Source organism: Tachypleus tridentatus, chromosome 11 (assembly GCF_004210375.1).
Source record: "Tachypleus tridentatus isolate NWPU-2018 chromosome 11, ASM421037v1, whole genome shotgun sequence".
Classification (NCBI taxonomy): Eukaryota; Metazoa; Arthropoda; class Merostomata; order Xiphosura; family Limulidae; genus Tachypleus; species Tachypleus tridentatus.
Window position 1 is genome coordinate 58,554,089 of NC_134835.1, and position 68,751 is coordinate 58,622,839.

General features: G+C 32.2%; 1 protein-coding gene across 4 annotated transcripts; it reads left to right on the plus strand.

The window, feature by feature from the left end:
- The first annotated feature begins 7,362 nt into the window (after nt 1-7,362).
- LOC143232231 (uncharacterized) lies at nt 7,363-60,230 on the plus strand. 4 transcript variants are annotated; one of them, XR_013017453.1, is made up of 6 exons: nt 7,363-7,645; nt 23,261-23,629; nt 46,247-46,561; nt 53,768-53,859; nt 54,176-54,290; nt 57,926-60,230. XR_013017453.1 is itself a non-coding variant. In XM_076467391.1 (5 exons), exons 1-4 carry the CDS (start codon nt 7,573-7,575, stop codon nt 53,848-53,850), a joined length of 840 nt encoding a protein of 279 aa, XP_076323506.1. In that variant the 5' UTR covers nt 7,363-7,572; the 3' UTR covers nt 53,851-53,859; nt 57,926-60,227. The 4 variants fall into 4 exon arrangements, 2 of the variants coding, with proteins under 2 accessions (XP_076323506.1, XP_076323504.1); XR_013017454.1 differs by having other exon boundaries at nt 57,931-60,230; XM_076467391.1 differs by lacking the exon at nt 54,176-54,290 and having other exon boundaries at nt 57,926-60,227.
- Nucleotides 60,231-68,751: the final 8,521 nt, after the last annotated feature.

The following is a 68,751-nucleotide window of genomic DNA, read 5'->3' on the forward strand; positions in this document are numbered from 1 at the left end:
GTTGCTTATACCGTCATAATCATTAGTTTTATTTTTCTAGAGTTTAAATTTTTTTCATAATATGCATAATTATCTGTTATCTTTACAGCCATATTTTATCAAATATGTTGTCATATTGCAGCGAAAACGCAGTGTGGAAGATATTTTATCTTTCAAGATCTGCAATGCCTTTAAAAGTTAAAATTCATTTTTTATATACGACAGGAACTAAACTCTATACGGTATGTTATATTTTAGGCAGATTGCTATGCGTCTATACAATAAAAAACTTTCATATTAAAAAAACAACTACATAATGTGTAAGGACTTTGCTGCTACATATTTCCAACATTTCTTATCTAAGTCAGTGGTTGCCTATAGTTAACCATTTCTACTGGTACTACCAAGTGCGTTTAATTGTGCCTCCCTTTGTATAATGTATTTATACTTATACGTTACATGTCACTTTCTCTTTTTATCTGTTGTAGTTATATTACTTAATAGTAGTAATATTTCTATGGTTGTTTTTAAAACTTCTTTATTTCTATATTTGTTCTCTCTGATATAATGTATATGTTCTTGTAGCTATAGCTACGTTCTCCACATTTTGCGCACGATTCATCAAAATAATAAATATATACGAAAAGTAAGCAACGCAGTTTTCTTTCCATTACAAAGATTCTGATGAGTTATTCGCTGCTGTTTTCTCAGTCTGAACTAAAACAACCAAGATACTCTACATAATATTATATCTATCAGTTAAGAATAGTTAGTAGTTCGGATAGGGGTTACAAATAAGAAACAAAGTTTCGTTGCTATTATTCACACATATTAAAGGGGAATAACACACTGTTACTGCTTTTCGGATCTGATTAAAATAATGTTTCATGTGAAACTTAGATAACTTAAATTAGAGAAAATATCAAGATGTAACAAAGCATTATTCTACCATACAAATTAGTATTAGAGTTTTAATTATAATAGGTTGTCCAGAAATAAATGTCGGAATTCTCACGATGACATTTAGAAGTTGTCTTGTCCATGCTGCCTTAAGAATTGCAAAACTTACTCTGAGTAGAGTTAAAACAGCAGACAATTAAGACTTTCGTCTGATTTTCCTCTACGATTTCAAACTTGGACAAAAAGCTACCAAAATTGCACGGAATATTAGCCAGACATTCGGCCATGGATTCGTTACTGAACGTATAGTTCGGCGTTGGTTCCAAATGTTTCGATATGGAGATGAAAATCTTGAAGACCATGAAGGTCATAGAAGGATGCCATCTTTAGATGAAAACAAACTAAGGGAAACAGTTGAGACAGACCCTCCCACAACGGTATGTAAGCTTGCAGAATAACTAGGCACAAGCAGATCAAGCATTGCCAACTGAGTGCGATTAGAAAGACGAGAAAGTTAGATAAATGGATTCTGCATGAGCTGACTGAAGAACAGCAAAATTGATGTTACGATACCTGCAATTTTATTCCCCAGACCTTTTCTTTACATATTTTCATTTTCTCAAGGATTTTGACAACGTTTTGAATAACAAACGCATTCAAAACCATTTATGATCAGGAGGCTGACAAGACACTCATTAAAAGGAACACAGGGTCAATCAGTAAATTGTGTTTCATCCTAGTACCAATCTGAATAAGAAAATAAAACCTGTTTTTTTTATTTGTTTTGAATATTCTTTTGAAGTTACGTAAGGATAATCTGCTCGAAATTGTATCTACTTCTAAGTTCATTGACTAGAGATAAAAAGTATTCACAAATCTGCTACATCCGGCTCTGGGTGGAATACCTTTCTTCCTACTGGAATTGCACGAGGAAAAAGGATCATCGTTCGTGCATATGACATAGTTGATGTCGAAATACCCTTCTACTTTTATTATATATTCTATAAAACCTCCAATTCTGTGTACGACCCTCACAAACGTGTGAAAGATGTACATGTGTTTGCAACATTTCTAATAATTTAACAGAAATAATAAACGTTTTTATGCATATCAGGATGGCGGTAGCACTGCTTCTGTAATGATTGTTATGAATATTTTTCGAAGTAGCATTTCACATATTTCCTCAAAAGTTCATTAGACCTTCACAAAACTATGCAGTGTTTCTTTTCACAGCAATATCTTTGTAGTAACTGAGTCACAAGTTCTGGTAATGTCTGTAAATATCATAGAGAAAAAGTGTGAAGTTCCCGTTCCTCTTTCTTCTGCTTATTTTTCTATTACAAAATAACTCAAAAACCAAAAGTGTGTTGTCAACCAACCTCACTGAGGTGACACAGTTTCAAATGGAGTATGCGTTTTTCTAAGTATTATCAACTGGTACTAATGTATTTAAAAAAATCAAAATTATAGTGTAAACAATGTTATAATTATTCCTTGAAGTTAGTTTTTTTATAGGCATTGGTTGTTCCCTTAAAAAACTAAAATACAGGGTGAAACAGGAACTGCTACCCCGTAATAGATAAACAATAAATATTACAGTTGGAACCTTGTTGTATTTACAACTTTATTATAAATAGGAACTTCAAATGTCTATTGAAACATTTAGACGAAATTAGAGAAAATATCAAGATGTAACAAAGCATTATTCTACCATACAAATTAGTATTAGAGTTTTAATTATAATAGGTTGTCTAGAAATAAATGTCGGAATTCTCACGATGACATTTAGAAGCTGTCTTGTCCATGCTGGCTTAAGAATTGCGAAACTTACTCTGAGTAATAAGTAATGACCTGATAACTTCTATCAGGTCATCCCTTACGCAATGTCCGATTTTAGGTTCAGAAAAAGAGAAAGGATTTCAAACGCTGTTAATATTATTTAATCAGTATTGTATGTTCCATTATTATTAGTTACTTTCTGCCAACGATTCATAAGCCTCTGAATGCTACTTCTATAAAATTCTTGGGGTTTGAAGGAAAGGAATGTACAGAGGGTAGTTTTGACATCTTCATGTGTTCCAAGCTCTTTTTCATCAAGATAGTTCTGGAAACTTCGAAATAGATGATAATCAGATGGGGCATCATTTGGAGAATAAAAAGGATGTGGAAGTTTTCCCACTCTAGCTCTTCAATCTTTTCAGATGTGATCCTTGCTGCATGGGGCCGCGCATTATCTTGGTGTAACACAACACCTTTACGATTGATCAAAGCAGGTCTCTTTTCTTTCAGTGCAAAATTCAGGCGCTCTAACAGTTGACAATAGAAGTCTGATGTAATCATTCCATTGAGTGGCAGCAACTAAAAGTGGATTACACCAAAAATATCCCACCAAACGCTTAACAATACTTTCGTAGGGTAGTGGTTCATTTGGGCTGTGCTCTAGCCAGTTTACCTGCAATGAGACATTGTCTGCGGCGCTTAACATCTTTATAGTATATTCATTTTTCATTCCCAATCACTAACCTGTCCGAAAAAGGTGAGTTACGTTCACGAGAGTGCAGAGAAATGCAAATATCCACTTTTGCTCTTAGGTTGGCTTCTGTCAAATCATAGGAAACCCATTTTCTAAGCTGTCGCAGATAACAGTGAACTGTTGAAAGGGTTGAATTAAGCTTCTGTGTTAGTTCTTCAACTGTTACAGCACAATCTTCATCAAAAGCAGCCAGCAGCAAGTCATTACTAAACTCAACAGGACGACATGAACGTGGCGCATCACTTAAGTTGTAGTCACCTGATCTGAACTACTGAAACCACTTTCGACATTTTCTCTCATTGCAAGACTCCATACCATAAAGACCTTGAATGTTTCGTGTAGTTTCTGCTGCACTATTGTAAAGCATTATATGCCTAATGTGCTCCTCAAGCATATCCATCTTCATAAATGTTAATTTTATTAATGATCTGAAAAAGGGAAGTTAAACTAGTTTTTTATTTGTCTAAACATTTTTATACACGTGCTACTACAAATTTATTCCTTTAAGCCTTTTAGAAAGACATAAATGATGATGTACTTTCTGTATTAAATTTTCAGACATTACTTGTGTGATGATCTAATATTATGATACATTAGAAATTACGTATTTCATATTTCCGCTTTACAAATAAAAAAGTTGGCCTTTATAAAGATTGCTTTAGGAAAAAAAGAGAGAAATATAAAAATATTATTATTATATATTTCTTATCAATTTGAGTTGTTATTTGTTATTAGTAACAGCTAATTTCATAAACAAGAAAGTACTATACGACAATATATAGAATCATTTGACACTATTTGTATTTATTATTTTAATGTCTTGATTTATTGTTTTCAATTCATACCATAAGTGAGTGTAATTTAAACGTAACGAAATAGTTTTTCCTACTTAATGTTAAATATTCATGAATGTACGAGATACAGTAAAATGATAAAAATATTTTAATCAGTTCTGTTACAATTGTCGTTCTATTCAGTTTCATAGATGATAATTATTAATGAAATTAATCTTGGTTTACAACGCTAAAATTACAAGAAAATATGTTGCGAAATTCTATTTCAATTGAAAACCAACAAAGGTTTCGTCATTGAAAATGTCAAGTTAAATAATGCCCAGGTGTGAAAGTCTTTTTCAATCTGTTGAAGCATGAATATAATTAATTATTTTATCTAATCATATGATATCAGTATTAGGTCTATTGTATTTTTAACACAGTATTATATATCTAGTCCCTAAACAATTTAAGAGTGTATAATGATAATATTTCAACCATACTAAGTTAGCTATAACCATTACCAATAAGGCTTTTTCATTTAATCCAGAACTTAACATGCCTATGATAGTGTTTTTATTCATAAGCCTTTATTTCTATTGTGTGTAACACAAGTCATGCATAAGACTTTAAATTCACACAGTACAAGAACAATACGTTCACATAATAAGTTTGAAAACATTGTTGTGCGATTTTCGGTCCTGGCAGAAACATATAATATTACATAATCACCGAGGAACAACTACTTGATAAAGCGGTGTACTGATATTAACAAACCTCATTATTAATAGTATATAAATATATCTGTTGCGTAAAAGACATAATGTACAGAACATTTTCTCAACTTACTTGTAATAATGAAGATGTCAGCGGTAAGTTTAAAACAAGAAGTTCGATTCATCTTGATGGAGTTAGTGCAGATAGACCACTGTGTGGCTTTTAACTAAAAAGGAAAAACTTACATGCACTTAAACTTCACGTCGTTGACATAGAAACACCAGTAAATGAACTTACTCTGCTGTGAATTAATGTGAAAATAGCATTGGTTGGACTTGACAGAGGTAAGAAATCAGTCAGGTTTTAGCCAGTTTTGAAGAGTTTGTGGGACTACAGTACTCTAAGTCATTAGAAAATTATTACAGTGAGCGTATGTCTTTCTAGTTCAGCCGCTCAGAGATTATAGGGGCTTTTATTATTATAAAACAGTTATAATCCTAATTGCGGAAAACAGATGTGTAAGGTCGTTAGTACAGGAAACTGTTTGTTGAGAACGAAGTACAAAGGAAAAGAATTCAGCCAAAATAAGAAAAAAGAACACTGTGAGATGTGAGAGGGGTAAATAACCGTAATAGACAAAAAAAAAAGTGATGTTACCACTAAAAAACGAAACGTAATTCTAATTCTGTGTTATTGATTACAGCAATAAACGAAACTTGTTATGTTTAACTGATATGCATTACTTACTGATAGAAATAAGTACAGTCTAAACAAAGTTGAAGAAAAAGCGAATTGTGAATATAGCACGATCGTAATAAAGTGATGTCAAAGAGATCTACAGCACAGACACTTTATATTACTAACGCATATGGAAATACGAGTAGATTTAGATATGGTCATCCTTGTACAAACACAAGCGCCTTCACTGGCAAAATTGTTTATGATCTGATATGTTACCTACGCTCAAACACGTGCCACTAATGTATGCTTGTACATATTCTTTGTGAAAAACGATGGAATTAAAATAAGTATTTAAACAATTCATCTACTGTAAGTGGAAAGCTACCTGTTACGACATATAAATCTTTTTTTTCTTACATTCCACTAACAATTTTTACTGTATCAAACCTATCTGAACGCCAGATTTATTTTAAACAACCTTAATAGTAAGATTGACTAGCACTTTCTAGTGAGAATATGAGAATAAAATATCGTTGTTTTCACAAATCACCTTGTAAAACACATGACAAATGTTAATATTATACAAAAGGAATAGTTTTCTTCTGGTTGTTCTCATTATATGTATCTCAATCTTTTGTGTTATGAATCTATTCATTTTTCATACAATTGACTATATTGGTTTGTCTGTTTTGAATTTCACGCTAAGCAGAACAAGGGCTATCTGAGCTAACCGTCCTAATATAGTAGTGTAAGATAAGACGGAAGGCAGCTAGTCATCACCCCCCATCGCCAACTCTTGGGCTACTCTTTTACCAACGAATAATGGGATTGACTGTAATATTATAATGCCCCTACAACTGAAAGGGCGAGTATGTCTGGTGTGACGGGGATTCGAAACCGCGACCCTCAGATAACAAGATGAGTGCCTTAACCATCTGGCTATGCCAGGTCGGCTATATTGGAGGTCCACGTTTCAATAAAATAAAAAACTAACAACAACATTTTATCAATGAACAATTAGGAGTAAAATATCTTTATTCTCAGACGAAAATTTTCTAAGGCTTTGGAAGATAGTCTTATACTTAGAATATTTTTAAAAACCTTTTGAATCACGAAACAAAGGTAACTAAATATATAAGTTAATCGTTCATTTGTTTTAAAGTATTCCAATTACGTGTCATTTAACATAATATAGAAGATCTGTAGATACCTGTCATTAATTTTTCTCATTTGGTTACTTAGTTTCTTTGTGATTGATATTTATGCTTGTAGTTGAGCATAAGCTTTAAAAGTAAGGACAGTTGTACTTAGAGAGTACTTTGTAGTGCTTTGAGCAAATATTCTGAATCAGACTTGATGTTAGTTCATAATACAACCACATTGTTTATTCTCAGGGATGAAAGATACCATTTATTCTTTGAAAATGAAGCAAAATCTTAGTAAAATGTAAGTTTGTTTGTTTGTTTGTTTGTTTGGGAATTTCGCACAAAGCAGTAAAATGTAAGAGCAACCGACTTTGGATTTTTTCGCATGCCACAAATAAAACAAAAGTAAAAACAATCCTGATTCTACCGTTGCCTTGATACCTTGCTTTCATAAAACGTCAGAGTTCACATTTCAGATCTGCAATATAATTAATAATAATGGAAGATATCACGTTCGTCTATTTACATTGCATTAAAAGTATGGATGGGAGACTATATTAAGGTTTCGCTAGATGGCGCTAAATTGCAAACCAGGTGCAATCATTGAAATTCATCAATTTGCGTTAGAACCGAAGACGTACCACAGTCACCTGTTTCTGTTAGCAGTGATCGGGAAAATGTGTAGCTGAAATTACCTTCTCGACTCATAGAGTTAGCTACGATAACACCCGCATGACTCCTGCAAGCACGAACACAACAAGCTTCGTTCTGTGAGAGCGAGTATGTAGTCATCTAGGCTCATATAAACAATCTGTAACTCAATTACAAGTGGATAACGCCTGAAATGAGACTCGTAGCTAGCTTCTCTCTAGTTAGTGGAGTTTTGTTGTGCTTTATTTTTGGAGTAAAGCTCAGTGGTGAGTAATATTTCGTGATGTGTAGTGTTAGTAATTATAATGATTTGATACCTACGCAACTGGAAACAAATAGAATGGTTTGTAATGACACAACATTACTATGCAAATTTTCAGAAATAGTATGTTGAAATAGCGTCAAAAACAATTTAATAATCACACTGTAATATTTTATTGCTATTGCATAAGATATAAAATAATCAAGCAATTTAATATTGAAGCATATCCGTGCTTTATTAAATTTTTTAAGCTTTCGGTATTTCTGAATTAGATATCTTATGTTTTATAGCCTAGTGATGAACCAAACAAACAAAACAATAATTGTTCCTCAGTACAGCTATGAAAACTGGAACGATGAAGCTTATTTCTCTGTAAAGATATTAGGTTTGTTTGTTTGTTTTTTGGAAATTCGAACAAAGCTACTCGAGGGCAATCTGTGCTAGCCGTCCCTAATTTAGCAGTGTAAGACTAGAGGGAAGGCAGCTAGTCATCACCACCCACCGCCAACTCTTGGGCTACTCTTTTACCAACGAATAGTGAGATTGACCGTCACATTATAACGCCTCCACGGCTGAAAGGGCGAGCATGTTTGGCGCAACGGGGATGCGAACTTGCGACCCTCAGATGACGAGTCGCACGCCTTAACACGCTTGGCCATGCCGGGCCGAAGGCATTAGGATATAATAATATGGAAAATCTTTAAAATGGGGAGCGTAATTAAGGCTAACTCTTATAGACATTTATAGATTTCATTTTCACAATTTTACTGTAAAATAATATTACAGTACGCATTACATATTATCAACAGCAAAAGAATGACTTGCCGATGAAAGAAACAGACAGAAAATATTCACATAATTTTCTGAAAGTAACTTAACTATTAAAATGTGAACATTCATCTGAAAGATATTTTTACATTAGTTTAATCTGAATGAAAACCCTTCATTCATTATGATATTTAATGTAAGTGTGTGGAAGTAAAAAGAGGATAATATAATTATTTTGTAATAAAGCTGTTATCATCACAGTATTTTGCATATGATTAAAATGAAGGTAATTAAAATTTTGCAAACATATCTTGCATGAATTAGTTTTACTTTTGCCCACTAATTCTTGGACTAGGTCTGATACATACGGATAATAGCAAGATAATCACCGTCCCTGTAAAACAGCTTTATCTCTCGTAGACAAAAATTGTGTAAAGATACAAGTCTGCGGTAAAAAAAAAAAAAAAAAGATATTACAATAGTTTTTAAGGCACTCAGAAATTTCATATTGCATTTCTAGTAAAATAATTAATGTTTGGTATATTTAGAGAAAAATATTGTATTGATTTCTTACAGTACATGTGTTTCTCGTTCATTACGACATTTTAAATATGGATCTTTACTCGATTTGACGTATTTTATTAAAAATACATAATTTGTATTGAAGGGTTATTTTAATTAAATTACTATTCTTTTAAGTGTTAAAAACGAAAAAAAATTGGCATAACACTTTCAATAAATGTGTTACAGTGGAATGTGTCATATTTTGAAAATCGACTAATCCTTTTGTCCAAAATTTCAGTTAGTTCTTTCCTTGCTAATCTATAATTTTCTTATATAAAATAAAGATTATTCAACAAAGAATACCGACGTTGAAATCCTATTGTTTTCTTTTTTAGCAATAGCTTGTCCAGAAGAATCATCCATTTTGAAGAAACAAATAGTCTAAAGTATTTTTCTTCTAATATATTTTCTTATGTAAATATATTACACTTTCTAAAAATAAATGATCACAGGTATATGTTGTAATACTTTAGGACCTTCACTGGTTCTATTATTTTCAATTCTTACTTTTATATATTCATTTTTTTATATTTTTATACACTTATCTTACGCGGTGTAAACTGACAAAAAAGATAGTTTACACTTGTCATCATTTCTTTCGAAATTAAACTAACAATGTTGTTAGATATAAGTCCAATGCATATTTTTCAAGCTTGATTACAAACAACAAAAAATAGATTTTAATAATTGTCATAGTCAAATTAATGTTTATATAAAACTTTCTATAACCTTTCTTCTACGTTTAACGATTTGTATGAAAATAATTATTTTTAGAATTAGTTAATTTTTAAAGTGTTTATTAAGAGGAAGTCGTATTTTTAAATATATCTTATTAATAAGGGCTAATTTTCTTTCGAGTTTTGACTTTTACCCCATTTTAGTCTAGCATAAAAAAGAATAACTTCTTGGAATGACTTAGTTCATTTTTTAAGCACTGAAGATGTAAATGCAAACAACTTAGAATATTATTTTGCTTGGGTGTAAAAAATATAGTATAATGCACCAGTTAATTAGATCAATTAATTAAAAATCAATATAACGCATCGTTTATTTAATTTGTAAGATTCTAACTAAATACAGTAATATAATTATCAGTTGTGATACATTTAGGACTTGTTATTGTTACGGAAACTTGACAGCAGTTGGTAATTAATTTGAAGCGAACTAACACTCTGTATGAATCAAATGTATTTTAACTTAAAGGGTTGTCACTACTGAACACATCGCAAACTAACTTTAACTAACTCAGCTGTAATCAACGCGTGAAATGACTAACATTTTTATAAAACAACTCACTGAAACTAGCACTTCAAATGTCCAACTAGACAACGTAGAAAAGTCTATTATAGAACATTCTAGAATAACATATACATATGATATATATATATATATATACACACACACAGCTGTTAAAACAAGAAGAAAAACATAGCGATTAAACTTCTGTGCTTTAAAAAATGTAATGATTACAAATAAATTTTGGTAAAGATAGAATATTATTTTCAGTAATTTACCAAACTGTATCATAAGAACGTTTGTCCACAAAATAATGTTATTCAACATATAACTAAACGTTACCTCACTCTAGTTATGTCCTTACGTAACTTTATTGATCTTGGACGAGGATAAGATGGGTCTCTGATCGATTAATATTTTGGTTGTTATAGTTTTAGATAATTATACTATGGTACTTATGTACTTATTTTAAAAATTGACATTTGTTATCATCGTAAAATAAGTATATAAACCAAATATATCTAATTTCATTACTTATTTCTGGTTAAAACATAAGTTTTTTTTAATGCAATGAAGTCATAATTCTGAACATAAATATAAAAATATCTCAAACGTCTATTTATTTGGATTTTGCTTTTAAACCCACATGAAATTATACAAACATAGGAAAATAATACACAAATTTTTTGCCTTTTTCTTCGTACGAATATACAATTTTCTTCTAGCTTACTCTAGAAAGTTTTTTCCATGCCTTTCTTTATACACTACTCAGTAGCCAAAATTCACAGCTCACATCCTTTTTTCAATATTATGTAGCTTGTGGTAATTGGATAAAATGCCTTATGGTTACCTATATATAATTAAGAAATAAAATTCATAAAACTAAAAAACAAGTTTAAATACGAAAGTTCCCTGCTTCTTTATACTGAAGTTAACCGCACTTTCTAAAATTGTTGTTACTAGATTCCAGATTTCCTCGGAAATACGCTTCCTATCTTTAAACTGCTTGTGTGATTACTATGATTATACCTTATTACCCAAAAGTGCAATTTGCATTGTAATAAGCTCTTATTGAAAGACAGAAAGGACAATCTTAGGCTACATATTTTGACAATTTTTTTACGGAGCTCCATTGTTTGTGAAGTTGGTTTTTCGAGCCACATTTAAGAATACCGATGTCATCGTGAGACTTTACACGTGTGTGGTCGAAAGTGATTGCTCTGGCAGTATTTCATTCCATCATCTGATCTTAAATTAATTGAAATTAACTTTTTCTTTCAAGGTACGGCTGAATTATTATAATATTTTGTTTAATAAACTTTTATCAACTTTAATTTATTGTATTTTGTCTTATTAACGGTACTTTAGTAATGTTTAATTTCATTGCGATAGCTCGAAGGTTCTCTTTCGCAACAAAAAGCGTGTTGCTCATCATTGACCTAGGATGTGGTCTTACGGCCCGTTGCTGTCTCATACGTTGTGCTTTGTGTATTTATCTGAGTATAAGGAGAACATGGAAATATTTGTTCTTCCAAATGTCGAGCGCTTTGTCTCTACTTAGTCTACCAATCTCACTATATGAATATCTTTTTTCAGTAAAGGCTGCAAAAGAATTATTTATCCATAGGTCTATCCGTCTTCACTGTTCAAAAACCAAGGATTATTTGCAGGTAAAATACATGAGTACTAAATATGCTGCTGCGTTAGTGTATTTAAATAGTTTATATAAAAGGCGATTAACATTTTTGGAAAATGTGGAGAAAGAATAAAATTAATTTAGGTTTAACTTCGAGTAATACATCAAACTCTAAATTGTAGGTATATTCTTAGGTCCAACGAGTAAACACCTTAGTGTACAGATCCTACTATTGATCTTAACTAAATGAACGTCATATTTCGTTTGGGCAAAAATTAAATAGCATGTAAATTTGTGTCTTCAATCTGGACATAAACGTTCTGTTTGTTTGTTGTTGTTCTTTTCTTAACAGTTAGACAACATATTTCTGTATCAAATAGAGTAACGTTAACACAGTTTATATTTTAATTGAATAGAAGTAAAAAGTGGCACAACTCAACAGATTTCCACTTTTAAATACATTACAACATTCATTATTTAAAACGACTTACTGATCAATAATAGTTTTTTCCAAAATTATTAAAATACGCCATTTAACTCAAAACTAAAGAACAGCTTAACCCAGTATAAACTGAGATTTCCTATAGAGTCAAATCGAAATTTACAGAGTGTAGTTTTCTTAATTTTAACCACAGATAAATAGTAAGACAAAAAAAGCGCTACATAGTGTACATTGCGCAGTGGAAATCAGACAAGTGTTCATCACACAATCAACGCCAAAATCAGGAGTTCGATTCTCCTCGGTGGGTTAAGCCAATAGCCTCATGTGGCTTTGCTTTCACAAAACGCACACTCATTATGAAACAAAAATTTTGTGACTAGAATTACAGTAAAAAAAAAGAGTGACTTTTGTTTTGAGGTAAAAATATTACTGACAAAAATCATAATTCAACAAATAGTAATTTTTTGTTTTCAGTTAAAAACAAATATTACTGAAAAAATCGTAATTAGACAAAGAGTAAATTTTGTTTTCGGTTAGAAACAAATATCGTTACTGAAAAAAATCACAATTGAGCAAGGAATAACTTTATTTGTATTTAGTTTAAACTTTTTTTTTAATAATCTCATAAACAATAACAGTTTATTAAGTTGTAACTGTATCTCAGTGAAAAATAAATGATCAGTAGTGTATAAAGTATGCACTGTATTGAATAGCTTTTAAAATCTTATAGTTGTTATTAGGCATGTAGTTTTCTATATAAGAGTTGTTTAAACCTAAACTAATATCTTTTGGTATAAAGTGATAACAATAACGACATAAATATATAGTTTTAGTGTTTCTAAATTCACCTCTTTCTCTTTTATTATCGTTTATTCTTCTGCTAAAAAGAGTTCGAATATTTCAAAAACATATGTTTAAAAGATTCAGAATTTTAACATTTATTTTTTTATTGCAACAAAGTTGTGCTATTCTAGCAGAAAGCAAGCACTGTGAACGTAATTTTGATACAAGTGTTCAAATATTGGTCATTATATGAAAATACAGTAAAATAACACAGAATATTACAGTGTCGTTGAGTAAATCTTACGATATGGACAGGTTTTCGACACTTACAACTACAGGTATAGACAAAAAAGTGGTCCCCTTTAAAATGTTGTTAATTTGTTAAATCTTTCATTAGAAAACATAAAAATATGTAAAACTATACGTTTTTAAAGGACACTAGACGATATTTGTTCAAACATGATCTCAAATCCTAATTTTGATACTGGCTTTTGTAAATACGTGAACGTTTCCTGATTTTTAGTTACATTTTCTCATTAAAAGTATTGTGCATCTGATGTAATATTTTAGTTCTTTTTATTCCAGTTAGCCTACAAGTGATCTTTATGAAGTTAAGCATAACAGCCTTAACTAATGACATATTCTGAAACTATCATTTAGTCTAGTGAGCTGGTTATAGTAATTATATTGCTGCAGAGAGTATAAAATATAATGACATAAGCTGTATCACATGTCCAGCTATAAACACTTTACCCTACTACTTACATAATTTCATTTTGTAAAATAAAAAAAATATAATTTATCCATTAACAAGTACTAAATATAATATGGAATATGTGAGTCAAACTTCAAACTCATTGCATATACATATAAATTTACATAGATCTCAAGTTAAAAATAATTTAACAAATTCTATAAAATTAAAACATTTCAGGATTCACCTCTACTGAGGTAACTATATTAGAAATAGTTAATAAAGACAACAATAGACTTCAATGAGAAAACTTCTGCATTTTGAAACTAAAAACATTATATCTTTATAGATTAAACCAATATTTTAATAATTCTACTGCTTTGAATTTGAGTAATGATTATTTTACTGCTATTTTTTTCTTTACAGATAACTTTTTCATAAAAATAGGAAAACTAGAAATAAAGAATTGTGTAGTTGTTTGGATAATAATTTTCTACTAGTATTAGTGTACGTAAACTATTTTTTTAAAGATTTATCAACTTAATCTTCCCAAATTAAAAGCATTAGTTAACGTAATAAAAAATTAACTTTGGATATGATCATGCAAAACACTTGCATCGATTAAAAATCAATGATTTATCAAGTTTTGAAAAAGAGAAACAGCAATACAAAACTTCATATTTGGTGATTAATTTTAGACATAAAATATTCAAAGACATACAGATTTCTAAAATTATTCATCGATCTATAAAAAAATAATATTTTTCCTTTTTGAATTTTAAGGCCTGCCGTCAATTATAAACACGAAGTACCAATTGGTCCATTGCTATATAATTATAAAATATTTTTAACTAATTTAAATGTAGATGAAGTTGATAACTTACCTTGTTAGTGTGAAAATAAGTTATTTTTTGATACTTTTCATAAATATATTGTTCCTGATAATTTGAATATTATAAAAGATAAAACATTACTTGAGGTAATCAAAAAAAGGATCTAAATACAGAATAGCCACAAAATGTAATAAAAACAACATTCTAAAACCTGTTGAAAATAATACTGATGAATATATGTTAAAACGATGTTGGAATGGAAACTATATGTACTTAAAAATAAAATTATCTAACATAAAATTAAAGCAATACCATACAGATTTATAGTTTCATCAGTAAAGAACAAGTCTGAAGAATTGCAAGAAAAATATCTAATAGTTCCCATTAATAAGGCTAACTGTAACATTGGTATAGTTTGTAAAAAGCTGTATGAATTAATTATGATAAAATAAATCAATAATACACAAACATTTAAACTTGTAAACCAATCCAAAAATACAGTAATTAATAATTTCGTTGAAGCTTATAATAAACTTTATTCCAAACAAAATTATTATGTAGATTTACCATTTATTTATATCATTCCCAAACGACATAAATCTTCAATTTTATTTAGATTTATATCTAATTCAAGAGTAACAATTATCAAACAACCGGCTCCATTATAAAATAAATTACTCAGTATTTCAGCCTGGCATGGACAGATGGGTTAAGCGTTCGACTCGTAATCCAAGGGTCGCGGGTTCGAATTCCTCTCGCACCAAACATGCTTGCCCTTTCAGCCGTGGGGTGTTATAATGTGACGGTCAATCCCACTATTTGTTCGCAAAAGAGTAGCCCCAGAGTTGACGGTGGGTAGTGATGACTAGCTGTCTTTCCTCTAGTCTTACACTGCTAAATTAGGGACGGCTAGTGCAAATAGCCCTTGAATAACTTTGCGCGAAATTCAAAACAAACAAACAAAACCTCAATATTTTACTTGATAAAATAAAAAAGGTAAGTATCAATAATACAAAATCATAATTTTTGGACAATAAGAATAATCAAGCTATTTTAATTTTTCTAAAAAGTGTGAACAACTAAAAATATTGAGACATTTCATTTTACCACATTGTACACCACTATTTAGTTTTTATTTTAAATTCATTAATATAAAAGTTGTTTTATCTTTTCATAGAACTGAAAAAAAGAAAATTTAACGGCAAAATATAAAAAATATATATTAAGTTTTTGTACTTATGATAAGTATATATATTTAATAAACAGGTTTTTAAACAAATAATAGAGGTTCCAATGAGAACTAACTATTCTACTAGTAAGCAAATTTGTATTTTTACTGTTATGAGAATATTTGAAAACTACACAAATCCAGATACTTTTAGCTCAACTTACACATATATAAATAATTTAATTAATATAAATAATCATGAAATAAATAATGTTATTAACTCTGTTTATCCAGCAGAATTAGAAATTGAAAATACTTCAATATATAGTACAGAAATGCAATATTTAGTTTTATAAATTAAAATAATTGATAAGGATGTCAATGTAAATATTTTGGATAAAAAGAGATATTTTGCCTTCCCAATTTATGGTTTACCCTCTTTTTTACCTCAAGCTGTTTATCATATTCATTGAAAATGATATCAACACATTATATGAATAAAAAATAGCAATAAAAAAATATTTCATATACAATGAATATCACAGTTTTCCTAATTTCTGTTTAGAGATGGTGTGCGTTTTCTCATGACAAAGTTACAGCGAGCTATCTGCTGTGTCAACCGAAGGGAATCTAACTTCTAATTTTAGTGCTCTAAATTTAAAGACTTAACGCTGACCTATCGAGAAATATTCACAAGGAGCACATAGTTCTTAACACTGCAACGTCCATACATTGTTTATAAAAGAGTTAAATAATACACACACATACACATACATAAATATATATACATACATATATATTTTAGTGAAATTAATATGTTTTAATTAAGTCAAATAGTAAAATCATAAGGAAGGACTGCGTTCTGAAAAGCAAATCCAAACCTCTGACTAATTATACACTGCTGGCCAAATTCTTAAGGCCAATGAACATGGAGAAAAAATATGTATTTTGCGATGTTAGACTCAACCACTTATATGAGTAGAGCTTCGAAAGACGAAAATTAGAAAAGGGAAAATAAAAAGAAAAACAGTTCTAGCATTTAATAGGAAAAATGTGAACACTATGAACTTAGCCTAAATACTAGCTGGTCAAAAGTTTAAGACCATACCGAAACGAAGCGTTAATCGGTAAACACGTAACAAAATTTAGTCGTTTATGTTCAAGCATTAGCGTTGTCAACACCTCCACTGACATCTCCTGTGTTACATGTTTTTACATGGCAAATGTTTAAAAGTTAGAGTTTGAACACGGCAGAAATATCGAGCTGCAAAAGTAAGGTTTCTCTCAACGTGCCATCGCTGGTGAGATTGGGCGCAGTAAAACTGCTGCTGCAAATTTCTCAAAAGACCCTGAGGGATACAGAACGAGAATTTTAAGTGGTCGGCCCAAGAAAACTTATCCGGCGTTGAGCTGGAGGATTCGACGGGGTGCCCGGCAAGATACCAGCTGATCGTCGAAATAGATTAAAACCCTCACGGATGCAGAATGCAGCTCAAGAACAATAAGACGGTATCCGCGAGAAAAAGGCTTTAAAAAGCGTAAACGTCTTCAAAGGCCACGCCTCCTTCCACACCACGAAACAGCTCGGCTAAACTTTGCTGAGAAGCACCAAACATGGGACATAGAAAAGTGGAAGAAGGTTTTGTTCTCTGATGATAAAAAAATGAACCTGGATGGTCTAGATGACTTCCAACGTTACTGGCACGATAAGGATATCCCACCATAGACATTTTCTACACGACACAGTGGAGGAGGTTCCATCATGATCTGGGGTGCTTTCTCCTTCCATGGAAAAATGGAGCTTCAAGACTATACAGGGGCGTCAAATAGCAGCTGGTACATTGACATATTGGAGAGAGCATTCTTATTGACTGAAGGCTCTCGCTTGTGTGCAAATGATTGGATCTTGCAACAGGACAACGTTGCTATCCACAACGCCCACAGGATAAAGGACTTTTTAATGGCGAATAACGCGATTCTTTTGGACCATCCAGCATGTTCGCCCGAATTGAACCCCATTGAAAATGTTTGGGGATGGATGGCAAGGGAAGTCTATAGAAATGGGCATCAATTCCAAACAGTGCATGATCTCCGTGAAGCCATCTTTACCACTTCGAATAACATTCCAACTAGCCTTCTGCAAACGCTTATATTGACCATGCCAAAGCGAATGCTTGCAGTTATTCGTAATGACGGCCGTGCAAATCACTACTGAAACCTCTTTGGGCATTTCCTACCCTGTTTAGGACTATTTTTGGTATAGTCTTGAACTTTTGACCAGCTAGTAGTTAGACTAATTTCATGGTGTTCACATTTTCCCTATTAAATGCTAAAAAGTTTCTTATTTTTATTTTCTCTTTTTTATTTTCATCTTTCGAAGGTCTACTCAAATAAGTGATTGAGTCTAACAACATAAAATTCACATTTTTTGTTTATGTTCATTGGCCTTAAAATTTTTGCCAGCATTGTACAATTAGTCAGAGGTTTGGATTTGCTCTTTAAAACGCAGTTCTTTCTTATGATTTTACTATTTAACTTCATTAAAACATATTATTTTTACTAAGATATATATGTATGTATATATATTTATGTGTGTGTGTGTGTATTATTTAACTCTCATATAGACAATGTAAGGAAGTTGCAGCGTTAAGAAGTTTGTGCTCTCTATGAATATTTCTCGGTAGGACAGCGATAAGTCTTCAAATTTAGAACACTAAAATTAGAAGTTAGATTCCCTTCGGTTGACACAGCAGATAGCTTGCTTTATCTTTGCTATGAGAAAACGCACACCATCTCTAAACAGAAATTAGGAAAACTGTGATATTCATTGTATATGGGATGATTATTTTATTGCTATTTTTTCATTCATATAGTGTATTGATAGCATTTTCAATGAAGATGATAAACAGCTTCAGGTAAATGCTCATTTACTCTACCCAACCTATCGGCTTACGTCTCTTTGAACGATCTATCAATATTCCAGGTTACAAAAACCTATGACTTTCATCGACTCTTAAAAAAAGGCGTAGACCGAAACGTCGAGTAGAATGAATAAACATTTATATGAAGTTTTGTCATAGACGATGTAAATGATTCCCATTCTTGAGTCAGTATTGAAATTTTTAAAGAAAAGTTGGGCAAAACTTTCTTGCAACTTCTTAGTGGTATAATATTAATAATTATTAATTAATAAGTAAACTGTTAACTCTCGACGAGTTGGAAATTGTAATTTGATACGATGTATGTGTATGAAATTCTATGTACTCTAACAGTCAGATGAATGTCAAACTATTCAACTGATCCTGATAGGGTAGCAGCGAATCTGCCACAATCTTTAAAAAATAACTCGTATCATACTCTTGTTTTTTTAAGATATTGTCACAATAGTTTTCTTGTCTTTACAATGATCCACAGTGGGTGAAAAATAAACGAAAAAATTTCAATCGATTCTTGAGGTAAATCCAAATAAAGATAGCCAGTTGTTCAATTATGGTGCTTAACGTATAAGCAAAATTACTTAAGCGCTTAAAGTCATTTTTAACTCACCATATAGCAACTTGAATTTATTTATGGATGTGTAAATAATATTACGGTATTGGGCCTAATTATTCGACTTGTCATATGATATTTTCAATTTTAACCTCGAAGAAATGAAAAGAAATCTGTTATACAATCAATAAACAAACTTGTCTGTAATGTGTAACGATGATTACTTCCTAAAACTATACAATCGTAGTAATATTCAATCGTAACACAAATGAGTACGGAATATCATTTAATATCATTAAACATTCAAAACTTTCTACAAATGTTTTCTCCTAATTTTCACGCTATTAATAATTTCTCATACAAGTGTTTAAATCTTTCTTTTGTCTCAGAAACACGATCAAATTTTAATGGCTTCACGTAATTCCGATATTATTGAACTATAACATTATATTTATGAAGTAATTAAGATCTTTATTCTACGATAAAATTATTGAAACATTTACTAGAAGGGTGGAGACAAGCTTCAAAATAATTGTATTACACTTCAGTACATTAATCTAAGTAGCCTGCACACACCAACTATAGTTCACGTGTCTTTTACCATCATTGTTATTTGTACGTGCTTCGAGTATTTAAAATTTATTTAGCTAGGAATAGACAACGTGACCAAAAACTACAATGTTATTGCTAAATAAAAATCGTTTCGAGTTATAAAATAATATGCTAAATGCACATCTTTAGACACCACCCTTTCGTGTATTAGTTCCTTCATTCAATTTTAAAATATCAAAAATTAATGGTTCTTTATGACATTCAAAAACTTATTTGTGTTTTAATATAGCTTTTTTTTCATTTTTGTGCTTTTACTGCTGCACTATTCTATGTTACTTCTAAAACATATATTTTTGTTTTTATGAAATCTTTCTACATACAATGCCTTCTACACATGTCAAAATGCTTATTGTAACAATTTAGATTTTATTCATATAAATCTCATTATATTTTTTTTTCAAATTTTGATTGTTTTTAATTTCGTACAAAGCTACACGAGGGCTATCTGCACTAGCCGTCCCTACTTTAGCAGTGTAAGACTAGAGAAAAAGCAGCTAGTCATCACCACCCACCACCAACTCTTTTACCAACGAATAGTGGGATTATCCGTCATATTATAACGCCTATCCGGCAAGCATGTTTGGTGTGACGCGAATTCGAACCCTCGATCCTCGGATTACGAGTTGAGTGCTTTAACCACCTGGCCATACTGGGCCTGTTTGTATTTGAAACTAAGTGTTTCTTGTATTTCTTTGTTTTAATGTTAAATTATCTTCATAAGTATTTTTAAAAGAAAATATTCGTCTTATTTTTTCGTTTTAAACATGAATATATGTATTCAGTAGTTGTTTTTGTTTAAAACGTACTATTTCCAAGTTTTTCTTTTAACTATTTTTTGTGTTAAACTATTTTCAGTTAAATACGTTTATTCTGTATAGTTACGGTAGATGTTTCAACGGTTTCTGTTGTCTACACATTTTCTATTTCAGTATAAATGTTCAAGCAACCTTTTTTCAGGTATTTTTACAATGCATTAATATAAAATATAGTTTACAGCTTAGTCTAGATTATAAATTTAAACAAAACTAAAAAGAAATGAGTTCAAACATGAAAGTAAATGATAGCGTTCTGTTTCAATGTGTTTTTTTGGGGAGACGTGGGTTGGTGTTGTAAAAAAATGTTAAATGCAAGAACTGCGTAGCAGCGCGATATTATAAAATATTCCCTGAATTATGTTATATGAATGCGTTATAACAGTATTATATAATTCCTTGGCATGGAGAATAGGAGTAGCTCATTAGTTGGCTTCTCTCTGCTCCACAGATAAAAGGTAGGGACCACGGCAGGTACTCTTATCTTTGACATAAATACAAATTCAACGTGATGTTTTACTAAAATCTAAAATGTTCTTATAACTTAATTGTAGAATAGCACAGGCCTGCGAATTGAAACCTCATAAAAGTTGTTTTCATTTTAATAACAGATATTACATACTTCAGCGACACAGATTTGATTTGTTTATTTTTAATTAAGTACAAAACTACACCATTAGCTATTTGTACTTTGCCCATCACGGATATTGAAACGCGGTTTCTCACACTGCAAGTCCACAGACATATCGCTGTGCCACTGGGGGAATCAAAGATTTGTAAAATCATATTTGTTTTTCTGTATCACGTAAGAATTGTTTTTTACAAATGAAAAGAAGAAAACTCTTATTGAGACCGAATTATTATTCATTTAACCACAATGAACATTTTTATTACATTTGTTAACAAAAATACCAAATGTCTGAAGAACACGGTACTCCAATAATGTCAAACGAATGCCCATCTTAATTCATCGTGATATCATTTTAAAACTCTACTAATTTTGGTCTCAGAATTGTGCTGTAGTCTTTCTTTTATGTATTGCGTCTAGAGCATCTCGTTTGAATAACCAGCAGTAATCAACCATCATGCTGATGTTCCACCTTCACCCATATCATCTCTCCATATCCCTGTTGTCTTGAGGAAAACTTTCTCCTTGTTCATTGACGACGGTACCAAGATTTACAGGGAAATAGTCATTATATAATTGTAAAAAAAAAAAGAACTTTTCAAACTTATTTTATAACTCCACTCTTTGAACTTATCAAGCGTGTTACTGACAATGTTTTCGTAATTTGGGTCATTGTTGTTTCCTAAATTTGTAAAAAACATGTTTAAAAACCATCCACACTTTTCAACTTTCATCATTGCCTTTTCAAACTGTTCATCCGAAGTCAATTTCTTAAACTGAAGCCCATAAAGAAACTCTCCTTTGAGTTTCGGTTCTGAAAGAGCTGGGAATTGCCCACATAGATACTTGAAACAGTCACTATTTTTGTCTAAGGCCTTTACAAACTTTTTAATCAAGCCCAGTTTTATGTGAAGTTGAGGTAATAGGACTTTCTTTGTGTCAACCACACTATAAAATAGCAATCATCTCTGTGATTTCTAGGCTCACTCCAGACCATTATAATACCAAAAGACAAACTTTCTCTTGCATTTACTCCATTATCTAAACACTTCGAAACAAATGGTGCAAACATTTTTGCGGAGCACATGATTTGTCTTGGTGCTCAATTTTTATTCTCAGATACGACGAATACGCAGTTTTGATGAAATATGTAACGTTTTAAACTTGTTCTTTAAAATAAATTTACAACAAATATAGCATAGTATGTCTGGTTCATTTACACAACCTTTCATTGCCATAGCAATGAATTATTTATTGAAAAGAAATAAAATGTCAAACTGTACACAGAAACAAATACTATCTTGAAATGGCATGTCATGTAGTCTGTTAACCGTTCATATACTAGCGGTGTGTTTCTCATGGGTTCTGAACGAACTATCAGACTCTCACTTCGTGATTGATCTAGAAAAATCTATAACTAGTGGTTGTCAATATTATAAGTATAAACCCGATTTCAATGAAAATGATTCATTTTTTGGAAAGTACGTATGACGTTTTGTGAAAATTTTGTACGTGATGGAGAAAAATGGATATCATTTTCGTATTCAGCATGCAGAAATTACTGTAGAACATGTAAAAAATTCAAGCCAATAAAACTATCGCAGGCCTGTATAATTTTTTGTAGGTATGATGTTAAGTTTGATTGTTTACAAGTTTTAATACTCGTTAATTTTAGAGATACAATGACTGTTAAAGTTGTTTTTAGCAACTTATCTAATCCTTAAATATATTAAAGTTTCTTATTAACCGTAGATCTTACAGGAAAGATAAAAGTTATGCATAGAAGAACCACACTTAATTTATTAAAAATATTTGTTTGCGTTTGTCGAGAATGTTTTTGAAATGTTCGTATAAAACACCTCCACATGACAATTGTCATTATCAAAGATAAGATCTTGATAAGTTGTGTTATATCTTGAAATAAATGATATTTTTCTCCGTGTGTTTCTTTCAGGTCTAGTTGCTCTTCAAATAACACGATTATCTGTTCCTCCTTGGATTCAAAGTGGAAGCCAAGAAGCAGTAGTTTTAGATTGTGAATACAGTCTCACTGAAAAAGATAAATCGATGGTTGTCAAATGGTTCTTGAATAAAGACCCAGAGCCAATTTACCAATGGATTCCTGAGCTGAACTCTAGGCACGTTTCTTATCGTTTAGAAGGAAGAGTCAATATGAACTATACAGTATCTCCGTCCGACGATTACACCAAATATCGTGCTATAAAGATTCTTAGACCTACAATAGATCTGAGTGGTACGTATACATGCACAGTTGGATCACTGTCGGGCACAGATTCCAAACAAAAGCAGATGATTGTTTATTGTAAGTACCTCTTTCATAAAACTTTGTTTCGTTTAACCAATGAAAGAAATAAAATTAGTGAACCCCCACCATCAACTATAAACTAAAGTCCCACTAGATAAAATTCAATACCATTGGTCCACATTGGTCCTAAAAATTGAAATTTTTTCAGCTGTCAGATTCGATTGGTCAAAGAATGTTTTTGTGAACCTAACAGATTATAACAATAGGAGGCCTGGCATGGCCAGATGGGTTAAGGCGTTCGACTCGTAATCTGACGGTCGCGGGTTTGAATCCCCGTCGCACTAAACATGCTCGCCCTTTCAGCCGTTGGGGCATTATAATGTGACGGGCAATCCCACTATTCGTTGGTAAAAGAGTAACCCAACAGTTGGCGGTGGGTGGTGATGACTAGCTGCTTTCCCTCTAGTCTTACATTGCTAAATTAGGGACGACTAATGCAGATAGCCCTCGAGTAGCTTTGCGCGAAATCCAAAAACAAACAATAACAATCGTTATTTTCAAACGCCATCAGATGTGTGAATGGAAAGCACTAATATCTTGCGATAACTTCACCATATCTTATATAAATTTACTTTGGTCCCAAAGCTTGTTTGTTTTTTAATTTCACGCAAAGCTATACGAGGGCTACTCGTACTAGTCGTATTTCATTTATCACAGAAAGACTACAGAAAATGCAGCTAGTCATCACCACCCATCGCCAACTCTAAGGCTCCTCTTTTACCGACGAATAGTGGGATTAACCGACCGTTATAACGCCCCTACTGCTAAAAGAACGAGCATGTGTGGTGTGACCAGAATTCTGGTCAAGTTTTCTATTAATCCTATTACTTCCATAACTACCATTGGTTGCGTTTGTAACTGAAGAAGACTATAATTTTGACTAGCGAGTAGTGTGAAGAGAACATATTTTTCTGAACAGTCCCAGTTATGTTTGACCCTAAATAAAAAGTTAGGTTCTAACATCTTTAAAAAAAATCATGTTTTCTTTTATGTAGAGGTCTGGCATGGCTAGGTAGTTAGAACTCTTTACTCGTTATCCGAGAATCAATGGTTCGAATTTCCGTCACACCAAACATGTGGGGGCGTTATAATGTGGCGGTCATTTCCACTATTCTTTGGTAAAAGAGTACCCCAAGAGTTGGCGGTGGGTGGTGATGACTAGCTGCCTTACCTCTAGTCTTACACTGCTAAATTAGGGACGGCTAGCGCAGATAACCCTTGTGTCCTTTTGACTAAATTCAAAAGCCCACATCAAACCTTTTGTGTAGAATAACATAAAACTGAAATTGCTACAGACATTAAGAAGGAGCTTATCGGTGATTCAACTGAATAAGTTCGTAACATACATAAATATTAAATTATTTTTTACGTGACTCTTTCTGTCATCCAGTGTAAACAATTTAACTTAATGCATAAAAATACGCCAACAAATTACAATGCAACAAGATAATACAGTTTAGAAAAAAAAATCTGCGAATCCAGGTTTTTTGTCTCAAACTCTACATAATATTTGTTTATTTATATTTTCACGTATCAATTCCTGAGATAATAGCTAGAACCATAAGCTCTTTTATGAACAGTCCAAGCAACATAAAAGTTTGCTCCATCTGGTCAGATACATTTTGGAAATAATTAATGTCCCAAAAGAATGAGTTTTATATATTGTTAATTTATAATATTTTTGCTGGAGAGATGTTTCACACGATTATGAATAAATCTTGCTATGCTTCTTGCAAGTAGCTATACTTAACTGTGAATATACTAGAGGCACAAGTTATTTCAAAGTGCAAATAAATGTTATATCATAATACCCTATACAGCCTCAATTGCACTGTTTTTACTTACTCATTATTTTTAAGGTTTAACAAAATGCAGAACATTCGGGATTTTTACATCATTTTTTTTTTAAATAAAGAAATTGCTGAAAGTGTAACATCTTTTGTAAGAACGATGTTTGAAATCCTATTACGCAGTTAGAGGTATGGTCTCTCTCTATCATATGTCGGTCCAGTTTGACTTTTGCGATTAAACACTATTGTGTGACGATTCAGACTCTATTGAAACAAACATCTGCGAAGGATAACGATGTCAAACACTTTTTAAGACTATCCCGTGTGTACATACACCAGCTTCTAAGGCCATAGTTATACTGAACAAAGGCATGAAAATTATTTGGAGCTTCATCAAAGACACAAGAGACATGAAGTCGAATAGAATTGTTGTGTTTCCAGTTTGTAAAAGTTGTGACGTATTTCTACACCCAGTGTTCTGTATGTGGTAAGATTTCATTGCAATTCGTTTAGAATCAAAGGTGAGTGCAACAAATATTGAATGTGTCGCCAATGTTCGCATTTGCGGTGGCACGCTAGTGCATTGGCATGTGCGAACTATTTGTATAAAGTGTTATTAATATCTTCTAGTCACGAACCAAATTGCTTGGCATTTCGTTTTCAGCCCTATACAGTATAGTAAAGTTTTCAACTGAAAGTGCAACATAACATTCCATCTATACATAAAATGCGACATAACATTCAATCTATACACGATTATTAACATTAGAAGATGTTTTCAGTCTTATTCACAGTGGTGACTCCACCACATCTATTCACAGAGTATAAAAACATGAAAATGAAAACATCAAACATAATCAATTATCTATGGATGTCATATTTTACATATGTATTAATAGTTTATTTTTAAAACTGATATGGGGCCGGTTACGACCAAACTGTTAGTATGTCCTGACTATGAATATCAGGAATCGTGCTTCACACCCTATTTTCGCAAAAAAAAACTTGCTCTACATTTAAAAAAGTTCGTGAGTGCACTGCGATTATTTGTTTGTTGGTTGGTAAGCATAAACTTACACCGTAGGTTTTCTGCTCGCTGGGGGTATCCAAACCCGATTTTAACATTATAAGCAATTAGAGTTAGGGCTGAGCCATCTGGTGCGCTGCAGCTTACTTTGTTTGTCTAGATTGAACGATGGATATTTTACCCTAAAGCTGCACATTAGGTTATCTGCACCTTCTCCATCATGGAGAGTTGAACCCAGGATCTTAAAGTGCTAATTATTGAACCTGCTGATGAATCACTCAGGAGCTAGGGCTGTAACATTGACAATCAAATCCCACTGCGTTGTGAAACAAAATTAGCCTAAAGGACAGTTTTGCGCAGATAACCCTTGAGTAACATTCGTGGAATACATGAAAACAATCAAACGCTTTTCATCTTTTTGCATTTTCATTCTTCCCAAAATAAAATGGACGTTACATTTGTGTGAAATCTTCACAAATAAATAAACTTCTTACAAGATGCATATAATTTATGCCTATTTATGCTTAGAAAAGTTCTTTTTTCAAATAGTAGGTAGATACGTAACACTATGTATAACATTCTAATATAAAATTTAGGGCTACTAAGTCGAATAATAACAGAATTACTGGGTGCAAGTTTCGACAGTATCGCGAATGTTTCTCATCCCAGCTTCTGTTTATAAAATGTATGATTTATAACACTTTTAAAATTGTTTAGATGTATGCAAATATCTTTCAACGCCATTAAAAAATTCTCTTTAAGAAGTTTAAAGCTCAAGATAGAAGAAGAAATAACGGTGTCTATCTATGCAGTTCCCTACCAAGACTGTTCAAAAGTTTGCATCTGGGGATCGGCTAGAAAGATAAACACAAGACTTGAAGATCATAAAAAACATGATTAAGATGATCAAATAAATAATGCTATTCTTCTACCTACGAGGAATATGGATCATAAAATCAACTGGAAATCGGTTAAAATAATACATAAAACAAGAAATTATATTAAAGAAAGACATGTGTAAATTTCACCAATTCAAACACTTCTGACGTCATTAGTCCCGAAGCAAATTGAAACATCTCTTATAAAATAAGCTGCTTTTATATCTATTTTTAATAAACAAAAGTCAAACTGAATAAACATGATAAGATCAAAATTTGTATCCATATAGACTTGTTTTCATTCCGTAATAGAGGATATTGTGTATTTACTTACTATTAGAATGATGTCAACGAAGTACCAAAAATATATTAAGAATATTTACAAGAACCTTTATATATCTAGTTTGTTTGTTTTTAATTTACAGAAACTACAAATAATTTATTCGCACTTTTAAATACGAAAAAAAAATACATCAACTGTTTCTGATAAAATGTTAAACAAATGAAAAAAGAATCGTCCCTAAGCCCTTACTACTGAAAATATATATATGAAGAATCCCGAACCAAAGTATGGTAACCTGAGAAAATCAATTTTATATCAAAGGGTCTAAAAGAATAAAATAAGAAATTAATTAAACTATTTTTAATTGTGGAAAAGCTACATGCAAGCATGAAGCATATTCTTTTATAGCCAAAAAAACAAAGTTATTGGTTTGGTTTGTTTTGAAATTCGCGCAAAGCTACTCGAGGGGTATCTACGCTAGCCGTCCCTAATTTAGCAGTGTAAGACTAGAGGAAAGGCAGCTAGTCATCACCACCCTCACCAACTCTTGGGCTACTCTTTTACTAAAGAATAGTGGTACTGACTACCACATTATAACCTTCCCACGGCTGAAAGGGCGAACATACTTGGTGAGACGGGGATCCGAACCCGCAACCCTCATATTATGCAAAAAGTTATTCAGCTATTATACAGAAAGGAACGTATGAAAGCACAAGACCCAAAAATCACTTTGATAAACTGTTTAAAAGAGCATATGGTGTAAAACTTGTAAGAGTTCATAAGAATATAGTAAACTTGCCATTTTACAGGTTGACAGGTCTAGAAAAAATTAGGTTACTACGATCTCTCATTTTCTTTCAGAAACGTTGGCCTCGACCTTAACTTGATATATAATGTTGTTAAATAAGTTAAGATAGCAATGCTCGATTTTAAATGGATGTTTTGTCATTTGACTCTCATATGATGATAATAAAACATAAAGGAAAGTTAAAAATAATAAATATATTATAATAACTAAAGCTGACTAAGGAAATCAAGCTCTCGTCTTGATTAAACCTTCTTAGATTAAAGAATTTACTGCAAAATGAAAATACGTTTGTTTGTTTGTTTTTTTGAATTTCGAGCAAAACTACACGAGGGCTGTCTGCGCAGGCCGTCCCTAAGATAGTAGTGTAAGATTAGAGGGAAGGCAGCTGGTTGTCACCACCAACCGCCAACTATTGGGATATTTTTTTACCAACGATAGTGGGATTGATAGTCTCTTAATAACGCCCGCAGGGCTGAAAGAGTGAGCATGTTTGGTGTACTAAAATACGTACAAAAAACTCAAGGCAAAAGAACATAATATATCTACTTACAATGGAAAATGATACAAACAAGTATATGGAATGGATATGGACACATTTATCCTCAGTTATATGTAGTTCCTTAATACAACCTTTTGAAGTTACTTATGCCATACAGTGAACCTTAATATAAAGGAAATCCCACGTTTTCGATATGTTGGTGACATAGTTTCTGTTTGGCTACCCAATAAAATTTATTTTAAAACTCTTTACTCGAATATTAACAAGGTTTAGAGTACTGTTAAGTTTATAGTGGAATGAAACTAGACATTCTTGTAATTATAGCAGAAACAAGGCCCATTCTTTCTATCTATAGCAAACATTAACCCCTTTTTTTTCGTTACAACACAAAACGGTTAAGATATCGGTTAGAACTTCAATGTTTTCAATATATTATACCTCTAATGAAGAAATCAAATATATTTATGTGACTTTCAAAAAGTTGTAGTATCATAGAGACTTTAATAAAAATGCTCGTAAAAAGACAATGAAGACATATTTCTTAGAAATAGCTGCTAGCAACAACCATAATCCATACAAAAAAATAAAAAGATACTTATCAACTACAGTTCTAGTATTGCGGTTTTAGAGAAACGTCTGAAAAATAGCTCAAAGATGTTTATAAGTATCCTTATATTAATAAAAAAAAATTGCCCCTATATAAGTGAACTCAACATAAAGAATACTCTACCAGGTCTGCAAAAATTTGATCTTGGTCAAAGGGGAAAGATGTAGATAGAAAAATAATGTTAGAACTGCCAAACAAATGACACTATTTTCTTGCAGATGAGAAATCTGGATAACAAAATCAACCAGAATAATGCATAAAAAATTAACTTATGTTAAACATAAGTATTATGGAAAGTTCACTAATACAATGGTTGACAAGCTTTAACACGTATGAAGATCATTTTGAACTGAACTCATTATCGAGGTTACTTGCCCTGAAGAAGCTTAGAAGTTTCATTATGTAATGAAATGTGTGTAACAAGAAGAAAGTTAATGATCTCTGACCACCCAAGGTTTAATAATCATTTAAACCTAACCAACTACTACGGAAAAATTTATTTCACAACCAAAAGCTGGGTTGAAGAGGACAAGTAAAAGTAAAAGTGTCAAACCTTTGTACCATCAAAATATGTAATTTGTTCGTACTAGCAGATCTAATTTTTTTAAAATTAACTTTGAGTAAAATAAATCTATGACTGCGAAGGGGCACAGCGCCGTATTTTAAATAATTTAAATATAGAAATCTACAAGTCACATAATAACCACGGCCGATGTAAAGTCAAGGGGGAATGGAAAGTATACTTAACTACCTCTTGTACTTTATGGGATTGGAAAATAAAGAAACATGGATCAACTCGAGAAACTAGAACAATCCATAAAGAGACTTAGAACAAGTCATATTACAACCATAGGAAACAAATTTCTGTGTCTAGTAACAGGTGAAGATAAGCGAACAATAACATCATGTGTTTTAGGCAACAGTATGCAACATAATCAAGAAGGACCTCTGTCTAATAAGTGACATAAGTCAGGTGTTCACATGTTGCTTTTAATGCGTGTCTATTGAACCACTACATACTTCAAACAGCTGTAGAATGATGTAAATTCTATTCATGTTACTCCATATGAAAATATACCGGGTAAGTTATTGGCTGTAACTCCTAAGGATTTCCATACGATCGAACTTTGGAATCTGGCATTCGGAAACCAAAGTCTTCATACACTAAATGAATTATGGAAAGCCAAGAGGGAAGTGTGGTGTATTTTGCCCTAAAGTCTTTTCTAATGGAAAATATGCTGAAGAGCTGTTATTAAGATATACTGCCATCAGATAGAGTACGACAGATCATGGCGACATGGTGAGAGTTTGAAATTGTTTTACTACAATGTACTCACCCTATGTATTGGTTTCTTTGAGGCCGTGAGCTGCAAAATTTGAGGGGCAACAGTTTAACTTAAGAATTTGAGAATTATATTTCCCACAAAGTTGACACCTTTTAAATCTTTAAGATGTATAATTTGCTATTTTAACTTAACTATTTGACATAAATAATAAATATTTAAAACAATTAACAGCATAGTCTTTACAGGCACGCTACATAATTATATTACCTTTTAATCCATATTGAATAAGGACTGGGCATGATCTAGTTGTTAGCATACCGGGCTGTAGCTTAGAAAATACATAGCTTAAGCGTGCTCTACACTTCCAGATGAGACCTCAATATAAAAGTGTGAGTTAATCCTTTTACACAGTTAAGGGTAGCCATGCAGGCGGTTGTTGTTGCTAACTGGCTGCATTTCCTTTTGGCAGTAGTCCTAAGCTAATAAAATTATCTTTCAAACTTTTGATTTCTTACAGACTCCTTACCCAACAATGCATAAGGTGTTTATTAGGTTGAAAATATCAAATACTTATTGAATAGGCTTGTTTGTTTGGAATTAAGCACAAACCTACACAATGGGCTATCTGTGCTCTGCTCACCACGGTTATCGAAATTTGGTTTCTAGCGGCGTGAGTTCGCAGATATATAGCCGTTCCACTGGAGGGAGGAGAGCTTTTGAATAGGAAAAAACCAAATAAATGAATGAATTTCCTTTGACTATATCTTCCGGAACACCCATAATATTAATTGAGAGTAACAGTAACACCTGAAAAATTCGAAAATTTTATACAAATTTCTTCTTTTCTGCGCAATTATTCTTATGTTTATTTTTATTTTACTCCGGTTATAATTGCAATATCTATATCAATCATCATTCTCATAAAAAACATTTAGTTTTTAGTTTTTTTTATGAAACTTTTGCACTATCTTTTGCTCATTTATTCTTAAGTTAATGCAATAGAAAAACAATTTTATTTTGTCTTTCTATAAATCAATGCCTTTAATATATTTATTCCCTGAATATGACCTGATTTATTGAACGCATCAGGATAATTGATAATTCATCTTTCCTGTAGCTATTTTAAGATGTTTCTTTCCATTCTTCTCGATCCTGGATTTCCTGAAAATCTAGTTGTTAATTGTTTGGTCCATTTATAGATCTTGACCTTGCACTACGTTAAGGTGGTACAGCGGTATATACAAGCAAGGTCTTTCAACGATAGAATCCGGAATTCGGTTTCCCCCTGTGTACAACGCAGATAGCTCAATGTTGCTTTGCTCTAAAACAACCAAACAAATATCTGCGCTATTTATTGAAAATTCATATTATATGGAAGATGATAAACATTTTGGTTATCTGAAGTGCCAAAATTTTTTTTTTATCCTTAATATTTATGAACTTTATACTATTTTTACTAATAACACTTTGATTCTAATTTTATTCAAATGCTTATAATTCTTTATGCGATTTAATTCATTGTGATCACGAAGGTTTAAATTCTGAAAACTTTCTTGAGGATGACAATTTACTAATTCTCTTTCAAGGCGACTTCAGTGTCACTAAACTTTCAATCAACAAATTAAAATGGTAATAATTATAGCCATCTTTAATGGTGATAATATTTCTAACCGCACTACTATAATTTTTTAACACATATTAACTTTATTATTATTCTTTACCTCGTAATATATAAGTTCTACTATTTATTAGTGCATTATTTTCATATTGTCATTCCTGAAATTAATTATATGGTTTTCTTTGATGAATTTCTTGTTGAAGACATAATAATGCTTATTGTGCATACTAAACAATCTGTGTTTTTGAAGAAATAGTTTCTTGTTGAGATGTTTAGTTTATCCCAGTGGTTGCTATTCATCCTCCAGGCTATTATTGCTTTATAAACACCGTATATAAACAGCCTTGAACTTTCATAATCTTACATATGTAGGAATGAATATGTCAAGATACACAAAAAGGTTTGTTTGCAAAAGCTTTGTCTTCAAGTTTATATAATATGCTTGTGTGCATTTTTTTTGTGTTTAAATTTCTTCTCAGTGCTGTTTAGAAGTGTAAATACAAGTTTTTGTTTCACATGAAGCATGTGATAATTTATATAATTTATACCCAAGAGGTGCAACACTGCTCTCTTAAAATGACTATATTTTTATTACTTTTGAAAAACCTTGCTGATGACTTAATGGTCTTACAGTGTGAATGTCCTTTTAATCACGTAGTTCCATGATGCTCGTATCTACTACGACATTCCTTGTATAATTGATTCTGTTTTTTATCTAACGCTAGTCTATACATTTAACATGTTTTTATTATTATTATTCAATTTACAGTTGGTAGTTATATAATAAATATATAACAGTAGATTTAGAAATAGGCTAATATTGTTACAACCGCTACGATTAGTGGTTAATTTAGTTATTCGCCACCCACTTAACTTTCCTATTTGCCAAGGATAAAGATCCACGAACTGTCTTGTTTGTCTTCACAAACTGTTTTCATTTCTTTATCTGGCGCGGCATGGCCAGGTGGGTTAAGGCGTTCGACTCCCGGTCGCACCAAACATGCTCCTCCTTTTAGCCGTGGGGGCGTTATAACGTGATGGTCAATCCCACTATTAATTGGTAAAAGAGTAGCACAAGAGTTAGCGGTGGGTGGTGATGACTAGCTGCCTTCCCTCTAGTCTTACACTGCTAAATTAGGGACGGCTAGCGCAGATAGCCCTCGTTTAGTTTTGCGCGAAATTCTAAAATAAACAAACATTTCTTGATAAATAAATACTTAATCGTAGTCATTTTCTTAAATATAGAAACCACTTGATACACTGTAGTTTGAGGACATGTTAATGAAGATTTACTGTATAAGCAATTTCAGTTATATCTTATGCTGGTTTAATTTCTTCTAGATTAAATTCGCTGTGCAAGACTCAGTATTCATCAGCTAAAAATGTTCTATGAGGCGCTACAACTGGGCCCATACGCTATTCAGTATCACTTTTGTGGTATTTTTCGATAGTAACATCGTCATCTGGTATTAAGTAAGCGAAGTCAGTATAATTACTTCTTCTTTTCGAATGACTTCAAGAAGTCTAAAGAAGTGAACCTTTGATTAGTGATTTTATTGCGCCTCACACAAACGTAGCAACTTCATCTACACGGACCACAAATTGTACGTTAATGGGACTTATTTTACAGTCACTCATCTGATAACTGATGATATTTATGAATATTTCCAACTTGAAATTATCTTTAAAAGTCTCCTGATCTGGTGCTTTCATTGTACTTGTTTTGTTGATGACTTAAAAACTTAATCCTTTTGGATGCAGTCCTGTCTTCTCTTATAGAGCTAGCAACTTTGTTAATTTTTCTTCACTAATCTCTTATAAATCTACATGTGCATGTTATATTCTACAGCCTCTAATGCTATTTTACATATTCCTAACAGTACATAATTTCTTGCCTTTAAAGAAGTTTGGGATCAGGTACCATGAAACGTGTACCAGTTAACACCCTATAGATAGCGTATGAATAATCCTTTATGAAAACGTGTACTAGTTGACACCCTATAGATAGTGTCTGGAAAATCCTTTATGAAAGCGCGTACCAGTTAACACCCTATAGATAGTGTCTGGAAAATCCCTTATGAAAACGTGTACCAGTTAACACCTCATAGATAGTGCCTGGAAAATCCCTTATGAAAACGTGTACCAGTTAACACCTCATAGATAGTGTCTGGAAAATCCTTTATGAAAACGTGTACCAATTAACACCCTATAGACAGTGTGTGGAAAATCCTTAATGATTTTCATCATGACATTCTACTAGGTGTTCTTTTTTAGGTTTTTATCGATGTGTACATTTTTATGTCCAAATATAGGAGAAGCTCAACTTATACCTACTTCGCTTGGAAATTACGTTTAAGATACGTTTTTTTATGTGCTGCAAAAGTTCAGTATTTAATTCACTTGATGAAGAACAGGACACTGAACGCATGGTTCTTCTTTCTTTCACTTTACTTGGATATAGATTGCATACATTACTGTACTCTAGTTAGTGACCACACCACTTCATGATGCCAATATTCAACGTTGTTGAACTAGATACCTTTAAGTGTATTATGAAATTTTAACTAATGGATGTTCTTATCATTTTAATGGCTGAATTGCTTGTGTTTTCATTGTCTGCTTAATGAAGCACATTTCAAACTATTTATCTTCATAATCACACTAAAATATTTTCTGCTGAGTAACCAACTTTAAAACATTAATTTCCAATGTAAATATAAGATGTAATTTTACTTTTAGTATCTATAATAATTTGATCTTTCAGCAAATGATGTGATAGTTTATTCAATAAATGTTCTTGGAGCAAATTTGGTCTTATTTCAAATTAATTTTAGCTCATTGGTAAACCTCCTCGTAAGGAAGAAGATTAACTTTAAACATTGTGCTTTCTGGCAAAAGAGTTTCTTTCAATTTATAGTAGTTTTCACTTCCTTTCCTGTCTGTGGAAATAGAAGACTAAATTCTATATTTAAAATTAAAAACTGCTTTTCCTATCCCGTAGACGTCGAAGCGTCAATCCAGATTCTATCAATCAGTCATCTGATTTTAGTGTTTAAACTATTCATCTATTAGCTACTATGTTCCTGATGCTAGTCTGAATTTCAAACGTCTGTAAATATTAATGGATATTGACCCCCCTTGTTAGTTTTATATGTTCTATGTGGCACTACATTTTATAGAAAACGTAGACCTAGTATACCATTTCTAAACTTTTCTTGCAGATGGTTTGCTTTAATCGCCTAATGTTTCTTTATGATTTACGTGTCTTGGCATTTCTCGGTGAAGACAATAATTACCATGATGAGAATTTAACAGTGTATTCTTATTTTCTAATTTTGTATTCTCCTTTTCTGTAAGATTAAAAGTGACCTATATCTGGGACTTTCTGACCATATTTCAGCTATAAATTAGCCAAGCAAATTGATATACACGTACATAGAAAAAGGAAAAAAGAAGAAACAGCTCCGTTTTGCTCACTTGAGTCAATTAATTAATATTTTATTTTATTTTTAAATATTAATTATGCAAGTAGTAGAATTAAGTTCATAGTTATGGTTGTTTTACAATAATTAAGCGCATGGTTCTTAATGCCAAAAAATGTTGGGGATATTAAATCATATAATTATTTGGTAAGTTGAAGGCACATAATAATATATCCAATGTAACTAGCCGCCAAGTCGCTGAGCGATACGTCTGAAGGAGGTTCGATACTCAGAATGGTTTGTTTTTGAATTTCGAGCAAAGCTACATGAAGGCTATCTGCGCTAGCCATCTCTAATTTAGTAATGTAAGGCTATAAGAAAGGCAGCTAGTCATCACCATCCGCCGCCACTTTTTGGGCTACTCTTTTGCTAACGAATAGTGGGATTGATAGTCACATTTTAAAGCTCCCACGGCGTCCTCTTTAAAACGTTTGGCTGCTTGGGAATGCTTTTACTATATATAGATATGAATAATATTGACTATAATGCATTTTGAGAAAACTCTACCTTTAAAGTAAATTTGGTGTTTTCTAATTTTTCATTCAAAACTCGTATATACTGATTATTTACAAGGCTCGATACACTGGTATTTTCAGCATAGGCCTGACATGGCCAGGTAGTTAGAGCGCTTAACTCGTAATCTGAAGATTTCGGGTTTGAATCCCCATCACATCAAACGTGCTCGCCTTTTCAGCCGTAGAGGCGTTATAATATTACAGTCGATTTCACTATTAATTGGTAAAACAGTAGCCCAAAGGATGGCAGCGGGTGGTGATGATAAGTTGCCTTTCCTCTAGTCTTAGACTTATAATTTGGGAAGGCTACATTAGATAGCCTTAATGTAGCTTTGCGCGAAGTTCAAGTCAAACAAATAAACAAATTTCAGTAGGTTTCTTTCGAAACAAATTATTATAAATAGTTTTTTTTTAATTATCCTTTTTTTCTTAGAAATAAAGGATCACAAAAGAGAAGTTATGTCCAGCTATGTACTCAATATTAGTACGTTTGTGATTAAGATATTTTAAAGTACGTTTGATACTTTCGTCTTTATAGATGTTGAAATTATCATCCATATATCTTCTGTAACATATTGGTATAATAGATAAAGAACAGACAGCAGTTGTAGAACAAGTTTGATAGTGAGTTGATTACGTAAAAAGTTTATCTTCTTGGTCGTACGAATTATAATGAACTTGGTAATCGATTTATTTGGTGGTAAAATTGATGATTCTGTAATTTTGACATGAAGTTCTGTGCGTGGGTACAAAGTCTCATATATCTAAATTTGGTTTTGAAAAATTCCTTATTAATACAAGCTTAGTGAACCTTATAAGCTAATTTCAGATCTTGTATTTCTCTAGAACCTTATAACTGCCTTTGCTCGTATCATTCATTACTATTTAATGGTTCAGGAATATTACCAGAAAACCATATATATATCTGAAAATATCTAAATATCATGTATCTGAATCTGATTTTGAGAGATTCTATACTAAAACAAGCTTAGTGAACCTTATTAGCAAATTTCAGATTTCGTATTTTATGAAAACCTTAAAACTATCTTTGATCTATCATTCATTACTATTTAATGGCTCGTCATTCAATTTATAATCCGACAAGTAAAATATTACATCATCAGGATTTTGAGAATTCCCATTTAGATTTTTTTATCTTATAATATTTTTATTATTAATTATCTGGAGTACCCGTCTCCTGGATCGAAGTTATGTAGATTCATGATTAATGAAAGGTTATATTATGACATAAAAAGCTGCTTGCTTTATATGTAATTGTAAAATAACCAATAAAACCTGTAAGCTTAGAAGTATCTCTGCAACGACCCAACAAACTTCTATGCCAAATTTGGTGAAAATCCATTAAAAGGGATAAATTTTTGGTAAAAATAAAATGCAAAAATGTCAAAACGCTCATAAAAACTGCAAAACGATAAATGAAGAACTGAAAATTTATATATATATATATATATGTATATCCATGAAGTCAATGAATTTTTAAACTAAATTTGGTGAATATACGCCTACAGTAGGTAATGGTAAAAAATGTATATATGTCTATAAAAACCTTGAAACCCAAATGGAAAAACTAAAAATTTGTATACATCTTCACATGAACCAAATTAACCTCCATTTCAATTCTGGTGAAAATCAGTTACACTCTACAAAGTAGTTACATGGACGTACAACAGACATTAATATATCTATATTCATATATATTAAGTGAATATAATCTGGCATTTTAACTTTTTATTTGTACAATGAAAAACTGCTGTTTTCCTAAGACTTATAGGGAGGATTAGTTATTAGACCGATTCTGCTTAATATTTCTGTACATAACCATGAAATTCTTGATTTTTATTAAGATTTTAGAGCCATTAAACATTAGAGAATATACATTCAAAGCTAACTTTGAGGTTTTTTAAGAAATGCATCACTTGATTTCTGACAGTAAGGTTCACTGTGTTAATTGTAATATAGAATTTTTCTACACCAACTTTCTCTTAGATGAAACTCTAAACTTATATAGAAAACAGTTACAAAAAGTTTTAGAAACCCATGAATTTTACCAAAAATATATGTTTTGGCAAATAACGTTGATGCACAGATAGATGGTTTACCTACAGAATTAAGTATAGCTAGCTAGATTAAATTTTTGTTTTTTTATCTAAACCAATATATTAGAAAAGGTATTTGAGTAATACTCCTAAACCTTTAAAAAAGCTAAACATATGGATGGTTTTAACTATCTTAATAACAAACACACCAATAATAAATTTAAAGCTGCATATACATTTTCTTTCTTTCATACCTTAATTCATTACCATAATTCTAAACTTAAATATGTGATATTTCATCAAATAAACCTTCAGACGTTTATATTTAAATTTTAGTTTTATATGAGTTTCTCTTAAATAAACCTCACAATAATGCTGATCTATTAATTCTAAAGAAAATACCAAAAAACCGCATTTCTACTTTACTTTTGTATAAAGAACTAAGAAACATCAAGAGGTGTTAAAAAGAAAATATTGCATGTTGATAAGTAAGACATTTTATTCCAGTGAAAGGGGCCCGGCATGGCCAGGTGCTTAAGGCATTCGACTCGTAATCTAAGGGTCTTTGTTACATCAAACACACTCGCAATTTCAACCGTGGAAGCGTTACAATGTTACGGTCAATACCACTAGTCGTTGGTAAAAGAGTACCTCAAGAGTTGACGGTGGGTGATGGTGACTAGCTGCCTTCCCTTTACTCTTCCACTACTAAATTAGGGCCGGCTAGCGCAGATAGTCCTCGTATAGCTTTGCGCGAAATTCAAAAACAAACAAACAAACCAGCCAAACGTTGATGGACCACTAGAGAATAAAGAAACGTGAAAATGGTTCACCAGCAGACGTTGTAAGCTATTGTACTCATGATTATTTAAATGATATAAACGTTCTAAAAAGCAATCAAACTGGAATATTCTCAAAATGAAAAACATCCATTTATATTATCATATACAAAGACTAATTTTAATAAAAACTGCAACTACACAAATCGTGCATTTGATCTTCCCTATGACTTTCACGAATGTGTAATTTTTTAAACCTCGATGCGGTCTGCAACGTTTCTTATACAAGATCTAACAACACTATTAAAAGCTTCGAATATTGTCTATGAGTGCGCATGTTCTAAATGTCTCTAGGTTACATGAAACTAACCAATCCAAACTTTGAATTCACATATGGGAAGATGCAAATTTAATATAAACGAAATTTTCAAGTACTGGGAACCATTAGTTAACTGCAAGAATATCCATATCAAATAGGCTTTTCCTGAACTGCCTGTCACTCATGATAAATACAAATCACCTTTAACTGTAAACTTTTCATTGAAAATATTTATCAACTCTTAGTTGAAGTTATTGCATCGTGGTATGGGAACTAACAGTTAGTTTAAAATTCATTTATCTTAAATACAAAAAGAAAAGCATGTCCTAGTAACGATCTGGGCGCATATATATTACACCACAAATGTCTGTCTAGAATAATAGATATTGTCTGACAAGCCACATTCAGTTGTTTATTGTTGTGTTTTTTGCGCTTATGGTTATATTAAAATAAGAAGTACAATCACATGAGGCTCTTGATGTTGTATAATTATGGTAGTTCAACCTTTTGGAAGAAAATTAATGATACAGGAAACGTTTTTGAGCAATTAGTTTCAACCGTGTTCCCCAAAAAAAAAGCTTTGTTTTCAGTCTCATGGACAACACTCATTTAAGAATAAAAGATAATAATTCATGACGCTGATTGCATAAAAAATTCTTTTAAGTGTATGAAAGGGACTTTTACCAGCACAATCACCAAGATTCGATTTAATTAAACCTGTTTTGGAATAATATATACACAGAATATACTCGACTCGTTCTACTTTAACATCTGTAAACCTGATACAAACCACTATTGAGAATAAACGCTTCACAATCGAGCAAGAAGCGTTCTTTCTTCATGTTGTTACAGCTTAAAAATGTTAATTCATGGTTCTCATGAAGTGGTCAATCGTTATACTACCATACTATCATATATTATTGCACAGCTGACCTGCTTATATTTTATTTAGAGCATTAAATTTTCACCAACATTACTTACCACGTCATAGGCCTTTAAAAATGTCAAATAACCCGCATAGCAATGTAACACTAAGCTATTATATATCATATTGCTAATACTTTTGTAGTTTCTGGGTTGTTTGTGAGATAACAGAATGGAGTTCAGTTGTGAGTACCATATGGATAAATAAGGTATATTTCTCGTGAACATAAAAGTATTTACGTACTTAAAATGTTAACAATAAAACATTAATAACATTGACAACAAATAAGTCATTCTTTATTCATTATTCTCGAACAGTTTAGATATTTAGAACAATTATCACAAAAACAATAATAGATTACGCCTAATTTTACCTGGAATATTTATGGTAAAATTCTGAATGTTGTTCTCATCAAAGGTGATAACATTATTTTACAGTGTGAGGAAGAATGTAAACACGATCATCAGATCCACTTCCAAATTCAGGATACCACCAAGTTGAGCTAGGAGAGTTACAAACTTTCTAAGTAAAGAATTACAGTTTAGGTCATCTATAGTATTGACTTGAAGAATATTAAGCAATGTTCAAGGGAACTTATAAAAATATATCTGCATATCTTAAAACAATTGAATTTGGTAATGAAACACTATCACTTTCTTGACTTGGAGATTAACAACACGATACTTTAGTATTTTGAATGAAGGGTGAGAATATTAAATATAGATTGTTGACATTAAGGAATTGGTGTATAAAAAAGCCTTAAAGGCAGCAGTTATAAGGTATAAGTGAACTTTGACAATCCCAATATAGAAATGAAATTAGATACTACAACACCAAAGAGAAGATATACCTTAAAATTATGTTTAAATTTTATTTGAATAAACCAAGCGCAATCATTGATATGTATGTTGGATGTACAGTGCTACATGTGAGTTATACCTTTGTTTCTTATATTATTACAATAATTAATAAACGTTCAATTTAAACTGGAAGAAAATTCTCATCATTCATTCTTGGAAGGCAAATGAAAGTGTGGATGAGGTTTAAACAGTCTTCACACGTCCATTAAAGGAGGGATCCCTAAACTCGGCAATATAGGTCAACAAGAGGATCAGAAAAGATGTAAAACCCATTATTAAAATGACATACCCAAAGCTATCATAAAGAAAAAAGTAGCAGAAACGATACTGTACAGGTTGAAGACACGTAGTACAATTTAGAGAACAATAGGTGAGCTATTCCGTTTATATGTATGTTAAACGTGAGCTCATGTCAGAGAGAATATAGTCTATAAATTAATTACTAACTCAGGTCACTTAGGTTGAAATATATTCCCTGTTTACTACCCTGAAGGTGTTTTCTTACTAATCTGACACAGAAAAATTATGCAAGGAATCTTCCAAATTAGCTTTGTAAGTTATTTTTTAAAACTATAACTTCATCCAGAATGATACAGATACTCACCTGGAAGTGAACTTAAACTGTGGACTATATCAGTTACGTTAATTCATAAAAGGAGTAAAGTTTTCTACAGCCATTTTTTTAAATTCAGAATTTGGACAAGAATTTGGTGTGATTGGACATTGTAAGAATATTACATTGGTAATTTGCTGGTATAAAATATAGCGAAATATTTTAAACTTTTCTTGAAACGTAACATATTGAACAAAACAAATCGGCTTTAATGCTAAGACAGAAATTCATCTACTTCCTGAAAAGCTAGTTGTTTTGTTCAGAGCTCTAGAATCTCGTACTTATTAAAGAATAGCTATTATAATAAAGTATAAGACATTTACTCACATTAAACACATTATATCAAGTCTTTCTTCTTTGCTTTTAAACACAAATCTATAAGATGGGCTATATACGAATTTCGGATATTTTAGTCCCGAATTTTTAGTGTTATAAGCCTTCAAACTTACTGATGGATGGAATATCAAGTAAAGAACAAGAATTATATAAAGTACATACACACACACACCAATCATCTACGGTGCATCGAGTTGTTCCTCCACTGATGATTAGAGATCAGAATCCTAAAGATGAAGCAGAAAAGTATTGCAGTACTCATTCTAATAAACGAAAATAATTTAAAACACATTGATTTAAATTTCTTGACTACCCTTTCAAAACTCAGCAGAGAAACCAATAGGCAAGTTATAACATGTTGGCGAAACCGGCAGACAAGTCATAACACGTTTGAGAAGATTTACTAAAACTTTAAAAACCACCTGATAAATTAGGCTTATGAATATACTGGTGAAAGACAATTTAGGTTTGTTTATTTTGAATTTTGCGCAAACCTGCAAGAGGGCTATCTAGGCTAGCCCTCCCTAATTTAGCAGTGTAAGACAAGAGGGAAAGTAACTAGTCATCACCACCCACCGCCAACTCTTGGGCTACTCTTTTATGAATGAATAGTGAGATTGACCATTACATTTTAACAGACCCACGGCTGAAAGAACGAGCATGCTTAGTGTGACGGGGATTCTAACCCGCGACCCTCAGATTACTAGTAAAGCGCCCTAACCACCTGGCCATGCCGGGCCCCAAAAAGTCAGTAAAAACAATTTGATATTTGGAGAAATTCCAGTATATTATGCTGATACTGAAATACTAATAGTGGTTATATGGCTGTTAACTGTGATTATTAAAAAATGAAAACCTGTTATAAGAGAAAACTTCATGTGCTATAATCTCATATTAGTTAGAGGACTCAAAACACTAAAACTCAAAGATACAATCCCAAAAGTAGACATATGTGGAAAGCCGAATTTTCAGCTTTGCACTTAAATCAAAACATAATGCTGTTGATATTGTTTGTTTTGAATTTTGCGCAAAGCTACACGAGGGCTATCTGCGCTAGCCCTCCCTAATTTTGCAGTGTAAGATTAGGAGGAAGGCAGCTAGTCATCACCATTCACCGCCAACTCTAGGGCTACTCTTTTACCAACGAATAGTGGATTAACCGTCACATTATAATATCCCCAGGGCTGAAAGGGCGAGCATGTTTGGTGTGACAGGGATTCGAACCCGCGATCCTCAGATTACGAATCGAGTGCCTTAACTACCTCGCCGCTGTTGAAATGTATGGCTTTTAGGTTATCCGCGAGATGACAAACGTACAAAGATGTATTTGAAACAGATATATTATATTAACTCTCAGTATCACTCACATCATCTAAACAACTCATTTCCAATACATTTCCCCGAAGATAACAACACCAATAACAATAAAATAAAAACCACTTTATAATTGTTAATTTCATTCCTTAATTCTTTTCCTGCTGTTAACATAAACGCATACTCTGCCATCTGTGGGAATCGAAACATTGATATTCAGAATTTTAAGCTCTCGAACTCGCCGTTTTAATCAATCTTTACCAAGAACTTCACATAATACTCTATTGAGAGAAATATCAATCAGTTTAAAACTACAATCATACAGTACTTTACTCTTTTCTTTCTACATTACACGAGTTTTATGTTTTGTTATTTTCTTTTACATTCTAACAACACATTTTTCTTTAACAAAAGTTAATAGTTTTAAACTTTTTTTCGATAGTATATCTCTTATATCTGGGTGATTCCTTTGATGTGTCAGTAGTAAGTTCGTTGACTTACAAAGATAAAATCCAGGGAGCGATTCCTTGCGGTGGAAAGTGCAAAAATGAGTCATTGTACACCTTTGCAGTAAAATAAAATTATCTTGAAGAGCTTCGAAAACTCGGATTGTAAGTTTTGAAACCTCATTTATCTTTTCAGTGAGTTGTATCAATATATTTTAGTTACATATGGATAATTTTAGTGTTTAAACACTCCAAAACTTGTAACGTTTAGCATAAAAATTCGACAAATAAATAAGAAATAAAGAGGTAAATGTGGACTAGAAACAGCGGCATCAGTTACAAGACCACTCAGATACAGTGTAACAATAACAACAAATCATAGAGATTTATTCATGTTAAACAGCGGTATCACTTACAGGACCATTCAAATACAGTGTAACAATAACAACAATTCATAGAGATTTATTCATGTTAAACAGCGGTATCACTTACAGGACCATTCAAATACAGTGTAACAATAACAACAATTCATAGAGATTTATTCATGTTAAATATATGATAACAAGAAATAATTGGAAGTTACTTCTTTTGAAGCACATATCTACACAACAGGCTATGGTGTTACTTTCTTTAAAGCACATATCTCCACAACAGCCTACGAAGATTACTTGTTTCCGCAGTTACTATTTTACTTTTTTGTATTCTCTAAGTCCCACTAAACTTAAGTTATAAACACGTTCCCATGCTATAACTAATTTTGCACAAATTTCTTTCTTTATAGTTCTTTAAATTAATTAACTGACACTTGGTATTTATTATTAAATTTATGGATTAGTTCATGTTTACGGTCTTGCAAAACATCTGCGGTGTGGTTACCCACAGAGGACAAATTACAGATAGCCCATAGTGTAGCTTTCACCAGGTAACCAACAACGTCCTGTTCCATCTTTAAAATCTTTATCTTGATCCTCCCCAAAAGTACCTGTCCCGTACTTTTTTCGCTAATTATTTAATTAGATTTGTTTCTGTATTACCAAACTTATTTTTAACCCAACTTATTATACTTTACAGTCTCCTGACGTGTACATTCATCTTAACTACAACTTTAAACCTGACCTACGAGAATTTCAATTTCTTCAGCTGCTTTACTTTTATATTCAATAAGCTTCATTAAACGTATTGTCTGTACTGTGCACGGTAGTATCTGCTTGTTCTTTACGGTTCTTTTTGTTAGCTGTATTTAGCACTCTTAAATTCCTCAAAACTTATTTCTTTCAAGACAACAACTGTTTTACATCGTGAAATACACATTCCAGAACCATGAAGTCTACTTTCGGAAACACGTTCTTCTGTAATAACGTAAAAAAATAAAATTCTGATTATAATATTAATTATTGTTTCAACATTTAAAGTTCAGTTCTAAACGAAAAAGGCTAAACTGTTCGTAATTTACGCATACTTTTGACAGAAACAGTTTTACCATAATTTGAGTTGCCTACGTGTACATTCTCAAACGGACCGGTATCAGCCAAGTGGCTAACGTGCAAGAGTATTGATTTACCAGTCTACCGTTCGCGTCCCGTTACTGCAGATAGAATTAAGAAAACAACGCTCGGTCCTTTCATTCGTGGGTGTGTTATAAGGGTAAAGGTCAAGCAAAAGTATCTCGAACGTTTATGGAAAGAGCTGTTCATTGGTTATCTTCCTTCTACTTTATTATTTCAAAATTGAGAACGGGTAGTGTAGTACAGATAACTTTTGGATAGCTTAGTGCGAATATCCAAAAATAAATAATTATTATACATGTTATGTTAATTTAATAACTTGTGCAGCCCAGACTAGTGTGTATAATTTCAATAGCTCAAAAGAGCTAATTGAACGTATGTATAAATATCATATTTTACTATTACAGTTTAATATTTTTGTATATTTTCGGCAGTTATGTTGGCGTCTTATTTAAATAGTTATAATAAATAGCTAGAGTTATTATTGTCATAGTTTGATATTATACGTTCACTAATTACCGTTTGTCAGTTTGTGCTCATGTCACTGTTTTATAAAATAATAATATATGGTTGTGACTTAAAACTACCATACTTATATATTACCTGTGTGCATCATGTTCATAGTCACAGTTTTCATATAATAAATTATTATTATATATATATTTAGCTCCCCCTACTGTGTTTACCCTGAATTATACGTACATATCATCCGATCACGAACAAATACGGTGCCAGGCTGAAGGTGTATTTCCACTACCTCACTTAAACTTGTACGAGGAGAAGAGTCCCTCGTCGTCTCGTCTGTTGACGTCTAGTTTGAATCACAATAAGAATCAGGACAGGACAGGTGCCTACAGCGTAGAGATTTTAAAGGATCTGACAAAGGAAGATTTGAAGGGAGATGAACCGAAGATTTATAAGTGTCTACTAAGCATACCAGAAACAGAATATAAAGCAGAGAAATCTCTAGTTTATTACCCAGGTGAGTAACGTAATGAAAATTTTACTTTAAAAACTTGTTGAAATATTTAAATAGGGATAAAAAAATAACATGTTAGAGAAAAGAGTGTGATGAGTTAAAAACTAGTAAAGTTAATAACTTTTATTGACGATTATTTGACACGAAGAATACAAAACGTGTATGAAGTGGTCTTCAAGGTTAAACAGTTCTTAGTTTTTAATTTTTCGTAATTAATATCACAATACCTCCTCGTGATGTAAATGACAATCCACAAAAGTATTTTCTGCAACTGTTGATGCTTGCTTTCTTTCTTTTCATTGTCTTTGATACCAACTTTTTAAACGTTTTTCTGAATAGATAGTACTTGGTAAAATATTATCTCTAATTCTTATCCGTTTCTATACCATGAATATAACATACATATATAATGTCGATTTATTCGTTTTGAAATTTACAATTTTCTCATTTGTATAATGATGCCTAATAGACAAAGTGTTAAGAATTACATGTTATTCAAGTATATTGTTATTATATGTATATATATTATGTAAAAGGATCTATCGTGCTCAGATTTAACTTTGCTTAGTCGTGATTATATGTTCTGAATATCATTATGTATCGCAGATGCATAGTTAAAATTTAACAACTTCATTTATTTGTATATTGTAAAATATTATTATTATTATTAATTAACAAAATTAATACTTATTAATTTCTTAACCCCAATCAGTGTGTAACTGGTATACCCTTTCATTCGAAGCTTTTCATCTTATGATACATGCTAAACTAAATAAATAATCAGAAAGTCATAATAACAAAATTTCTTTTTGATAACCTAGCAATTATATTAAATCAAAGATTTTGGTCACTCATAAAAATCAATGGGTTAAAAATCAGTATTAAGGGTCCAGACATCGCCAAATGATTAGGTCGCTCGACATGTAACCCAAGGGCCGCGGTTTCAAATCTCAATCACACCAAAGGGGTTAGCCCTTTCAACTGTGGGGACGTTATCATGTGACATTAATCCCGCTATTATTTGATAAAGAGTTGCGGTGGATAGTGATAACTAGATGCTTTTCCTCTAGTCTAACACTGCTAAAGTATCGATGACTAGCGTAGATAACCATCGTGCAGTTTTGCGCGAAATTTGATACATATAAGCAATACGCCTTATATTAAATTGAAAAATTACACACTTTATTATTATTCTAAGAAATGAAGATGATACATAAGAAATTATGTTACTCTTGGTGATAAAATACTGTTAATCTTCTTATTTTGCTTTAAATTAGTGAACTTATGCCAAAGTCAACAAGTAATTTTTTTGTTACGTTATTCTTACAAATATATCAATTCGAAAGTAAGTTCAAACTTTTGTAAACCAGTATATAAATGAAGATTATGAAAAACAAATACCAATAATACTTCGATGCAGCATTGAGAAGAATTCTTTGAAACTACAATATCATAATTTTTTCTGTTTTAATATTTTTGTTTACAAATTGTACCTACATGAAACTTGTATTGTTTATACGAAAAGTTACCTTTTAAAAATGTTTTTCTCCACTAATTATTTTAATTTAAATAATACTGTTGAGGAGTATTAAATACGCATCTTATATTTTTAAACCTGCTTTACTGAGTTAAAGTAGGGTTTACTATTCGAGAAAATACTTCTTTCTAAGATAATTTATTGAAACCTTTATAATTGGAGTTGCCATACACAAATTTTGTTCATAGTTTTTTTTTTTCTTTGAATTATACACAAAGGGCTATCTGTGCTCTATCCACCACGGATTTCAACATTTCGCGTGCCCCCCGCTAGTACAGCGGTATGTCTCCGGATTTACAACGCTAAAATCAGGGGTTCGATTCCCCTCGGTGGGCTGAGCAGATAGCCCTTTGTGGCTTTGTTATAAGAAAAACACACTTCAACATTTCGCTGTACCACTGGTGTGTGTGTGGAGAGGGGCTTGTTGGTAGTTAAACTAGTATAGGACGGCTTCGACCTCTTTTATTGTTAGCTTCTTACCAGATAGATCATGACACCGAATTAGTTTAGATAAAATAAAATAAAAAGCAATATTACATATGAGTTCTAAACTTTACGTATATGCTAATATATAACATTGGCTATTAGTAATTTAATAACTAAATGGAAGTGTAAACTGTAAATAACCTTTGGGTGTAAAATCTATACAATCTTCTTATAAAGTATATATACTAAGCTTTATTTTGGACTTTTATGATACTCACATCTTTCGTTACTTATCCCTGTTACGCCTACCACGAGAATCGAGCCACGGTTTTAAAGGGTGTAAATTCTTAGACCTTATCACGACCCACTAGAGAGACCTTTGTGGAAAGTTTATTTATTTATTTTCACAAAAGACATTTTTGCATGTTTATATATAAATTTATCATTAGATTGTTCGCTGTAAAACAATAATAGATTTATTATGCTTATACTTTAAGGTTTTCATAGAAACATATCTTAAAAGAAGCTTAAACATGTATTAACTAAGTAACATAATTTACAGTGAGAATCAAAACTTACTACAAAATGACATTAGAAACAAAGTTATCATTAAATGTTCGATGTATTCTAACTCTCTTTTGTTTTCATAACAATAGTTTATACTTTAAATTGTTTGTAGATTAATAAGTCTACGGAGATACAATGCTGAAATCAGAGGTTTGATTCCCTCTGTGGACACAGCAGATACCCCACATGGCTTTGTTATACGAAAAACACACTTGAAGACAATTCCTCGAGGTTCAAACTAAAACAACAGACTTCGCTAGGCGGTAGCAAAACATATATATTTTTTAACTTTTACAATAAAAATACAGCTGTAATGGATATTTTGACGTAGCGCGTTTAGCCGATTTTACTTAATTTTAGAGAACGTTAACTGTTTCAAAAGCCTGATAACACTTCAGGTTCTTTGTACTGCCTAAAGTTAGTTCAAGCTACAAAGTTTAACGATTTTGTGGAAAGGGTTGTACGAATATCTTTATGCCCTCCAGTGAGACTTTTAAACTTCCTGCTGCCCCCCGCTAGTACAGCGGTATGTCTCCGGATTTACAACGCTAAAATCAGGGGTTCGATTCCCCTCGGTGGGCTGAGCAGATAGCCCGATGTGGCTTTGCTATAAGAAAAACACACAAAAACTTCCTGCTGCTTCGTACGTTTTCACAGAAACAAATAAAAATTAAATCGTTTGTGTTGCGTTATCGTAAAATGTTCAAGTGATAAAGAAGTATTTATTGCTCGTATTATAAAGCGAAATCTTCAGTCGTCTCGTTCTTTATGGGTTTAATATAACTACGTTCAGCTCAGGTTAAAATAGTAAACACCATAAAGAAAACGCAACTTTGTTTATATATCTAATCGACAACTGATGTTTATATATGAGGCGTATATTTCACGTTAAAATCCACTTTAACTAAAAATCAAAAGTAGTAATTTACTGCAAATGTAGTTTATCCAGTTGTAAAATCTAGAGTAGCCCTCATTTGTGCTGTAAATTAATTAGCGTGTATTTTCGTATTTATATATTTTTTTCTTTTTAAAATGATATCAGCATATTTATTTGGAGAGTGAACAACACAGATTCATTAGTGTAAAACATCTAAGTTAACAAAACAAAACGCTCATTAATCTAAATAAATGCAGCTATAATCACACTAACAGTCAGACGTAGAAATAAATACAGTAATAATTATATAATCACACCGACAGTCAGACGTATAAACAACTGTAGTAACAATTATATAATCACACCAGCAATCAGACGTAAAAATAACTGCATTAATAATTATATAATCACACCAACGATCAGACGTCGTCAGCATGCATTATATAAGCGTATTATGCATACAATAGACTTATTTCCGATACTTTGCTTTCATTTTAATCCAAGAACAATAAATAGGTGGAACAAAACATTATAAACCATAATGTAATATATATCAGAATGAAAGATTTATGCATTGAATTCCACGCATGTTAAAGGAAAGAAATAAACTGAACTTAGTTATAATTTCTTTCGTACCTTTAAAATTGCCAGTTTTCTTATGAAACAACATTTGGGTAATTAATTTTCTACTGATCTATCATCACCATTAGTATATTTTACTTATGTTATGACATTCTGTAATCATATCACTAACTATCTAATCTTATCTGTTTTCTTCCTGGTTGTTCTCCCTTTTGTCAGTAGTTTTCAATTACAGACCGCTATACCCGAACTTTAAAATATTCAATTAGCAGTTTAACTTATATTTCACCAAAGCTATAATTTAGATTGAAAATATCAAAAACTTATTTTAGTGCTAAGATACTTATAAAAAATGTAGTCTGTGAATATTTGAATAACTTGTATACGAGTGTATAAGTGTGTTTATTTATAACTGTATATTATATGTCCTACACTTCTGTTTATGGTACATCATAAACAGAAATTTTATATAAAAGTATTCTGCACAACTCGTATATTTAACAGTATGACATTACTTTTAGAACTACACATGTAAATTATTCATAACATAAATACATCTGAAGAAAGCAAATTGCGTATATTTATGAAATGTTTAGTAAAGAGGGATTAAAATAAAACTAAATTATTCATAACTTGAGTTATCTCATAACATTTCAGGAATATGTAGTTGAGGTTTCTCATTTGAAGAATAAATTTCCTCCTGACTTAATATTGAGAAAGATAAATTTCAGTTCTTGTTTTGCTCACGAAGCAAATGAATGGTTCTTATAATAAATAATTCCTTCTTTTTTTAGTTACCTTTTAAGGATACTAAGTTATTACATCTGAATCATTACGAACATTACTTAGAGATAATATTAATATAATAGGGCAGAGTGAACCCCTACGGTTAACGTGTCAGCCTATGATCTGTGGTTTCCTGGACCTGTTGCCAAAAAACAACAACATTTTCTGCACTTTAAGATAATGAGTACATAAAGAGTAACCGCCAGCTTCTACTATTCGATTAGCGTAGACCATGAGTAGCAGTGCTGACTAGTTGCCTTCTTTCTAGATTAAGGCTCGGCATGGCCAGGTGGTTAGGACGTTCCACTCGTAATCTTAGGTTGCGAGTTCGAATCCTTGTCGCACCAAACATACTCGCTTTTTCAGCTGTGGGGCGTTTTAATTTGACGGTCAATCCTACTATTCGTAGGTAAAAGAGTAGCTAAAGAGTTGGCGATGACAAACTACCTTCCCTCTTGTCTTACACTGCTTAATTAGGGACGGCTACCGCAGATAGCCCTCGTGTAGCTTTGCGCGAAATTCAAGAAACCAAAACCAAACTGTTCAAGCTACTCTGCAGGAATAAAGTGTGCTAATACTGTTAATTATATTAATTTAATCAACCAGATGTCTTTTCTAGAAGATGTTCCTTTTCTTCAAGGGCACATTTCAGTCATACTTTTAACATACCTCTAACCAACTTTCGTATAGATAAAGTCAATTACAGTCACAAATACTAAGATTCGGAGTATGCATTTCAGTAGTTAAAATGTGTTTTCTTATAACACAGCAACATCTGCTGTATCCACCAAAAGGAATTGAACCCCTGATTTTAGCTTTGTAAGTCGAAAGGCTTACCACTGTACCAGTGTGGAACAGTAGTGATATGTCCTTAACCTTGTCATTTACGTGTATTGCTATACATTGATTCATGTTAAATCTGTTATACTATATGGAACAAATGAGGCTGCTTGTAGTTATTTTTTTAAACTAAGGTTATTAATTGATATATATATATATATATATATATAGAGAGAGAGAGAGATGGAAGAAAGAAAATTTAGCTCGAAAAACCTAAAAGATATACATGTGTTAAGTTTCTGTATTTACAATAGTTATATATTTTTCAATAACCAGGTTTTTAACCAAGTAATAGGATTTCCAAAGGAACCTAGATATTCTATTTGTATAGCAAATTTGTACCTTTGTCTTCATGAGAATAGACGTCTTGAAACTACACAAATCCAGATATATTTACCTTAACTTATAAATATATAGATGTAGATGATTTAATTAATGTAAATAATCCTTTTTTTATAATTATTTTTAGTTATGAATGAGGTCATTTAACAACTTGGCACTATTTTATGCAGATGTACACCTTACGACATATAAAGGCTTGTATAGAGAACGATAGTTACAACAGACATAATGGGTGATGGATGGGAGTTATGCAACTTACTTTAGGTAACTGGATGGGACCCTTGTTACGAGTATAACTCGTTTGCTGCGCTTTCAGTTAGTGTCTTTCTATCTTAATGGGGGCTGGAATGCTAATTTCAAGAAGAAAGTTGTTTAACTTACCTACCCCTAATGGTAGTATCTTATTTTTGTTATTCTTATCCTTTAATTACTTTTATTCTTCCTTAATTTGGAAAACAGTCACTTTTCCACAACTGTCTGTAGGCAGTGAATAGTGATATAGATGTGGTATGTTGTGGGCTTGAGCACCCACATCTTGCTCTTCTAATTTCTATTGCAATATATTTAATTTTAATTTCAATTGCTATTCCTTTACTTTATTTTGTTTCTTTATGCGAGACTGGTAAATGGAGGTTAAGATTGATAGACGGTGTATCCCTACCGCAGTGTGAGTCCTACTTCCGCAGTCACTTCCAAAACCTAGGGTATATTTTATATCTCACATTATAGCTTATACCTTGAGACCCTTTCAATCAGTGCAATGATTTTATTTTTGTTGATTTTTGTTTCGTCTTGTTTTTGTTTACAATCTAGCATATATTTGTACGTGTTCTCATAGAAAAGCTAGTATGATTTGTTTTTATAGATGAAACATACTTTTTTACTTTGGTATTATTAAAATAACCAGTTATTTGTGATAAATTCCCCTTCCCAGAATATTTACAACGTTACAAAAAACTTAGATATTATGTTGAAGTAACTCATCCTTGGTAATGTTTTAATGTATCAGTGTTGTAACTATTGTATTTTGATATACAATAAAATCTGAATCCGAAAAACACAAGTTATACTTTATTTTGCTTATTGTGTTATGCAAAGAAAAGTTCCAACGAATATTGTATAGTATTTTGTTCAGAGATCATACTGCCGCTGAATAAAAGTAAGATGAACAATTATTTTATAGAAGGTATTACAGACTTTCTGAAGATAAAAATGTATACATAAAATAATAATTGTTGTCTAATATTTCAAGCATCCACAGACGCGCAGGACGTTCCTGTGTATATGCGTGTGACTGTTTTGACATCTTTACTGTTTCTTTACTTTCTGGCATGAATGGCAGAGGTAAGAGTTTTTAATATACAAATATTTTTGCACTAACTTTCTTAACTTTAACTCTAATGTTTCAAATTATAAAGAAATTTATTTACAAATATAAGACAATTATAGTCTGTAACTACACGTATTTAATGTTTAGAAGCTTCATGTTTTTGTAAATAAAACCGGTTTTGTAATTTCTATTTGTGTGATTTAATTTTTAAGAAAGTATTGATGTTACAGGTTAATATAATATGTATGTATCTTACTAAACTTTACTCAAACTGTTCAGAAAATGATTTTTAAAGCATATCTAATCGAGTACCTTGTCTTCTTCCCTTAGTTATAACCAGGGCCGGCATGGCCAGGTGGTTAGGGGCGCTCGACTCGTAAACTGAGAGTCGCGGAATATAACCCCCGACACACCGAATATGTTATGAAAATCAATACATTAAATGGTGAATATTGATAAAACCAGTGTATTTTCCCTGAAACATTTCTGCATCCCTTTGAAATTGTTAAATCACAAATATATTATTATTCTTATGTATGCCTCTTTTTACAGGCTGGACTCACCCTTCACAAATTCTATATCCACCCCTGATTGTAATGAAAATTTGAAATTAAGTTGTTGTCTTATGTAAATCTTATCTGGTTACTTGTCTTTAATATTATTTCCATTTCCCAAAATGCCCCCCGCCAGTACAGCGATAAGTCTACGTATTTACAACGCCAAAATCAAGGGTTTGATTCCCATCGATGGGCTCAGCAGATAGCTTGATGTGGCTTTGCATTAAGAAACACACACATTTCCCGAAATACTATTACTTTGATGATAGCTGGGTAGATCTAAAGTGGTCCAGCATGGCCAGGTAGTTAAGGCGTTCGACTCCTAACCTGAGGGTCGTAGGCTCGAATCCCTGTCACACCAAACATGATCGTCCATGGGGGTGTCATAATATTTTCTTTTTTGTCTCACACTGCTAAACTAGGAACAGATAGCGCGGACAGCCCTCGTGTATCTTAGCGCGAAATTTTAAAACAAACAAACCATTGCTTATAATTGAATATTTGCTTTTATATCATGTCTCGGTTCCAAAGACAGTAAAACTATGGAGTAACTGTTAGCTCTACTTTGAAAATAAACATTACAAGGTGTAAGCGCAAAGGACAGTAAATAAAATATTAAAAATAGTTCAGTTTGTCCATGAGCTGTACACAATATAAAAATATCACATATGCGCCTTTTAAAGGCGTTCTTAAATCCGTATGAACCTCATTGTTAACTTCGGTGTGCAATGTATGTTTGTTAAGGTTCTACACTTACCGTCTGAAAAACTTATATTATAGAAAAATACAGCCAAATCATTTGACAGGTGCAGCATTAGATATGTGCTAGACGTGAGTAAAAAATCATTACATATACATAAATACATTTATTTCTAGGAAATGTGTAGAGGTAGCGAATGCTTAAATCGATCAATTTATCTATTATGTATTTATCTGTATATACTTCATGACTCGGTAATTTATATCAGTAATCAGTCTTTGTAATATAGTGCGGACACTAGCTTCATATCTACATTCTCGTATATTTAATGATTCAAACTGATAAAATATGTTTTCAGAAATTCAGTCTACTCAATATTACTAAACTAAAACTTGAGGTTCTATTTGAATTATACTGTATTAAAAAATTTTAGATCCTGTTATAATCAGTTTTTTTTGTAGCAACTTCTAACATATATCCAGTACATTACTTCAATTATTCTTCTAAATTTTAACTCACTCGATATTTGATAAAACAATTCAAAAACAATTAATCGCTCAATAACTTTTGGTACTTTTTTATTCCGTATTTTGCATAGATACCAAAGGTTCACAGAGGGATCAATCTAAAATACATTATGCCAGGAAAAAAAAACAATAATTGTTTTTATTTGATTGCACGAGTTACTTAACATTGTATACCGTTGGGACAGCGGTAAGTCTTCGGATTTACAACGCTAAAATCAGGCGTTCGATTCCCCTCGGTGGACTCAGCAGATAGCCCACTGTGGTTTTGCAATAAGAAAAACATACACATATTAACATTAGAAAACGACCATGTCAATAGAAACGGGAAAATAACATGATTATAATGACCGCTTATTTGGTAACAAACAAACCTTTTAAATCAATAAATTAGGAAGTTAGTTAAGCAATTATTTAAATAATGTTTACATTTTTTATTTTATCGGCAATTAACTACGACTTGTTGAATTATTTGACATTTGGATTTACAGCTAACATGAACAGTAAATAAATTTCATGGAATGCTAAGCACCCTGAAGTATTTTTAGAAACAAGAACATGTGTGTACCTTGGCATTGTATTTTGTCTTAATCCAACTAAGTGAATTATTATTTCCTAATAAGAAAAACACTCTATTTTTGCTATTGTTTCTTAATTCGTGTAGTTTTTGGAATTTTAGTTTATATGAAGTAATAGTTGCACTGTGATAAAAAGATACATCAGCTAAATATATTAGTTCTATTTTATACAAAGGAATTGTTACACCATCTTACTCAACAGATACACTAGTTCTGTGTAATTAATAACAACTGTGAAAAAAGGTTCATTTGTGAACTGTTGGGCTTGAGTAGAAAATGGTTCACCAGTTAAGATCTACTGTTTCCATGGTTTCTTTTTCAAAGTAGTCTGTCATACTTGTATTTTGGCACCAGGATCAAGTCTTATTCGAATACAACCGTGGTAAGTGTCACACTACTGAGCCACTGGAACGTAGGCCCCGTTAGTACAACAGTATGTCTTCGGATTTACAACGCTAAAATCAGGGGTCCGATTCCCTTCGGTGGGCTCAGCAGATAGCCTTATGTGGTTTTGCAATGAGAAAAACACACATACACACTGGAACATAGATAATGTTTGTTTAGAATTTTCTCATGAAAGTATTCAAGAACAATATACACGTATGTGTTTTTAAATTTCCAACTAACAGACTAGAAACTCCCACATTATTACACGAGTTTACGAAAACTGTCATCGCGCACAACAAGTCCCTAGTACCACAGCGGTATGTCTGCGGACTCACACCGCTAAATACTGGGTTTCGATACCCGTGGTGTGCAGATCACAGACAGCCCAGACAGCTTTGTGCTTAATTCTGAACAAACAAATAAACAAACCGCACAGCGTTGTACTCAGCAAATCATTCATTTCTTCTTCACTATGATGTGTAGCTTACAGGCAGCTACTGACGACGCTGCCAATTCTGAAAAAGAAAAACGAACTGCGTGAGGAACTGCACGACTCGGTCACAATTTATTGATCTTAAGCTGACCTTATGAGGTCTGCGTTTTATTTGTAATATCAAAATTACGTGAATTCGCAGATTAACTTTGTTGTGACAGTAGTGAAAATTATGGTATTAAAAATATATATTGTTTGTAATGAAACACAAAGCTACACACGGGCTATCTGTGTTCTTCCTACCATGGATATCGAAACCCAGCCTCTAGCACTATAAGTCCGCAGACATACCGCTGTGCCACTGGGGTCAAGTAGAAGGGAAATAAGAATATAGCTTATCTTTTGCGCCTTTAAAAGTACTATTTTAATCATATAGTTGATTTACATTTATTAAATTACTTCCTATTCGAAATAAGGATGAATTATTTATTCAACTTCTTTAGTGTACAATCTGCTACCATAACTTTTGAATTAATGTACTGAACCGTAACATAAGATTATTAAACAAATTATTTAGCACTTGAGTCCAAAACAAAAATATATATTATAATATTCCATAAAAGAACGATGAATGGTGTCATCGATATGGTTTGCTTGAATTTATCTATTTAACATTTTTGGTTAAACGAATCGATAGATTTTTATAAAATAAAACATTTACGAAAAAAAATGAAACCAGTAGTCAAAGTAATTAATTATTGTTTTAACTGCTGAACGAGAACGCAATGTACTACACTTAAATTTTATTAAAAAAAAAGAAATGTAATCCGAATTATTATTATTGTGCTTACAAATTATTTTTTATATATACAGAGAATACAGTAATTTGTGGTATTTTAAGTCTAGGAAATCTTTTGAAGAAGAAAACGTGAAGACTGCTGTAAAAATGTTAGAAATGGATTTGGATGTACATCTAGACACTACGGTCAAGTGAATCTAAATGTAATTTTTTTTGTGCTGAACTTTAAAATGTGTTATATCCAATAGCAAAGGGTTTTCATCATTTGTTAACAAGTACTAGCTTTGGCTTCTTCCCGTGTGTTCGTTACAAGTCGCCGAAGTTTCATTGTAGTGATTATAGTATGATTGATAAAAATATCTCGTTGTATGGTTAACCTAAGTCTTCGAGTATTCACCGTTATTGAATATGTTTATTGCTTGTTATGAACTGTTCATACAACTAAATAAATACAAGGAACATGGCATGGTTTTTGTTTTCATTCTTCTATACAAGAATATTATTCATTTATTTTGTATTTCTACAGAAATTGAATAAAGGATAATTCCGATTATAACTTAAATAAAGGAGTATAAAATGAGGCATTACGAACTTCGTAGTTAATTAACTGTGCCTCAATGTCAATCTAAAAAAAAAGAAAACAGAAAAAGAGCTAAGATTTGAAATAAATCATTGTATCTGCGATACAATAAGTTGAAACAACTTTCTCAATACTACAAAGCTTTCTTTCTTCACAGATAAAAATTAAAACTGCTAGTTTTACTCCATATTTTTAAAAATAAACCTGTTGAACTTAATAGATCTCATGTTTTACTCATTTTGTCTATTTTACCTCTTATAGAGTAGGATAATAATGCCATAATCCATTTCTAGGTCATTTCTTGGCTGTTTCGTTTATTGTGAAATGAATTGCTTAAATATTTTCCTCGGAATGAAATATACATCATGGTTTGATCAAGCTACTGAATGAAAAAATATACCACGGATAAAATACAAGGTAATGACATACATATATAAGGAGAAACGTTCATATATTTGATATTTAGTTGTGCCATGGCTAGCTTCATCCTTTCAGTGAAATTTGAACTAGTCGTTTTATACGCTCAGATCAGGCATTAGGATTTATATTCAAACATTCTAAATGTTTTGAGAAAGTCAGCTACTAAATGTTACAAGAACGTTAATTTCAAGACCAGAGACAGTTTCTACCTTTACAAGACACTTTCATCAATATTCAGATCTGTTGTTCATGGTCCCGGTCGCGCCAAACATGCTCGCCCCTTCAGCCGTGGGAGCGTTATAATGTGACGGTCAACCCCACTATTCGTTGGCAAAAGAGTAGCCCAAGAGTTGGCAGTGGGTAGTGATGACTAGCTGCCTTCCCTCTAGTCTTACACTGCTAAATTAGGGACGGCTAGCACAGATAGCCCTCGAGTAGCTTTGTGCGAAATTCCAAAACAAACAAACAAACAAGCTGTTGTTCATGAAAGTTGTTCATGTAAAAATAATGCAAACGTGAATATAGGGATGATACATATATTCATAGATCATCCTGAAATGACTTTCAGTATTCAAATTTAATGTTATATTATCAAATGCATGAGCAAAACATGCTGTGACACAATTTGTTTTTTTATATGTAAGTCCTAGGCACTTAGTTATTCTGCATCAACGCTTATCCTCACATGACTATGATATTATAATAAACCTACAGTTAGGAATATATAACTTCTAACTTCAGTACGCAGCCAGGCATTCATTTTTACAGTGTAACATTAAATTTTAATACTGAATTCATGTATGTATGATCTACGTATAAGTGCAATATCCCCACTTTCTTATATGTGTTATTTTTGGCACTCTTATCATTACATCATTTTACATAAAGAAAATGATTTTATTACTTGTTTTGTAACGATTTTTTTCCCTTGGCTGAACGTTAATGTATTTTATGAATGTGTGTAATAACATTTAACATTATGTGTATTGATATATTTCACTTCATACACAATATAAGGCCTGGCTCCCCAAAGACACCGATCGTATAGTGTTCAAATCATTGAGCATTTTACATGATACAGTCGTATAATGTTCATTTTTTATTGGCTAGTAATTTCTGTCTTACTCTGCACGTCAAATTTTTATGAGCATCAGATTTGTGTAGAACAGCTGATATCATTTACACAATAATTATGATTTTCTGTTTAAAAATTACTATAAGCTACTAAGTGATGGCATCGTGCACTGCCTAGAAACATAAAGTGGATTTAGGTTTAAAGAGATGTTAGTGTTAAAGTTGTAGAAATGCCTCGACTGAAACAAGAAGGAAAAAGATGAACAATCTGGTGGTTTTGTTACTTTCTGGTTTGGTATATTAGCAATGACTTATTACCTTGTTTATGGATTTTTTTTATTAAAGACACAAATGAAAGCGAATAAAACTCTTTGTTATTGTTGATTTTTAAAGTGTATCTTTGTGTTATGTCTACTGAGTACTATGATCATTCCTACATATACATTTACCAACTCTATGATAATAATCAGTTTGTTATTGCAGATGTACTCTTAGAAAATATATTGCACTTGCATCGTGTGATAGCTTTCAGATGCCAGTAAATACTTACAAAATTAATTTAAACATCAAAGTTGTAGTTACCAACATGCAACCCAATTTATCTGTAACACTGAATCTATAGCTATTAGCGTACGCATCCGAAACATTCTGTAACATTGAAGTTATAAGTATCAATTTACACCATTAAAATTGTCATGTACAAGAAACTTACGACTACTAACGTATACAAATATAAATTATCTATAAGTTTTCTGTAATGTTGAACTTAATTACCCAGCTGCCAAAGTGCACATTTGAAATAACATTTATCAAACTGAAACTTTGGCTATAATCGTTACTTTTAACTTATATAGCTTCGGGCTTATAATTTATCGGTTTATGTTTTATAAATAATATTTAGTGCAGAACTTGGAGCTCATAACCTACACTTTCGAATTATTTGAAACACTAAACTTGTAGCTGCCAGTTTATACCACTGAAAAGAGTTTCCGCAAATGAAATGTCAAGAAAACCAGTATTACTATATGAGAGACACTATAAACATTAAAGAGAGATTTTAAATGTAGAATGAGTGGAGTAACATATTTGTATTTCATTTCATAACAGTACATTAACACAGTTTTTATATGTCGTTTCAATAGTACTTTAGCATTCTTATACTCTCAAGTTATGTCACTGTAGATAATCAAGGCACTTATAAAACCTGTGGTTCGTTGTATTGTGTCTACTAAAATATAATTGTATTTTACCTCACTTTTACATCAGGTCTTGTTTTCTATAAACATTATATTTATTTGTATGGCCTTCAGGGGTAGAGCGATATTTCTGCAAACGTAAACGCTAGAACCCGGATCACAGATATCACGTTGTGTATTTTCAAACAAACACACAAAATAATAATTTTTGAAGGAAATTATTCAAATAAATCTTGTATCTCCTATAATATTTTTAAATAATATTCTAAAAATTATGTTAAGAAAACAACCGATTAGTTTTTCTATTAACATGTATATAAATTCTTCCTTCGCAACAATTTTAATCATAACGAATAAAGAGAATAAAACGAAAAAAAAAAAAAAACTTCAATAAAGTAAGCTTAATTCAAGCTGCTGTGTGTATTTACTTCAGTTAAAATACATTTCATAGAAGTTTTGTAGATGTAGCTGCCAAAATACAACAACCGCTTTATGCATTATTGAACGACTATTCACAGGTATACGAAAGAAAAATGTGGTCCGAGATCCCATCTTCAATACAAGGGATTGCAGTCCATTTCTCCCCTTTTTGGATTTCTGAACTCAAATTAAAATACTTACTTACTATAAATAGATAAAGTTCCTAAAATGAATTTAGTATCTAAAAGTAAAGAGTTTAACACGTGAAATAAATATGTTGAAGTAAAAAATAGTAGGAAAAGTAAATTGGCCTTAAAACTTTTTATTTTGTACTTTAATTTCGCTTGTATGTTTTTTACTGATTTTCACTACATCGACGCAGATCCAACGTACCGATCTAATTGTTAACATTTCCAAGGGAGCATTTCTACAAACTTTCTAGCTTCGTTTATGAATACTTCCTGATACATATTTATTTCCAACAACTATGACATATACATAAAAACTTGGCAGAATGTGTGAGGTGTCTTCTTTAATTTAAAACTGTAATTTTGTGTACGATTTGCTCATTTTGATACGACATATTAATACACGTAACTATTTGTTTATTAATAGTACAAAGTATCTCATTTGTGGTTATATCATAAAGTGTAACTTTTTTATCTTCTTTTAGTGGCAGAATATAAACATTATTCAAAATTAAGAATGTTCACTTTATCAAATGCGATTAATAACTAAATGACCATTCACTGAAAATGTAGTCAAAATATCGTTCTGACTAACATTCACATTAATAACTATGTCACAACGCTATATCAACAAAATCAATGCGAATAACTTCAAACAGCACGAAGTAGTTTATTTTAAAAATTAATCAGTAGTTTCTTTGTACTTTAGTTGGCATTCAGCACAAGTTTTCGCCAACACATCGAAAGCGTTTCGAGAAGCCATTGCTAACTTTGTAATAACATATATACAAAAAGTTTGTTACATGTGATATTTTGAGCTTATTTGTCCCTTAATTGTTATTTTTCTTGTGTTTTTAATGCGTGCAAAATCCTTCCTTTGGTAATTATTGGTAAGTATGTTTATAACTTGAAAATTCATGTAATATTTCATGATTATGTCTTTTTTATGGAAATTTCTGTAGAACTTAAGATCTTTGCCACCAGAAATGAACTTTTCTTCTCAAATAAGACCGTCATTTTGTAAAAATATTTAGTATCAATATAAAACTTGCAGTAAACGTGCAACAGTTACATTCACATCAAAATACTTAACTCAATAACGTGTGTGTCCCCCACGTGTTGCAATAATGTCTGTTAGGCGGGGTGGCATACTCTTACCTAACGTTACGAGTTTTTGATTTGGAATCCTGTTCCTGTCTTCAGTCAGTGCTTGGCGTAACTGCTGTAGGATTGTAGGGGGATCGTTCCTATTCCTGACTCTATGGCCAAGTTCATCCCAGATATGCTCTATCAGGTTGGTATCTGGGCTTACAGGTGGTTGCTCAAAGACCAACACACCACATTGTTGCAAGAAATCTAGCACATTGCAAGCATTATGAGCTGGTGCATTGTCCTGCTGCAGCCAGAAATTGTCCTGGAAAATACCCTGGGCAAATGGCAGTAAGTGGCGATCCAAGATATCGTGATATACAGCACCAGTGACATTTTAATCCAGAATGACCAACTGGCTGACAGCTGCAGAACAAAATGCACCTCAGAAGTGCACTGAATATCCACCCCCTGCGACGTTGGGTTGAAAATTTTCATAATTCAGCTGTTCTCCAGGAAGCCTGAGCACTCTTATCCGCCCATCAGTGTGGTAGAGCAGAAATCTGGATTCGTCAGCAAAAACTACATGATTGTAGTGTGCGATCGTCAGAGTACGGTATCGCTGAGCCCACAGCAGCCTATTGTTGCGATGTCTAGCTGTTAATTTAGGCCCGTAGGTGTGCTAGGACTCACACTTTCGGTTGCAGCTCTTCTTTTGAGAACTCTGTTGACGGTCTACCTGGATACACCAAGTCGTCTTGCAATATCGCCTTGTTTCAACTCAGCGTTGTCGTAGGTAACCATCTGATTTCTCAAACCTACGCTAGTAGGACCTGACATAATGTTTAAAATATTTACAGAGTTGAAAACGCGTCGCCAACAGGTAGGGTACAAAAGTAAAACCAAAGTCCTTGGCTTTTATACCTCACTCCAGACACTGCGTTTGAAACAAGTCTCAGAACACTACCATGTTCAAGGGATTAAACCGACTTAAAACGAACTCAGGTAATGTAGAGTCTTCTTCTTCATGTGTCAAATCTGCGGCAGACATCGACAACCATGGCATGCCAGACTTCTCTGTTGTCAATCCTCCTTATCAACTCGATGTTGCTCATTGAGTTCTTGGTGACATAGTTATTGAGGCTGTCGATATATTTAGTTCTTTGACACCCTCTGCTTTTCCTCCCTTCTATTTTTCCACATAGCATCTGTTTCTCTATCCCATTCTTCCTACAGATGTGTCCTAGAAATTCCATTTGTCTCTTTCTTATAGTTTTCATGAGGGACCTTTTGTATCCTGCCAGTTCCATGACTTTCACATTTGTTCTTCTTTCAATCCATGATATTTTTAGCATCCTTCTAAGGAACCACATTTCAGCAGCTTCTAATATCTTCTCTGTATCTTTGTTCAGTGTCCAGCTCTCACAGCCATATAAGAGAACAGGCCATACATATGATTTCAAGGTGTTAATTTTAGTGACATTTGTTATGTTCCTGTTTGTGAATATGGCCTTCATTTTATAGAAAGTATCCTTGGACATTACAATTCTTTTCTTTATTTCTGTGTCACTCTTTGCATTTGATGTTATAGTATATCCAAGATATTTGAAGCTTTCGACTTGTTTTATTCTCACGTCCTTGCCGGTTATGCTACATGTGGGTGTAATTGATTAATGTAGAGTAGTAGAGAAATAAAACTTGAAAGTTTAAGGGCAACACACAGAGTGAATTTAGTTTTAAAATTATATAAATGACCAAAAATCACATTTTCCGAACATGTAACAACCTTTTTGAGCAAGAGTGTACACTAAAATAATGGTTATACATATAAGTGAAATATTTGCTATTATGCTTTCTAGAGGAAACTTGTACAATTCTCAGAACAGCTGGCTTTACTTGGCATAGTGGCTGTGGTTTCCTAGAAAACTGTTTACTCCTTCAGTTATTAGTGCGTAAAAAATGACTTACGAGCGTGTTATTCGCTTCGCAGAAGCCTGACAGAATCTTGCGGTAATGTTTAGTGTTGATTGGCTGTTCTCCGTTCAATCAGTAGAACAATATTAGGGACCGCTCTGCAATCATATTTTAGCATAAAATGTCAATTAGGCTAGATACCATAACGATATAATAACAAATAAATATTATATTTTGTTGAATATCTAATTAGAATAATTACTTTAATATATAAATAATGAAACAGATAAAACAAATAAGTAACATTTGTTTAAGTAAACGGAAATAAAAATAGGAAGATAAGAGTACTGTAGATGGTTAATTACTTCTATATTATAAATTAACTAATAAAACCAAAAGAAATAAACAGCGCTTCTTGATTTAGGGTGTGGAGATAATTATCAGTTAATTTAGAATTGTGAGGTTCAACCTTGGATAATAAATCTTTTGTTTAAAAAATGAGTGTTAATTATTTGTTTAAACTTTTAAAGTTTTACAAAAAGTACGGCTAATCGTCAATTTCTTTTTCAATATACAATTCATTGGTAGCTAATTACTTCTAGCAAGTTATGTTCTTACATAAAAGTTTTCTTTATTTGTAACCTACGTAAAAGAAAATGAATAAAGAATATAATTTATATACCTTTTTAGTGTTCCTTTGTGATGTTCATTGAAAGGCCTGGCGTGGCCAGGTGGGTTAAGGCGTTCGACTCGTAATCTGAGGGTCGCGGGTTTGAATCGCCGTCGCACCAAACATGCTCGCCCTTTCAGCAGTAGAGGCGTTATAATGTGACGGTCAATCCTACTATTTGTTGGTAAAAGAGTAGCCGAAAAGTGGGTGGTGATGACTAGCTGTCTTCCCTCTAGTGAGTCTAGTCTTACGCTGCTAAATTAGGAACGGCTGGCGCAGATAGCTTTCGAGTAGCTTTGCGCGAAATTCAACAAATAAACAAACATTCATTAAAACATATATGGTCGGAAACATTGTTAATATCGAGAGTGATTAGTTGTCAATCACTTCTATAATGTGGAAATTAATTTCAGAAACTTCATTATAAAAGTCCCTCGGCAGGTTGGCGGTAAGTTTACAGACTTGACATTGCTAAATTCTAGAGTTCGATTAACAATGATGTACACAGTAGATATCCCATTGTGGCGGTAAGTTTACAGATTTGACATTGCTAAATTCTGGAGTTCGATTAACAATGATGTACACAGTAGATATCCCATTGTGGCTTTACTTGTTTGGTTTGTAATTTCGCCCAAAGCTGCACGAGGGCTATCTGCGCTGTCTATCCCAAATTTAGCAGTGTAAGACTAGAGGGAATGCAGCTAGTCATCATCACCCACCGCCAACGCTTGGGCTACTCTTTTGCCAATGAATAATGAAAATGACCGTCACATTATAACGTCCTCACGGCTGAAAGGGCGAGCGTGTTTGGTGTGATGGGGATTCGAACCCGCAACTCTCAGATTATGAGTCGATTGGCTTAGACACATGGCCATACCAGGCCTGAAACAAAGTAATTATGCTAAGTTACGTTTATATATATATATATTATCAAATGTAACCAACGCATTGTTTACAGTGTTGTTATTTTATTTATTTTATTTTAATTCTTTTATCTTAATTGTGCCTTCTACCTAACAGTGACTAAACCGTAACCTTGAAAATTGTTAACGCTAAATTTCTGGAGTTAGTTCCCTATTGTCGACATAACTCAAATAGTTTATTGTGCAGCTTTGAGTTTAAAAGTCAAAAAAGTACTTTTAACTGTAATGTTTGGTTATCGTTTGTTCACTTGTTAAAATCCGCTATTGTAAGGACCCAGTGAATACGAAAAGACATCACGACGGAAAATTTCCAAAACGTACAGTTTTGTATACTGGATCCTTTATTCATGCACACATTTTATTTTGAAATTACTTTTAAAAGGTATTTAAATACGTGAAAACATTTGAAGAATGATAGATATTATTCATTTGAACACACTCAAAATCTCATTTATTCAAAACTTCTATGTGATGTACATGTTGTTTCACACAATATCAAAATCTTTTTCACGATTTATGCTAACAGTTTGCATATCCAATTCACTTTGTCCTTTCTCATGCCCATAGCTAGTATTAATAGTGATTTAAAAATTAAACAGTATTTTTATTGTGATTTACTTGCAGTGTGGCGGCCTGCAAGTATAGATATACATGAAGTTTACCTTTCCGCAGAGATTACATAACAAAACCTTCCCATGCGATTTCAAAATGCACATACTGTTAGAAAATCAAAGTAAGGTATATTTGTAGCATTGACCTGTATCGATGTAGGTGTGACTCCAGCACGTACAAAAGTCAAGTAACTCTACAACTGGTTAACACTGAAACACTGAAGGCAGTAAGCACAGTTAAGCAGATTGCCGTAGGAAGAAACAAGATGACACAACTATTTTTTTAGGTTAAGAAAACTCATTTGTAACGAACAATTCACATACCAACAAGCTTTTTCCTAAGGGTATAGCTGAACATAAGACCAAATGTTAAAAGTTTCACAAGAAGAACCTAACTTTTGACAAATAGAAGTGTGTCTTCACGCTGAACGAAGTATATATATATACTTAAATGTTGTATGCAAAGGTCTGATCAATGTGCTATTATCCTACTGATGATACAGAATTTCGAAAATGAAACAGATCATGACTTCAACAAATTTCCCAAGGGATTTATTGTGGTTGCAAATTACAGCTCTAATGTTAGATTATACATCCTAAAGTCAAGTAAAATCGCAGTAAGAACTCTTATTCTATCAGACTAACGTTCTGCCATGAGGAAATTACTATCTTTTTTACGGTTTGAATACCAATAAGGTACGTTTTCCGCAATTCCAAGCATCCAGTCACACACCCAAATCAACAACCCATTCCTTTACGAGATTTGCGTAATAACTAGAATTCACGCAATTCTATTCGAATACATCTCTTCCGGATCACCATGCCTTTGGGTTGTCAAAACGGACCCTCCATGCACAGATCAAAGACAAAATTGATTTCATCGTGGAATGCAAAAGTGTCCTGGGGTAAAAATTGTGTTTCAAAGCAATGGTCCATAATCGGAATTACTATGTGGAATATAACAATGATAGTAAAAGAATGGTCTAAAGTCTTTGCATTCATCCATGTATTGTTACTAGAAATAATAAACACACTTCAGTAGAAGAACTGTTTGTTGGTTTGTTTTACGTAAAGTTACATATTGGGTTATCTGTCTTCTGATCCACGCAGAGATTTAAACCCATAATTTTGGCATTTTAAGCCCGTAAACTTACCACCTATTCACCGGGAGAGTCATAGAAACTGAATCAATAGTTTGTTAGAGATGTATATAAATGAAAATATATATATATATGTATCGTTCTGAAATTACGCTAGTTCACACTACAGTTTAAACAAGTTTCACAGAAGGCAGCTACACAATGTATTTTAAATTCTGCAAAATAAATTATTTTTTAGGAATTTTCAACTAATCTGGAAGATCAAAACAAACATTTTCTTTTGTTTCGTTTTCAGCGGTTTCTATGCAAAAGTAAGTTCGATGTAGAGAAACATTTCAGATTTCTCCAGTTTCTCATTAATAACCCTTAAACCATGTCCTTTGTTCCTTGCTAAACAACATATTCGCTCTTTCAGCCGTGAGGCCTTATAATGTGACGGTCAATCCTTCTATTCGTTAGTAAAAGAGTAGCCTAAGAATTGCCGGTGGGTGGCGATGACTAGGTGTCTTCCCTCTGGTCTTACACTGCTAAATTACAAACGGCTAGCGCAGATAGCCCTCAAGTAGCTTTGCGCGAAATTCAAAACAACCACGTATATTTATTTTCATACTTTAATACACACTGTATAAACTACATAAACTGAAAATATGTGGAACCTAAACAACTTTAAAAATAATTATTTTTAAAGACCAGACCAAAAATAATTTAAACTTATTTTACGTTATCCACAGTTTCTTTTGAAT

What these genes read in the sequence shown, in the direction of transcription:
- LOC143232231 (XM_076467391.1), top strand. Translation starts at nt 7,573, where the DNA reads ATGAGACTCGTAGCTAGCTTCTCTCTAGTTAGTGGAGTTTTGTTGTGC. An exon ending in TTTTGGAGTAAAGCTCAGTG is followed by an intron (nt 7,646 to 23,260) that starts GTGAGTAATATT and finishes TGTTTCTTTCAG; the next exon opens with GTCTAGTTGCTCTTCAAATA. An exon ending in ATCTCTAGTTTATTACCCAG is followed by an intron (nt 46,562 to 53,767) that starts GTGAGTAACGTA and finishes TAATATTTCAAG; the next exon opens with CATCCACAGACGCGCAGGAC.